This window comes from Triticum urartu, chromosome 3 (genome assembly GCF_003073215.2).
Source record: "Triticum urartu cultivar G1812 chromosome 3, Tu2.1, whole genome shotgun sequence".
In the NCBI taxonomy this organism is placed as follows: Eukaryota; Viridiplantae; Streptophyta; class Magnoliopsida; order Poales; family Poaceae; genus Triticum; species Triticum urartu.
Window position 1 is genome coordinate 142,519,959 of NC_053024.1, and position 70,605 is coordinate 142,590,563.

At 44.6% G+C, this 70,605-nt stretch overlaps 4 protein-coding genes across 5 annotated transcripts; 3 read left to right on the forward strand and 1 right to left on the reverse strand.

Annotated features, from left to right (window-relative positions):
• Positions 1–10,121: 10,121 nt before the first annotated feature.
• Positions 10,122–25,298, forward strand: LOC125546738 (SMR domain-containing protein At5g58720). Its single transcript, XM_048710886.1, has 21 exons — positions 10,122–11,082; positions 12,474–12,499; positions 15,257–15,276; positions 15,403–15,597; positions 16,492–16,715; positions 17,096–17,166; positions 17,251–17,307; positions 17,579–17,646; positions 17,721–17,827; positions 17,921–17,988; positions 20,100–20,110; positions 20,331–20,405; positions 21,036–21,076; positions 21,179–21,275; positions 22,073–22,849; positions 22,957–23,031; positions 24,080–24,160; positions 24,259–24,435; positions 24,583–24,622; positions 24,887–24,960; positions 25,042–25,298. Exons 1-13 carry the CDS (start codon positions 10,281–10,283, stop codon positions 21,073–21,075), a joined length of 1,764 nt encoding a protein of 587 aa, XP_048566843.1. The 5' UTR covers positions 10,122–10,280; the 3' UTR covers position 21,076; positions 21,179–21,275; positions 22,073–22,849; positions 22,957–23,031; positions 24,080–24,160; positions 24,259–24,435; positions 24,583–24,622; positions 24,887–24,960; positions 25,042–25,298.
• A 2,676-nt stretch (positions 25,299–27,974) lies between these two features.
• Positions 27,975–36,534, forward strand: LOC125543323 (GTPase Der). 2 transcript variants are annotated; one of them, XM_048706634.1, is made up of 9 exons: positions 27,976–28,159; positions 28,232–28,451; positions 29,196–29,420; positions 29,519–29,775; positions 30,219–30,442; positions 30,596–30,721; positions 33,412–33,591; positions 34,743–34,880; positions 35,564–36,534. In XM_048706634.1, exons 1-9 carry the CDS (start codon positions 28,039–28,041, stop codon positions 35,876–35,878), a joined length of 1,806 nt encoding a protein of 601 aa, XP_048562591.1. In that variant the 5' UTR covers positions 27,976–28,038; the 3' UTR covers positions 35,879–36,534. The 2 variants fall into 2 exon arrangements, with proteins under 2 accessions (XP_048562590.1, XP_048562591.1); XM_048706633.1 differs by having other exon boundaries at positions 27,975–28,451.
• Positions 36,535–38,247: 1,713 nt separating this feature from the next.
• Positions 38,248–46,845, forward strand: LOC125543325. Its single transcript, XM_048706635.1, has 9 exons — positions 38,248–38,745; positions 41,291–41,382; positions 42,240–42,319; positions 43,816–43,857; positions 43,931–44,058; positions 44,574–44,754; positions 44,840–45,018; positions 45,567–45,815; positions 46,061–46,845. The coding sequence occupies exons 1-9, from the start codon at positions 38,378–38,380 to the stop codon at positions 46,302–46,304; spliced, it is 1,563 nt and encodes a 520-aa protein (XP_048562592.1). The 5' UTR covers positions 38,248–38,377; the 3' UTR covers positions 46,305–46,845.
• Positions 46,846–46,897: 52 nt separating this feature from the next.
• On the reverse strand, positions 46,898–49,674 carry LOC125543326 (3-methyl-2-oxobutanoate hydroxymethyltransferase 1, mitochondrial). The gene is made up of 5 exons (XM_048706636.1): positions 49,172–49,674; positions 48,284–48,490; positions 48,037–48,183; positions 47,593–47,646; positions 46,898–47,496 (listed from the first exon to the last, which is right to left on the reverse strand). Exons 1-5 carry the CDS (start codon positions 49,559–49,561, stop codon positions 47,245–47,247), a joined length of 1,050 nt encoding a protein of 349 aa, XP_048562593.1. The 5' UTR covers positions 49,562–49,674; the 3' UTR covers positions 46,898–47,244.
• Positions 49,675–70,605: the final 20,931 nt, after the last annotated feature.

The following is a 70,605-nucleotide window of genomic DNA, read 5'->3' on the forward strand; positions in this document are numbered from 1 at the left end:
AACCGTTATGTGATGAAGTCGGAGCATGATTTATTTATTGATTGTCTTCCTTATGAGTGGCGGTCGGGGACGAGCGATGCTCTTTTCCTACCAATCTATCCCCCTAGGAGCATGCGCGTAATACTTTGCTTTGATAACTTGTAGATTTTTGCAATAAGTATATGAGTTCTTTATGACTAATGTTGAGTCCATGGATTATACGCACTCTCACCCTTCCACCTTTGCTAGCCTCTCTAATACCGCGCACCATCATACACCCACCATATACCTTCCTCAAAACAGCCACCATACCTACCTACTATGGCATTTCCATAGCCATTCCGAGATATATTGCCATGCAACTTTCCACCATTCCGTTTATTATGACACACTCCATCATTGTCATATTGCTTAGCATGATCATGTAGTTGACATAGTATTTGTGGCAAAGCCACCATTCATACTTCTTTCATACATGTCACTCATGCATCATTGCATATTCCGGTACACCGCCGGAGGCATTCACATAGAGTCATATCTTGTTCTAAGTATCGAGTTGTAATTGTTGAGTTGTAAGAAAAATAAAAGTGTGATGATCATCATTATTAGAGCATTGTCCCAGTGAGGAAAGGATGATGGAGACTATGATTCCCCCACAAGTTGGGATGAGACTCCGGACGAAAAATAAATAAAAGAGGCCAAAGAAGCCCAAATAAAAAAAGAAAGAAAAGAGGCCATAAAAAAAGAGAAAAGGCCCAAATAAAAAATGAGAGAGAAAGAGAGAAGGGACAATGTTACTATCCTTTTACCACACTTGTGCTTCAAAGTAGCACCATGATCTTCATAGTAGAGAGTCTCTCATGTTATCACTTTCATATACTAGTGGGAATTTTTCATTATAGAACTTGGCTTGTATATTCTAATGATGGGCTTCCTCAAAAATGCCCTAGGTCTTCATGAGCAAGCAAGTTGGATGCACAACCACTTAGTTTCTTTTTGAGCTTCCATATACTTATAGCTCTAGTGCATCCGTTGCATGGCAATCCCTACTCACTCACATTGATATCTATTGATGGGCATCTCCATAGCCCGTTGATACGCCTAGTTGATGTGAGACTATCTTCTCATTTTTGTCTTCTCCACAACCACCACTCTATTCCACCTATAGTGCTATATCCATGGCTCAAGCTCATGTATTGTGTGAAGATTGAAAAAGTTTTGAGAATGTCAAAAGTATGAAACAATTGCTTGGCTTGTCATCGGGGTTGTGCATGATTTAAATATTTTGTGTGGTGAAGATAGAGCAGAGCCAGACTATATGATTTTGTAGGGATAACTTTCTTTAGCCATGTTATTTTGAGAAGACATAATTGCTTTGTTAGTATGCTTTTCTATGTCAATATAAACTTTTGTCTTGAATCTTTCGGATCTGAATATTCATACCACAATTAAGAAGAATTACATTAACATTATGCCAAGTAGCACTCCGCATCAAAAATTCTATTTTTATCATTTACCTACTCGAGGACGAGCAGGAATTAAGCTTGGGGATGCTTGATACGTCTCCAACGTATCTATAATTTTGATTGCTCCATGCTATATTATCTACTGTTTTGGATATTATTGGTCTTTATTATCCACTTTTATATTATTTTTGGGACTAACCTATTAACCGGAGGCCTAGCCCAGAATTGCTGTTTTTTGCCTGTTTTAGAGTTTCGAAGAAAAGGAATATCAAACGGAGTCCAAACGGAATGAAACCTTCGGGAACGTGATTTTCTCACCGAATACAACTCAGGAGACTTGGACCCTACGTCAAGCCAACTAACAGGAGTCCACGAGGTAGGGGGGCGCACCTCCCCCCTAGGCGCGCCCTCCACCCTCGTGGGCCCCCTGTTGCTCCACTGACGTACTTCTTCCTCCTATATATATATATCCACGTACACCCAAACGATCAGAAAAGGAGCCAAAACCCTAATTCCACCGTCGTAACTTTCTGTATCCACGAGATCCCATCTTGGGGCCTGTTCCAGAGCTCCGCCGGAGGGGGCATCGATCACGGAGGGCTTCTACATCAACACCATAGCCTCTCCGATGAAGTGTGAGTAGTTTACTTCAGACCTACGGGTCCATAGTTAGTAGCTAGATGGCTTCTTCTCTCTTTTTGGATCTCAATACAATGTTCTCCCCCTCTCTTGTGGAGATCTATTCGATGTAATCTTCTTTTTGCGGTGTGTTTGTTGAGATCGATGAATTGTGGGTTTATGATCAAGTCTATCTATGAATAATATTTGAATCTTCTCTGAATTCTTTTATGTATGATGGGTTATCTTTGCAAGTCTCTTCGAATTATCAGTTTGGTTTGGCCTACTAGATTGATCTTTCTTGCAATGGGAGAAGTGCTTAGCTTTGGGTTCAATCTTGCGGTGTCCTTTCCCGATGACAGTAAGGGCAGCAAGGCACGTATTGTATTGTTGCCATCGAGGATAACAAGATGGGGTTTTCTTCATATTGCATGAGTCTATCCCTCTACATCATGTCATGTTGCTTAAGGCGTTACTCTGTTTTTAACTTAATACTCTAGATGCATGCTGGATAGCGGTCGATGAGTGGAGTAATAGTAGTAGATGCAGGCAGGAGTCGGTCTACTTGTCTCGGACGTGATGCCTATATACATGATCATACCTAGATATTCTCATAACTATGCTCAATTCTGTCAATTGCTCAACAGTAATTTGTTCACCCACTGTTGAATACTTATGCTCTCGAGAGAAGCCACTAGTGAAACCTATGGCCCTCGGGTCTATCTTTATCATATTAATCTCCTACTGCTTAGTTATTTACTTTGCTATTTACTTTGCCTTTATTTTACTTTGCATCTTTATCATAAAAATACCAAAAATATTATCTTATCATATCTATCAGATCTCACTCTCGTAAGTGGTCCTATAGGGATTGACAACCCCTATTTGCGTTGGTTGCGAGGATTTATTTGTTTTGTGCAGGTACGAGGGACTCGCGCGTAGCCTCCTACTGGATTGATACCTTGGTTCTCAAAAACTGAGGGAAATACTTACGCTACTTTGCTGCATCATCCCTTTCTCTTCGGGGAAAACCAACGCAGTGCTAAAAGAGGTAGCAGTCTCCAAGTCCGGGATTGGTGCTAGTAGGTTGCTAGTAGTGTTAATTACTCCTTGTAGTTGATGCTAGTTGGTTTAATTGGTGAAAGATCATATGTTCAGATCCTATATGCATATTGATACCCCTCTGATTATGAACATGTTTATGCTTTGTGAGTAGTTACTTTTGTTCCCGAGGACATGGGAGAAGTCTTGCTATTAGTAGTCATGTGAATTTGGTATTCGTTTGATATTTTGATGAGATGTATGTTGTCTCTCCTCTAGTGGTGTTATGTGAACATCAACTACATGACACTTCACCATTATTTGGGCCTAGAGGAAGGCATTGGGAAGTAATAAGTAGATGATGGGTTGCTAGAGTGACAGAAGCTTAAACCCTAGTTTATGCGTTGGTTCATAAGGGGCTGATTTGGATCCATATGTTTCATGCTATGGTTAGGTTTACCTTAATACTTTTGTTGTAGTTGTGGATGCTTGCAATAGAGGTTAATCATAAGTGGGATGCTTGTCCAAGTAAGGGAAGCACCCAAGCACCGGTCCACCCACATACCAAATTATCAAAGTACCGAACGTGAATCATGTGAACGTGATGAAACCTAGCTTGACGATATTCCCATGTGTCCTCGGGAGCGCTTTACATCATATAAGAGTTTGTCCAGGCTTGTTCTTTGCTACAAAAAGGATTGGGCCACCTTGCTGCACTTTATTTACTTTTGTTACTTGTTGCTCGTTACAAATTATCCTATCACAAAACTATCTATTACCACTTATTTCAGTATTTGCAGAGAATACCTTGTTGGAAACCGCTTATCATTTCCTTCTGCTCCTCGTTGGGTTCGACACTCTTACTTATCAAAAGGACTACGATAGTTCCCTTATACTTGTGGGTCATCAAAGGGATTCACCCTGGGCTTGGAGCTGGGCTTGGATGTCTTGCGACGCCCTGTTCAGCACGCCCGACCCGCCTCCAAGCGTCCACTCCGGCGGAACGGCGCTAGTGGCTTCTGCTTTTGGGGCCACGCGGTGGAGTACGGGCTACGGAGGTGGCTCCCACCACCAACTCATCGCCGGCTGGCGGCACCTGCGGCGCGACCAGCTGGTGGCCGTGCGCCGGGGCAGTCGGCGCAGTCTGGGGCTCCTCCGCCCTCAGCATGACATCACTGCCTTCTTCGCTCCTAGGGTCCGGCTGGTCATCGCCGGCTCCTCCAGCTGGCACCTGGACCTCTGGCGTCGGTAGAGCGGCGCGCAGAGGGATCAAGTTGTGGTGCCTGGTCGAGCGCAGCCTTCTCCGCCCGTGCCTTGGCAATCGCGCCCGCCCGTTCCTTGGTTGTGGCATCAGCTTGGGCCTTGGCGGCCGCGTCGGCTTCTTCTTGAGCAGCCTTGGCCGCTGCCGTCTTCTGCCACTCCGCCTCCTCCTGCTCCTCATGCGCCTCACGCGCGTTCCCCTCCGTCGCCTCTTGGAGGTCGGCAAGCGGGTCTATGCGACGGGTGTTGGTGGAGCCCTCCGTCCCCTCGATGATGGAGGCGGAGGCCGACCGCTGAAGGGATAGTGGGGCTCTGCTCAATTAAGACAAACTTAGAAGGAGTTTTGCAAAAAAGACGACGGAAAACACAAGGAAAAGCGGCACTCACGTGGACACCACCGGCGGCTGCTTCGGGGCCCTCTAGAACCGGGCCGCCTTCGCGGCGACTTCCTCCTGCATGGTTGCTGCAACTGAGCCCTTAGGTTTTTGGGCCAGCCGCCTTGCAGCTACGAGCCGGCTCGACGCTTTGGCACGCCGCCTGGCATAGTCGGCGCTGCTGAAGAACTCGCCCCCGCCCTGTTGGCAACCGGCGGGCGGCGTAGCACGTGTTTCTCCTCGTCATCATCTGGCCAGTCCTCGAGATTGCCTCCTCCTCCAGAGCCGCCTGCTCCGTCACCACCGCCTGTGGCGTCATCTTCCTCCATGGCGGCTGCCCCCAAGTCGGGGTCGTCCACATCACTCATCGCCCGATCCGGCAGGTACTCTTGACCCTGCGCCAGGGTGTCGGTGGCCGGCTGGGTCGTGAGGAGCTACGACATGACCGGCTGATCAATCGGCGAAGCAGAACCCGGCAAACAAGAAAAGACCAAGAGCTAAGAAGCTTACGGCATGCGGCAGGAGTGCGCGGGAATACGACCGCTTGCCGAACTGCCACTTTGATTCCGAGTGTTTGCAATTTGCGATCTCGTTCACCAGGCGGGCCACCTCCATGGCTGGCATCTCCCTGGTGGACATTCGGCATGGGTCCCGGTGCCCGCTCATCCGGCTGATCAGATGAGGCCGGCTTTGAAGAGGGAGAACTCGGCGCTCCACGAAGGCAGTCAACAGGTCGGAGGCTTGGAGGCCCTCCGAGTCCGTCATCTCCTGGAGCCGGGCGATGGCGGCTGCGGAGGCGGCCGACAGCGCCTTCGGCTTGAAAGCCCAGTTGGTGCGGGGTTCAGCCAGCGGGGCGGCTTCGTAGGCCGGCAGGTTGATGAAGTCGATCGCCGGGTCGACGTTCTTGACGTAGAAATACGATTTTTGCCACAACTTGACCGATTGGGTCAGGGTGATGGACGGGAAGCGGTTCCCGGCACCCGGGCGACGCACCGCGATGAAAGCGCCGCACTGAGCCGCCTCTTCGCGGCGGAGACGCTGAGCTTGGTGTAGAAGCGTTCTCCCCAGAGCTCGAGGGTGGGAAGAACGCAAGGTAGCCTTCGTAGAGCGTGACGAAGGCCGACAGCAGCACCACAGTGTTTGGCACGAGGTGGTGCGGCTGGAGGTGGTAAAACTGGAGGAAGGAGCAAAGGAAGCCGCTCGCCGGCAGGCCGAAGCCCCGGAGGAAGTGCGACCGAAAGACGACTCGCTCGCCTTCCTCCGGCGCCGGTGAAATCTCCTTTGCGGGCGGAACGCGCGCCCGGACGTGGCCTTCGCCGAGCAGCCGCCGCGTGTTGCGGAGGAAGGCGATGTGGTCTTCGATGACATTTGAGCCATCCCAGTCACCAGCTCGCTCTCGCGCCATGGAGGCTCAGGTCCGACGAGGCGTCGGCGCGGCAGAGAGGCTGGGGTTGGCGATGACGGGCCGCAGCAGCACTTCGGCAAGTTGCGGGAGTGCGGCGGCGGCAGAAAGGAAGAGGAGGAAGAAGATGGCGAGGGGAGAGGAGGGCGCGCATGCTAGTGCTGTTCCCCTCCTCCCCCTACTTATAGCCCCTGGCTGCGAAGCCGAGGGGACGGGGCATGGGGATCGTGGGATTAATTGTGCCCACGTCCCCACGACCCCACTTAAACGCGCAGTAACGATACAAAAAGTTACTGCGTTGCGGAATCCCAATCGTTTGCCTCGGCCGCAACGGATCCGCGCGTTTGTCGAGGCTCGGTAGTGGTGGGCCCCGGCCTGCTGTAGTGTCTCATGCGAGCGTGGGCTGGCAGGCTGCCCGGCCGGCTGACGCCACGTGGCGCCCGGATGGCTGTCGGCGAGCCTGGCGCCCGGCTGGCACGCCACCCAACTCCTGCCGTGACGTTTCGAAAACCACCAGGCGGCCCGCCTGGCCGTGTCCGATTCCTGATAGACGGCGCATCGGAAGACGAACGAAGCAAGATTAGTGGACCACTCAGAGTAGGAAGTTGCCGGGGCCCCTCACCTTTTTTCAGCCGCGGTGCCCCACCAGTTTCGGGGACTACTGTCGGAGTAAATGGCCATGGGTAGCCTCATCAGCCTCCCATGGTGTTTCAAGACATCGGGGCCAGCTGCGCCCCTCAAGAATCAAAGGTCCAAGCGCCGATTTCTTTGCGGTCGGCTGGTCCAAGCGGCCGGCCGCCAGAAGACGACAAAGCTCAAAAGACGACGCCACGGTGGGCCGGCTCCTAGCAGACGGCCTCCAGAGAAGCCGGCTCCTAGCAGGAGGCCCCAATCGCCCTCAAAGTTTGCACCACATTATGACGATGAGATGGGGCGTGGCTACAACGACGCCTGCCACCCCCGAATCCAGGGCAGAGCGTGGCTATAGTGCGGTGTACTGGGCGGACATCCCTCGCCCAGCGCAAAACTTTTGCCACGCAGCCCATGACATCACCCATGGCAGAGAAGGCCATGCTCCCACTACGAGTTGTCGGTACGGCCCCAGGCGGCGGGCCCTACCTGTTAGTGAGAAGCCAGAAGGCAACGGGATCCGCCAGCCGGCAGATGGGAGGTCGACTCCCAGCAGCCGACCTTTCCCCTTCCCTCAGAGTTTGTGCGCCATTAATCAGAAGAGACAGGGAGTGGCTACAGTGAAGGCCCGCCAGGCGACGAGTACTGTAGCCACACTCCCCCCGACAAAGCACACATCATCAACAACATTGCCACAGTAATGAGTAGCAGGCGAGACCCACGAGTGACGGGCATGGCCTGTTGGCTAAGTATGAGGCAGTCGGCGAGATCCACCAGGCGGTGGGCCCCAGCGGTCAGCGGTGAAGCCGACACCTACAGACGCTAACAGCCGGGTCCTACATTCGGTCGGATTACCATTGTACCCCTAGGGGTAGGCCTATATAAACCCTTCAGGCCACCCATGCAAAGAGTTCAGCTTCATTGGAAACCTTAGCGCCGCACACACATATAGAGGGAGTAAGCTAGGGCCGGCCTTGTTCTTCTTCCCCCTCTAAAGAAACAGCTCAAGGAGCAAACTTGTAGCCACCATTGTTGCTTGAGTGATCATTCGGAGACCCCGCAGAGCAGGAGTAGGGGTGTTATCTCCTAGGAGAGCCCCGAATCTGGGTAAGATTCGCCGGTGGACATGTTTGCGCCTTATCCCATTTCCTGGCACCGGCGACGTATTATTAGCCCCCTCCATGATAAGTCATCTGTTGGCATATGTCGCACGACACTCCCGACACTTCTGCTGCTGCTGCTGTCCGTACGTGTTCTTCCTCTTTCTGTTAGAGGTCCTGCCACAATTCCTTGTTCTAGTATCTGTTCTAAATATGTTAGGTTCTATTTTATATATGCAACATGCTCTACTGCCAGATTGCAGATGCTATTCACCTTCTCTCTGTCAGATTGCATGACTTGCTTTATCTCTGCTATATCATGCTTTATTTAGTATTTCTGTTAATAAAATTATTCGATAAATTGCTCATATTTTCAACAAGTTACTGGCTCCCCCTCATAGATGATTCCACCCCGTTTGGGTCAAGCTCAGTTGTTCCAGACAAAAACGCCACTAGTAGTTACAATAAAAACATCTCTCATTTTCCAAGTGAAAACGCGTCGTCACGCATAGCCCAAGGTTTAGCACATGCTATGGATCTTATGAAAACGCGTCATCACGTGGAGCCTGAAATCACATGCCATGGATCCACATGTCATATTGTATTTAATTTGGCCCATAATCACTACAAAGTGCCATATTTGTCTATTTTTTTGTAAAGACGTGAGCTGGTTTTTAGGCCTCAACTTTGTAGAGTGGTAACCTGAAAAAAGCCTTTGTACACTGGTAAAATACACGTTGTATCTGTGATCGGTACTTTTTCGGTAAAGATATTAGTAAACTTTCGGCAAATTAGCATAGGAAGGATGCACACCACCGGATGAAAAATCCCCTAAAAATTCAGTGGAAAACGGGAAACCCTTTTTCTTCTCGTCCCCGGTGGCTGGAACCCTAGCCATTGCCAGTCCGTTGCCAGGAGAGGCCAATCTTCCAGCGCCGTCTTCCGCCGACGACCTCGGTCGCGATGGTGAGGGGGGTCATCGGATCCACGCGTGTGGATTGTTAGTCCCTCACACTCTAGGTTTTTTTGGTTGTTTATCGTCTTGGTTTCGGCGGTGGTGGTGGAGGCGTGAAATAAAGATTCTTCGGATTTTTCCCTGACAAGACCATCAGTCCTATGATTAGGGATGTATTTGTAAACCAGTCTGTTCAAGTAAGGATTGCGTGGCGGCGATGACATCCTCGTGGTGGACTTGTGTCCTCGGGCTCCGCTGTTGCGACGACGTTTGCTCCAGCGTCCGGGCAGAGCTTGGGAGGTAGCCCAGGAGCAGATGCAAATTGTGGTCTGCATCGACAACATCTGAAAGATGGTGGATAGTGTGCAGGGTTCGTGGCTCATGGATGACACATATGTTTTCCTCCTCCATCGTGTTAGTCGTGCGGGGGTGTCAAATCTGGAGTTCAATGGCGTGTCCGGAGTATTGATCTGGTCTGATTCGTTCGAAGATAATAGTTTCACCTTTGGGAGCCACATTAGAGGTTCGCAAAGCTGCATATCAGTGATAGAGCCACGTCGAGTTCAGATGAGGAGGTGATCCGTCATTTTTTATCTTGATGGCTGCTATGGTGGCACCAGAGGCAAGTGACGGATGTTGGTGTCAAATTCAAAGCATTTTTCGATCTTGATTGTATTTTTCTTTCTTAACCGGTATTTCTTTGTGCAAAGGCTAGTGTTTTATTGTCTTTTCAGTTTTGTCAGATGGTGTGTACGTTACTCGTACTATTATCCTTATAATATAAATGAGACATATATTATCATCAAGAAAACATTCCGAGGCACAAATTGGCATAATATGCGCAACGATTCTCTGTTATAATAAGATTTTAATCGATATATACTGACCGATCGTACCACCTCAATTTTTTTTTTAGAAAAACCACCTCAAATTTTAATGTCTTTCCCTGCCCCCTCGCTCGCAATCTCGGTTTAATAAATAAATAAATAAAAATTCCCCGCCCGGCCCGCTTGATACCCGCGGCCAACCGCCCCGTACCTATCCGGTTCACTCAAGCGAAGGTGTGCGTGGCGGGGCACGACCACGACCCCTCGGCCGACCCCATCCACCAGTCTAACGGGGTAAACCAGCAGTCCAAAATAAGTATCGGCCGTCGCCGCAACCCTCTTCCATCCACCCCCTCCCCTCCCCAGCCGCCGCCGCGCCTAGAGCATGACATGCGGGACCCACGGGTGACGTGCCCCACATGCAAATGGGCGTAGTATATTCCGCCGCGCCTCCGTCCACCGCGTGACTCGACTCGCCGGCTCCCCGCCCCGCCTTCTTCCTCCTCCTCCCCTCGCTCTCTCCCTCTCTGCCAGGCGAAAACGATCAGGAAAAAGTCAAAACCCCCTCGAAAAAACACCCCGGAGGAGGAGGAAAATAGGGGAGGGGAAAAGGCGGCCACCGCCCGAAATGAAGCCCAACACCAAGAAGAAATCCAAGAAGAAGAAGCGGCCCTCGCCGGCGGCCGCCGACGGGGCGGCGCCGCCGACCCCTCCGGCGCCGGGGTCCTCCCCGCGCTCCCCGCTCGCCGAAACCCTAACCCTAGCCGCCGCGGCCTCGGAGACGGAGTCGAGCGGCAGCGGCAGCGGGAGCGGCGGGGACGCCTCCGCGTACACCCGCGCCTTCACCTCCAGCTCGTCGGGGCCCGCGTCCACCTCCTCGTTCTACGCCCCCTCCTCGACCGACTCCGCCGCGTCCTCCTCGGCCACGGGCGACGAGCGGCGCGACCTCGCCTGGCTGCTCGAGGCCTTCGGCAGCGCCACCATCGACCAGGTCGACTCGGCCTACCGCGAGGCCGGCGGCGACCCCTTCCTCGCGGCCGGCATCCTCGGCTCCACGCAGGACATGCAGCCGCCGCCGCCGCCACCGCCAGATCTCTCCCCGCGCGCCGGATCTGCTGGGAGGAGGCCGGCTCGCAGGCCCAGGAAGCTTCCCGTTGCCGTGTCTGGCATCGTTGCGGACGTGATCGGCAAGGGCTACTCGCGGCCTGCCACTCCGCCTGTGAGCGCGACCGATAGAAGTGGGTGGAAGGGGAAGGGGAAGGACATGGATGGAGAAAGCGTCAGCAATGGCTGGAATGATGAGAGAAATGGGGAGAGAGAAAGCGGGGGTGGCTATCCCACGCTTAATGTTGAGGAGGCCGAGCAGTTCCTGTGCTCCATGCTTGGAGATCATTCTGAGCTCAGCATGGGTGTGGTCAAAGACGTGCTGGGTGAGTCGTCTAGCACCAGCTGCTCTACTTTTCATATCCAGGTGCTTTACCTGGGATCGTTTGTTTCTGCTGCCAGAAGTCATAACCAAGCCTAATTGCAAATTTGCTATATAGGATAAATGCGTGTTTGGATAAAAGGTTATTTTTGGGAAGCGTTGGTATTTAGGGAGTTCCACGGCATTTCTTTGGAAAGCTTTAATTTTTTGAACTATATACTAAACCTTTCCAACGAATTAAATGTCATCCAACCAGGGCCTGAAGGTTTGAAGCACTGTCCTCAGTTCACAACACACCATTTAGTGAGCGGGGGCATGTTTTGGCACTTTGACTTCTTCTCTTAGAAATTTGATGTGCCAAAATGTGGAACAGAACACATGAGGCATGCATAAGCCAATCTATTAAAAAGAGTGACCGCTTGTTTGATTGTCCTCGTATGTTTTTAGTCCTAGTTTCCTTCTTGCAGCCGCAGATGTCAGAGTAATTCTGGGTGCTATTTCCTCGCTAGTCCAGTTTCCTATCTGTACCTGCAGATATCGAAGTAACTTTGGGGTGCTATTTCAACGCTGCCATCTGATCTATTAATATTATTGGCATTGCATTCTCTTAAACCAACTAGTTGTAAATAAAAGAGTGTTACTGTTAGGATCACAAATTACCACCGTCGAAATGCTGTGTGATTTTGATGTGTAGTGCTTCCGGAGTGGATGTTTGTAATTAGCAAGGCGGTGTTGATTTTATATTGGGCTAAAGTCTCTGAAAAGTCAATTCGAAGAATTGATTATTGAGTTTATCATGTGCAAGGTTATAGAAGCCTGGAGCAAAGCAAGATTCATGCGATCAGTGAAGTGGATGTCTGTTAAGGCATTTCACAATGCTCCCTTGTTCTCCTTGCGTAAATATTAAGTGTTAAGGAGATTGCTGCCTGCAGTTTTTGTTTTGTGATATGAGCTACCTTCCACAACTACAAATTGCACAATATCACATTCAAGTGATAGATTCACTTTGCTTGTTTTGGTGCAAAGAACATGTGGGTGGGTGGTTGGCCTACAGATTGCACAATTCTTCTAGTGCTGTACGGTTGAAGCCAATCCATGGTTTTAGTTGCACACTAGTACCTGGTGTTTGTACGCAGAACTGCTGCATGGTTCCATTCAATTGGCGAAAAATACATGTTATGCAACACGTCTAATTATTAAATGCAATTTGCTGTTTCAAAAACTGGATAAAAATTCATTCATGTTTATTCTAAATTCTGTAAGAAGCTACTTAATGTAAAATTAGATTTTTGTGCTTGCTTGAATATGAGTGTGTTTAGGAACAATTGTATTTCATTTGGCCAATCAGTTGGACATCTTTGAAAGTGTTCCTTATGCTATATTTATTTCTTGCAGGTCAGTCTGGATATGATGTTGAGCAGGTAAACAAGTAGCTTATTCGGTGCATTTCTTAGTGCCTCGAGGCCCTCGACCAGTGTTTAAGTTTATGGATTTTACAAAATACTGTTGATTGGCCGGGACTATAATCTCACCCGTTGGCAGTATCGATGGTCTTTTGTCTTGCTTTATACCTTTATAAATTTTGACAAACAAAAAAAGCGCATGTGTATGTTTGCCAGTTACCACATGGTTCTGGGATTTTACTCTAGTTCCTTGAGCCCATGCATAAAAAATCCGGTTAATGGTGTTGCCTACCTCCTCTTCTGTCCTGCCATGGTTATCAGATCTGTCAAGGCACCGAAAATCATCCGGGTGCTTGTGAGGTTAAAATTGCTAAAGCGTGCGGAGAATGTCAAGAGAGGGCGGGGTAGACCGAATTTGACATGGGAGGAGTCCGTTAAGAGAGACCTGAAGGATTGGAGTATCACCAAAGAGCTAGCAATGGACAGGGGTGCGTGGAAGCTTGCTATCCATGTGCCAGAGCCATGAGTTGGTTGCGAGATCTTATGGGTTTCACCTCTAGCCTACCCCAACTTGTTTGGGACTAAAGGCTTTGTTGTTGTTGTTGTTGTTGTTGTTGTTGTTGTTGTATTCCTATCAACCAACTATCCCAAAAGACTGATCTGATTGGAAGATACTCCCTCCGTTCCATAATGTAGTGTGTGTAGATTTTTTGAAAAGTCAAATTTTGCAAACTTTGACCAAGTTTATCGAGAAAACTATTTATATGTACAATATCAAATATATAAAATATGAAACTACATCTTATGGTGAATCTAATGATACATGTTTGGTATTATAGATGTAAATGTTTTTCTCCACAAACTTGGTCAAAGTTTGTGAAGTTTGACTTTTCAAAAAAAATCTATTATGGAACGGACCGCCTCCCTCCCTCCCTTGCACCTCCCCCCCTCCTCACATTCCACCCCACGCCTGCGAGTGGCTCGTGTCGTCACCTGATACATGATTGGCGGAACGAATGCGCTCGGACCTTGAGACCTTCACACCCAAACTCCATTGTCTACAATTCACCCTTTCTGGTACACCACTCAACAAACCTACTCCACACAACGACCTATCCCTCTGACACGAAGCAGGACAGCACTCCTATCATCCACTTATGCTCCTCTGCTCCCCATAGTAAAGATCTATTACATCCAATCTGCTCTTAAATTGATGTAAATCTTATTATGATGCGACGAGATAGCTTCAAACCTGTAACCTGAACCACAACGTGATCATCTCCATCGGGTTACTGCATACTTTTTGCAACACCTTAGTCCAGACTGCTCTCGTCGCTAGTTGTGCTGGAGACCCTCTGTTATTCCATCTGGCTATCCGCCCCTGAGAGCATACTTTCCGCTCCTTAAGGTACATTTCAAAATCTATCTGCGCGCTCATCTATCGCTCTACTACCTCTACACTCACGTTGCTGTATGTATGAACCAGCGCAGAATTAACTCAAGGATATTATATCGCGTATAGGGTGCAAACTCCTCATCCCCTAGACGTATCCATGCTAGAAGGTATGACAGTAGTTTGGCTCTACATGATGATCTTTGTTCGGTGCTCGATGTGTTGAGCGTGGAGTGGAGCCGCAGTGAATATCCTTCAGCGGACATTCGTTACTGTTTACCTATCTTGCACTTCTTACACCCCAGACTATCCTCTATCTTGTATCTTCTCTAATCTTTCATCCTTGCTTCCTTTCTCTGTGTCACCTATCACTCTCTCCAAGCCGCTCTAGTAGGGCTATATACCCATCACACTCTCTATTTCTCTCTAACTCCAAATAACCCTAACTACAGTTTTCTGTCGTGAACATCCAAGCTCCTGAGAGAGACGCTGACCCCGGCTTCTGTCATCACGCCAATACCTCTCTTCTCTTTCTTCCTCTCAAGCACTGGTCTTTTATTACTTCTATTCCAGCTCTCTCTCTCTTCTCTCACATGCTCCTGAAATCACACTCTACCCTTACATGATTCTATATTCTCTATTTATATCTATTTACTAATCAGTCTTCCTAGCGCTCTCGCACGCACTTCTGCTCTATACTTCTGCGTTATTATGCTCCCCTGGCGTGCATTCCTATACTCTAATGAATGACCTTTACCAACGGCTTATATCTAGCTTCTCCTCTCCTAACTCACTACTCTATCGTCGCACACACTCGCGCCGATTTACTGTCACATAGTTCTATTGTCACACGCTAACGTATCTCATTATGCAGCGAGTCCACACTCCACTCTGATCTATACTCTTTGCGTCACCTCACTTATCCCTACTCCACTTCTTCTATATTACTGTCTTCTCCTCATCTTTCCAGCAACATCCCTCTAGACTAATTTTCACTTCCTTTGCATCCCTGTATATCTTCACTTCTCACATCTTAGCATCTATATATCACTCTAACGCTCTTCTTCATTATTCACCTCATATACCTCCTTGTTCCCACACATCTAGCTCCTGTGTATTCATCTACTCTCACAATTCAGGTAATCGTTAGTTGACTCCTGCATACATTGAAGCTACTAAGTTCAGTAATAAATATTTTGTTCTACGAATAGCCTGGGATCATAGATTCTTTATTATTTATATTTAGTGCAGTTAGTATAACCCCTTCTTACTGGCCAACATGTTATATCCGTACTACAGCGGATAGTTTAGATTGTATCTTTCAAAGCACCAACTATTGCCAGTTTACCATTGCTGTGTTTTACAACTCAACCTGTTTATAGTCGCAGAAGTTGCCAAAAAAGTCTTAACAGGAAGTAAAATAGAACTTGTAGCCTTGTTGTTCATTTTGACGTCCTAGTGCAACGTAAGACAGCAAACAATGTTGAATGTCATTGCTATTTACTTCTGGTTGGCATGTCTGTGCTAGTCCACTAAACACGTCTCCAGTTTCCCATTATTTCTTTGGCACAATAGAATGCATGTGGCACTTTGTAAGCGCTCCCTTGAGAAATTATCATATTCTAACATTTTGTTCTACTCAGTTCCCAGAAGAAATACCTGGTATGTCATACAATCACTCTGAAAGGCAACATGAATTCTTCTGGGGGGAACAACAGAGCAGGTGAATCTTATCTGAGCACATATGCTTTCCTTAGATTCTTAGTAACATTATATAGCAGCTGTCTAATGTGTTGCTTGGTGAACTTGATACTTCATGTGTATGTGTTTGGCATGCACATACTTGATCCACAAAGTTGCCATGTATGCATGTCATATTTTTGTTTGTAGCTGAGTATGGACAAACATAGTGGGTAATTGTTCAATGGAGAGTATTCAGTGCTTTCTTGTGCCCCTTTTGCACATTTGGCAGCTCAGAAGTTGCATAGCACATGAGATTAGATATGTACTACCTCTGTACACTAATATAAGACGTTTTTGCGGTTCAATTTGAACTGCAAAAATGTCTTACATTAGTGTACAGAGGGAGTGCATGTTAACGATTTCATATCCTTGACTGCCTTGACAAATAAAGCATCCTTGATCGCCTAGACAAACACAGTTTAATAAAAGCTTACTATATGCACACATAGCGTGTGTCACATGCTAGTAATGTATTCCTCTAAGATAGCTTATACTAGTATTTTTCCTAGCTAACCTAAGTGAGTTTTGGGTAAAATGAGTGGCTCAGTTTAAATGCCTTGGTCATCTGTCGACTTCAGTAGTACTGGCTGTACAGGTTGTTATCTCCTAGGCATAATGGTATCAGTAGTGAAGCAGACCTTGACAATACTGGCTGTACAGCTATACCAATAATCACATAGACGTTGACAGTATGTGGCTGTGCAGCTAGTTATCTCCTAGGCATCAATGGTTTTAGTATTTGCATAGACTTTGGCAGTGCTGGCTGTACAGCTAGTTATCTCCTAGGCATCATTGATATCAGTTATCTCGCCATGTGCTTGCACTTTCACGCTGGTGGTTGTTGGTTTATGATATGCCTGGTCTTTTGGTTCAGTAGCTACATGAAGGCTGTTTGCGAGGTGCAGCACCCGGCAACACCGTCTCCAAGATCAGCGGTGGTGGATTCCAAGATGCCACAACAAGTCTTGGAGTCGCTGTTCAAAATACCTGAACGTCGCACATACGAGCCAAGTAAAATGGACTGGAAGAAGGTAGTGAAGAAGCTGCAGTCATACAATCATCCCATCACAGCAAGCAATCAAGAAAGACCAAAAAATGGTATATCCTGTTTTTGACCACTCTGCTTGTTAACATGCTCGTTGTGCTCAAAGAATTCACTTCTTTTCCGTCATGGCAATTTACATACTTTCTGTTTCCTAACTCTATAGGTTTCTATTGTTAGTGTATTTCTCACCATGAGGTCGATAGTTCCCTCGTCTAAGCAATATAGATTTATCCCATAAGTAAAACTGCTACTTCTCATTTCTTGATTTAATTAGTCTTCATTTGACACGTAGACATTCACATTAGATATGTTCTTACAATGGAACTTCTTTTGATGGATTTGCTTACACTTACACATATAACTGTCTTTGTTTCACTTATTGTATTATTTGGCACTGCTGTAAATGACACAACTGTAATTTCTCAATGTTAAGGGGATGGGTATCGAGAGTTCCGTGGTGTTTCTGCTAGGCATTATGATACGATGAAAGGGTATTATCAGAAAGTAAGACACTATTTTTGTCGCAGTTTTTCTTGAGCCAGTTCTTCTTTTGTATTTCATATATTGATCTCTATTTATTCCATACAGGCTGCTGTGGCATATTCCAAAGGAGATAAATCTTATGCCTCTTACCTTGCAGAGGAGGTCAGACTTTCAATTTTAAGATGTTAAGGCTGACAAAAAAAAGAGAGCAGGATCTCTTTATCTTTCACCTTTAATGGTTGAATGATGGAGAGCTCCAAGTGATGTGCTGATGTTGTTTCTTAGTATCTTACAGTACATAAAATTAGTAAATTATATTAGCCCTGTTATAAGATGCTAAGATGTATTCGTTTTTCAGAATATTTTCTGGAATGCTTATAGCTACTTTGTGTTGCCTTAGTATCTCAAATAGCCCAATATGTATTTGCTTTAGGGAAAACATTATCGGGAATTGGGTCGCAAGGAAGATGAGAAGGCCAGCAGGGAGATATTTGAAGCCAGGTAAACCGCCGTATAACTTCTGATAGTCAGGGAGATATTTTTTGATCTCAGACTCTCATATCCTTGGTTGGCAGAAACAAGCATATAACAAACACGGTGACTATTGACTTGCATGGTCAACATGTCAAGCAAGCTATGAAGCTCCTCAAAGTTCACATGCTGGTTTGTGTATGCATGCCATGTGAGTATTAACATACAGTTTGATGCTGTAATTATTTAGCTCCATTTGTCTTGACTAATGCTTGTCATGTCTTCCTTTCTCTTCCTTAAACAGCTACCCTTCTTAGAGTAATTACTGGTTGTGGTGTTGAAGGTACAGGGAAAGGGAAGATAAAACGATCGGTAAGAATGTTCTTGTTTGATTAGTCATTCTTGTCACTTCTATATGCTGCTTATAAGTATAGTGACTGTAGTAGTTTTAAAGCATCGTCTTCATACTCTAAATGAACTCTCCTCAATTGCATTTGGTTGGGTGTTCCATCCTTTCATACTCTATCCACATTTAGTCTTGTGGCCATATGATCGATTATAGTAGAATATTGTGCAGCTCTGGGTGGGGTTTGTAATGCTCATATTTTATTTCCCTAAAAAATGCCTTAACCCTTTATCCAGTTAATCGTAATATGTTAATCCCTTGATTTCACATGCCATGCTTTTGAATGCAACTATATATAAATACATGCCTGTAATAGGTTATCGAGCTTGTGGAGAAGGAAGGCATCGAGTGGTACGAAGGGAACTCCGGAACCATAGTTCTTCGATTAGGCGGGCCAAGAGAATACCGCTTCCTGGAGCATGACAGCGATTCTGACTAAGTTAAAGCCTCGCCTCGTCTGTTTTTGGTGGAGCCTGACATAGATTTAACAGCCGTTCTAATCTATGTATCTCTCCTGTATCTATCTGTACTTACATGTCCTGTATGTAATTATGGATAGGTGACCTAGGTTCCTGTGTAGTACGAGGTAGTTTCTGACACAGTTTGGGAATAGCAAAGAGAAGATAGGTGCCGTCTGATGTCATCATCATTCTAGGCCGCTAACATTGTATCGTACTCTTGAAGCTATGTGCCTGTCTAATTGTTTTATGTTAGGGTGGAAGGAACAGCAGACAGTGTAACTTTACCCCCATGTATCTAGTTTATGCAGTGTAAAATTATCTTCAGTACCCAGATTCTTTTTGGCATGATACTCCTGGGGCTGGCTACCTGTTGGTTGTTATAGTTGATTGAAATGATCTGTAGCCATGTGATTCAGGATTAAAACCATTCAGGTGTGCATCAAGGCCGCCTTCTCGCGCTGTCCACGTCGGCAGGATGTGTACTGTTTGTCTTGGCCAATGGGAGCGCCAATTCATGTCCAACTCAGCGCTCGTCTACTGCCTCCTGCGTAATGTCAGGTGTGGGCTGGCCGTCCCGTCCCTCCGTCACACGCTAACTCTTCTGTCGCCGCCTCGTCCCCATCCTAGATCCGCCGCCGCCACCGGAGGAAGGGCCTCTCCTGAGACCCGCTTCTCCCGCGAGTCAGGTCGTGTGGGCGCTATCGTCGTCTTCTCCCCTCGCTGCGCGGCACTACTGCCGGAGAGAGTACAAGTACCCACCCCGCGCTCCCCTCGACCGGACTCAGCGGTGGCCGCCGATGCGTCCGCCGACGCCTCCCCGTCCCTGTACTTCGGCGACCCGGCCTCCCTCGTCGACCTCCGCGGCCTCACCGATGCCGGCGCCGCCACCCGCCTGATCCACGAGTGCGTCGCCTACCAGCGCGCCCTCGACGCCCGCCGCTCCGACCTCGACCTCGTCGAGGCGCTCTCCTCCCGCGTTCGCCACCTCGACGCGGTGCACTCGCGCGCCGAGTCCGCCTTGGACGCCGACGACCTCGCGGCCGCCGCCACCGCTGCGCGCGAGTTCCTGTTGGATCAGGTCGCCGCTTCCTTGTCCGTCTCTGACGCCTATTCCTTCTCCTTTCCTCTCCCAAAAGATTCACAACGAGGCAACCTCTCCTTTCTCTTCTTTCCATGATCTGGTCTTGATAACAAGATCTGAGGTGAACACCCTCTCGTGCGCCGGCGTCGGAGAGGGCCGGGAGAACCACCAAGCCATTGGGCAGTCCGCCTCTGGCTTCTCTGATCAGTAAGATCTTCCTCCTCTTCCTTCCCATCTCCTTCTCCCTCTTCCTGGCAAGACGGTTAACCTTGATTTGGGTGGTGTGATGGCCAGATAACCATAGACTGGTAGTTATTTCTTGTGAAATTCCTTCATCTATATACGTTTGGCAGAGTTTGGTTAATTGCTCTTGTTTGTAGTAGTAAAATTGCATCAGAACAACCTAAAAAAATAGTACATTTTGATGTGTTTGAGATAGTTCCTCCCCTGAAATCACCTTTATTAATATTTTGTTTGTTTTAAGTGAAGCAAGTCTTTTATCCAATTTTTGCATGTGTGTTTCCTCTGTTCGCAGGTGGTTGTCGGGTGAGCACCGGTTTTATGGCCTTTCATTGATCGAGATGAGTTTTTGTGGTGGGCCTTCTGCTTCATTTGTGGTCAAGATGAGTTTTTGCTATATTCGTCCGTGTGATTTAGTGTTTTCGGTGTCCTTGGATTTATATGTATGTTGGTCGATTCATGCTCATTAGGAGTTTGATGCTATGCCATCCATATGGTGGCCTGAGATTTTTGTTTCTTTTGTCAGAAATCGCATAAGTGAGCTCATTCTCGACTTCGATTCGGCGTTCGGTGTGATGAGTGGATCGTCTCTGCAGTTCAGGTACTGTTTGGGATCTCTTTGAGCTAGGTTCAGTTTACTTCTGATTGGTCTCGATTTGTTATTCTCGCTATTATTTTGGTTGCACTCTCTTGTGATGCGGTTGTATATCGCTGAGTCTTTCTCCATCAACACATCGGCTATCTCGGCGTGTTCTTACATTTCTATCCTTTACAAAATAGTCCACATTTCATACTCCGATTCCACTTTTCCACATGTACCCTCGATGCACTACTTTACTTTTAGAAGAGCGTATGGTAGCGGCGACTGTGACATTTTTTTTAGAAAATTTTAGAATCTTTGAATTCTGCAGTCACCCCGCATAATTTCTGCACCATAGGATGGAGTACAACGAGTCCTCTCAGATTCAATTTTCTGTTCACTAACAAAGACAAAGAGATTAAGCTAAGTTATTCAAACACCTAGATGATCTAAGTTGCCTACTTTCTCTTACCACAGGATTGCATTTCTTCAAACTATGTTGCTTTTTAATCATCAGGGTTTTTATATTTTTCAGTTCTTCCAGCAGAAAGTAATCTGATTTGTCAACTAATTATAAACAACATCATGTTAACGTGAATTTTGGTTCACCTTCACTCATTCTGACATTTATCACCATAAAATATTTTACAGCAAATTGTCTTTGTCCTTAGTCATGGACGGGTTTGGTTGAGGTGCACTTGTGTACAACCCTTTAAGTCATCAAGTACTTTGGTGTCCTATTTTTTGCAATATAGAATGTCTCATGGTGCATTTTCTTCTGTAATCTTATTTAGATGAGCACCAGCATCTCTGTAACTTCTTCAAAATACAGTAACGAAGCTGCATTTGTTTTCATGGTTGGCTCTTCTCTCATCAGGCGGCACCAAATTGGTAGGGCTTCACCTCATACTTTCAATGCTTCTCATTCAGTGCATCGTTGTTTTGTGCTTGAATACTCTTCTTTTACTTGCATCTTCTTTTCCTTTTAATTTGACTGAGCATTTTAGTCTGGCAATGTGCCCGTGTCAATTCTACATATGGTTATCGCATCAGCATGATACAAAATGAGAGCATTTCATTGGCGGCTAGATTGTTTCATGGTTATGTTCTTCTGTAATTATCTTTTTGGGTCAATTTACACATGATATAGCTAATATGTTGTATGGCGAATTAATTTAGGTCTGTTTCGGTGGCCAGCTACTGATATGTCATTAGTGGCTAGAACAAGGCACATACTATTTTTTCCTTTCGATTGGGTGATATACCCCACGGCTGTAAAGAAATGAAGTTGCAGTGTCGTACGGTGAATTAATTTAGCTTTGTTTCGGTGGCCAACTGCTGACATATTATTAGTGGCTAGAACAAGGCACGTACTATTTTTTTTCCTTTCGATTGGGTGATATACCCCACAGCTGTAAAGAAATGAAGTTGCAGTGTCGTACGGCAAATTAATTTAGCTCTATTTCGGTGGCCAACTGCTGACATCTTATTAGTGGCTACAAAAAGGCACATACTGTTTTTTTTCTTTCTATTGGGTGATATACCCCATAGCTGTAAATAATGAAGTTGCAGTGTAATGATATAGCATCTTATTTCTGCATCTTTTGCCTTGCGGTCTTCAGTACTTGTGGTTAGTACTTGTGGTTAGCTGATGTTTATTTTCTGATTCTATTGATTCTTGTTAGCAGGGTTGTCTGACATGGTCTGCAATGTTAGTGCTGGTCTGAAGCTTTTCTAGAAGCATTTGTGTGTTCTCAAGCTCAGGAGTTACAAGGAGCAATGGTGCTATGGTCTTGAACTTCCACTGATCTTGTACTGAAGAATGATCCTTAGCTTAGTTACTTAGCTTGATGTCTTTTTTTGAGGATAGGTTTGGAGTTGCATCCACTTTTGTCTAGGTTGGTACGTCCACCAGAATTCGCATGACATTATATGCCAAGATGAGTTGTTGTACTTCCTCTAAATGCATGGCTCAATGCAAACGACTGATTTATTTTTCTTATAATATGTAAACCATGTACTGCATCAACACTCATTGTAGATCATGCTTTCAATTGCCTGAACTTTCTTTTTGTGGTATGCAGATGACAAAATGTAGGGATTCATATTTTTCTTATGTCCCTGCATGGGATTTTATGATTGCACAAATCATAAGAGAAATCAGTGATAGGCCTAAAATTATTGTGGTTGCAGATGATGTGGGAAAGGATGTCCCGGCTCACGCCCTGGAGTGCAATGAGGAAGTGGTGTAGGCCATCGATGTGGACATGTTCTTCTCCGGTGCTCAACGAGTACGGCTTATCAAGCCCCCCCCCCCCCCCCCCCCCCCCCCCCCCCCCCCCCCCCCCCCCCCCCCCCCCCCCCCCCCCCCCCCCCCATCGCGGCAGGAGGGCCGCATCTATGAGTAGCTTCTTTGATCCGGTCATGGTGTAGTAGTTACTTTTGGATCATCTCTGGCTCTTCAGGTGTGCTCGTGTGTATGTGAGCAGGCTGTCTGTTCGTTGTGACACATTGTTGTATGGATGTGTATGCGTCTTGTATCGCTGCTCTGATTTTCCTCTTTTGCCTTCAGAGAGTCCACTCGGTTTGCCCCTCGCCTTGACACTCGTCTGCGATTGCTTGATGATGCGTCTCCTCTGCACTTCAGGTATGCCTGTTCCTGCATCTGCCATGATTTGTTTACTGCAGTTTACATGCATTGTTATTATAAGTAATTTGATGTTAATATAGTTACGCACATGACAAATTTGGGTCAGACGACCTATTAGTCCATTACTGCATTGTTGCTGATAGCATAACAAAATCAGTATATGTTACAGATTAACAATAATCAAATCTGACTGAGACATGTATGCGTACCTTATCTGTTCCTATTACCTAATAAGTGTACCAACATGAAATGAGTCTCATTAAGTAATGGGAACATCTGTTTTTGTGTACCATTTGTTTGATCAAAATGCAGACATACAAGGCGTTTGAGTGAGTACCTCCATAATTCAACATATTCAGCTCGGTTACGACACATGCATGTGATTCTTCTGTTGCCTATAGCCAAATCTCTCTATGTCGTGTGTAGTTCTTGCATGGTTAGCAAGCTGAAGTGTTGGGTGATGCTTTTGCATACTTAATGAGGTGAAATGTTGGATGTTGCTCTTGCATAATTGGCTGGTTTAGGTGTATAAATTAGAATCAAACTGAACTATAACAATTTTGAGATCATGATTTGGCATTCACATGAAACTGATCAAGTAAATGGATGTACTGCGTCACGCATATGTACAGATTTAGGCCATTTGACCAAAATAGGTTGTAACAAGTACAAAACCCTTACAAAGATGCATGTTAGTTACACCGGCGCATACATGCTAGCAAATCTCAAGCTGTTTAAATAATTGTCTGTTTCTAATTTCCCGAAGTGTATAGGGACTAGAACCTTCTGTGCACAAGAAAAATAAGTGATTATGAACTTGTTTCTGTATACATGGATTATTCATAGAATTGTTTAGACTGTTTACTAAAGATTGCAAGAAAGAACTTGAGACAATTAATAAGACATTATCCATTTGAACCACTGAAGGTAAATATTTCTTGCTTGGTTGTTCCAGGTATGTTACAATATTTGAGTTTCGTAGCTCAAGATGTCGATTCACATTGTCTTAATTCCTGCGTGCTGGTTTCTTTCTACCCCTTGGCAGGAAGATCCAGGAAGGAGGCGAGTACGACGGTGGCAGAGGAGGAGGATGAAGGAATAGGCCGGGGAAGTCTAAGAAGAAAAGGTTAGTGGTGCCATCGTTCTTTTGCTCGCCTCGCTGCTTCCCCATCCAGACGACGAGATGTCGCAGTCCCTCATGTTCACTAACCTCTTCGATGTCAGGGGCGGCACCGTCGTACTGAAACTCAAGGTGAAGGTTTCTCCGCCCCTGCTCTCGCCGTGGGCATGCATGGATTTCTGATAAGTGACTGCTCTGCCGCTCATCAGGCTGCCGACCTGCTGGTGCGTGCAAACGTGCTCTACTTGGACCCAGAGTTTGTTGCCGAGATAGCATAAGTGGTGAGATTTGGTTTCGAATCATCCGCCATGGTTCAAAGGATTCGTTGTTGCTGGCATGGATTTTGTTTTAGCTGCACTACACCAATCTAAGATGGCAATATTGCTTTTTGTTTGTACCTGCTGATTGAGTATGTTTTGTAACTGCAGGAAGGCTGTGAAGGACATATTTCTTTCTTATTTTATAAAGGTAAGGTTTATGTTCAGTGCATTTAATAATTACTCTCTCCCCTTCAGTATTTGTGATATGGGTAAAATAGATATTAAAGCCTCTTTCTATATTGCTTGGTCAATCTACACTGCAATTTATTAATTTGTACTAACATAAAGCTGCACACTTGTGTAAGTACTGCTTGATGTTGGCCATGATTAGTTCATGCTCGTCTTTTCATTAAAGACATATGTTCAGTTGCAATTTTGGATATTTACACAGTTGTATGTGTTGCTTTTCTAGATTTTGTTCGTGCAGAAATTTGGTTTTTGATGCATTCAAACATTAATAATCAGCAGCGACATCAAAGGTGAGAGGTATGAATAAGAGCGTCTCTTCTACTGTACTTTTTTGGTGGCTTAAAGTGGTTTCTTCTCTGAATTGGTTTGGTTTTGCAGGTGAAAAGAAGTTATGTTGGTAGATGGTCATGCATCTACTGGTTCTGAGATGCAAGTTGTGACTTGATAGCTCCCTTGACTCAGATGTCATGTCATCTAATTGGGCAATCATATTTAATTGTTGAATGTATTCAATCTGGTTGGGGATAATCCACCACCTAAGAGGATCAAGGTCTCTAAAATATTGTTGTTTGTTTTGTTATCAGTTGTAAATTCTATTCCAAGTTCCTTGCTTATATGTGTATGTTCGTCAACAATTAGAGAAAAAAGAAATGAAAGGGTCGCTTATCAATCTGGCATCGCACAAACTTCCTCTCAAGAGGTGCCACTGGGTGGCGCCCCAACCCCTAGTGTAAGTGCAGGGGCGGAGCTCTGTAGGGGCTAAACTGGGCCATGGCCCGCCCAGGATTTTGACCCAAATTTTTTTATATAGGCATCTCCCAAGCCCACTAGCCCAGCCCACGTGCATCCTCTCGCTTTCTCTCAGAGACTCACGCACAGAGCAGCCTTGCTCAAAAAAAAAACAAAACGCACAGAGCAGCCGGAGAGAGGCAGGCAGCGCTAGGAATCCCTACTCCCCAATTCCCAAACTGTCCCACAGTCGGGCAGGGAGCACAGGAGCAAGCCGCTGCCGCCGGCGAACCGACGGCGTCTATCCTCTCTCGCCGGAATCCCTGTATCTCACAGCCACGGTTCAGCCCCTTGCTTTCCTCCCTTCCCCCGACTCTCTGCACCTGCTCACAGATGACATCTGCTCGGGCTCGGCCACGCCGTCGTGCTACTGGCCTGCGGCCTGCCGAACCACTCCTGGCGGCTAGCGCACGAGCAGATCACTGGATGAGCTCTCCTAGTCTCCAGTCTCCTACTGTCCTCCAAGAGTAGAGCAACTGTCAGAAGCAAGAGGTAATTCCCCATTTTATCATTTTTGTTCAGTTCTTTACATCTACTCATGAGTCATGAACTCATCTATTTTCAGTGTCCAGTGTTTATAAGAAACAGATTTTATCCATATGGAATTCCACCTGTACAGAATTCTGTTGACTGTTGAGTGTCCAGTGGAATTTCTAACCATTAGCGCCAACTATTCATCTGTTTTGAGTGTCCAGTGTTGAACTGTTGATAAAAAATAGTTGTGTCCATTTGATAAGAAAGTGAATAGCCTGATCTTATACAAATTGCAACACAGGTAATCATGGGCAAGGGAAATCAATCTCAGAGAAGAATTGATTTGGTTTTTAAAAGGAAAAGAGATGACATAACTCGAGTTCAGGAAAACCAGATATTGCCGTTGCTTGAATTGGAACAACATAACCAAAACCAGTACGAATAGGTTCGAGCAAATGAAGCTGTTACATTCGAAGGTATTGAGTTCTTGCAGCGTGCAGCGAGACCCTGGAAGATGAGAATCTTGCCAATAATCTGTTAGTTCACATAGAGGGTGGAATTCTAGAGAACTACAGCCACGAAGATGTCTTTGCAGATTTTAGAAGCAAGGGTGACCGGAGAGTCGATTTGTAGTATGTGAGTAAGTCACATATCTAATGTCTCAAAGCTTTTGTATTAGCTAACTTAATAGTGGTTCAGGGTTAAAATGTATTTTGCTATATATATACATACTGCTTGCTCCATCCGGTAATCATACTAATGCTTATGATTCAGAATTTCAAAAAAAATTGTGCTCTTGTTTAGTCTGGCCCGCCCAGCATTTTCTTTCAAGCTCCGCCACTGTGTAAGTGGACACTGGACAGCTTGCTGGACGTCCTGGAACTTGTCCGCACTGACCACCACTTTTTATGTGGGATCTGCATATACAAACACTGATACAATGGATCGTCGAGTTTGGTGGCGCTTGGAGATGGGTGGTGGCCTGGGGTGTGTCGCCACTCGGCAGCGCGTTGAGTTGGGCGGCGCCTGTGGTGGGATGGCAGCGCTTTGAGCCCTTGTGGAGGGCGAGAACGAGAGATGAGGATGACGAAGCCGATGCTCGATAGAGGAAGGGCAGAGCTGCATTTCGTGGAGACGAGCCGGCGCTCGATGGAGACTGTGATGGGGTTCATAACCCAAAAGTAGGTATCAAGTGAGAAAAGGAAAAAGAGAAAACACAAGAGAAAGAGGAGGCAATGAAGAATCACTTTGAAAGACAAAAGAAGAAGGTTGAGATCGACGAGGCCAATACCCGGTCAAGAGCCAAGGAAATGGAGGGTCAAGCAAAGAAAAGCCTGCATCATGGGGGCTGACTCGAGAAACATGACCCCAAGAAAATTGCTTGGTTCGAGAAGAGACAAAAGCTCATGATCCAGATGCATGATCATCTTATATTTGTTTGTTTTTGCATGAACTACGAGGCCGGAGCACACACGGGGCTCGTGCGATTCATTTGGTGCAATATTACTTGTCATCATGGCATAAAATATTCTCTTGGTACTATGGAAAAAATGCTAGATCTATTTGCTAGTATATGTTGCTATTCCAGCCAAATGGAAAAAAAGTGGGTAACTTTTTGTCTATTTATTTAGGGTATTTTTTTTGTCTGGTTGGGTTGGCCAGTTGGAGTTGCCCTACAAACTCAGAAACATCTTTCATGCCTCATTTGGTTTGGAGGAAACCAAAATATAGGAATTAGAAGCAGTATAGAAATTTGATAGGATGACATTTACCATCCTAAGGAATTGATTGCCTTATTTATTTCTACGCGCAAAATGAGTTTTGAATGGATGTGTAGTTTTCTCAAAAACACATAAAATGAGCTATGAAATTTATGTACACATTTCCTACAAACCGAATGCGTTATATAATTTTTTCTCTGAAATCCTTGTTCCTATGTTTTTCTATTTTTTTGGGGAATCCTATGTCTTTTCTATTGAAATCCTGCAAACCGAACGAGGCCTCAGAGTTAGCAGGCCTAATTGGCATGGAGCCCCGCTGCGAATAACCATTCCCTGTCCGGCCCAGCTTTGAAAACCTCGTCGCCTACCTCTTTCACACTTCCTTCGAAAAATGGGCGCCGCCGCCGTCCTCCTTCGCGCCGCCCTCCGCCGGAGCCGCCCCGCCGCGGCAGCTCTCCTCTTCCCCCGCACCCTTCCTTCCCCGCCAGTTCGGCTACCTCCCCCTCCTCTCGGTAAGATTCCTCTCCCCTCTCAAACCAAACCCTTCAACCCTCCTCGTCTCACCGTCCAGCTCCCCGATGCAGCCCGTGCTTCACCTCTCCTCCCGCGCCTTCCATTCTCCGCCGGCATCTCGTACTCCACCGTTGCAGAGATATCGGAGCCCCCCGCGAAGCCCAAGGGCAAGCCAAAGAGGAGCCCAATGAAGCAGTCCCGCGTCGACTTCACCAAGGTGGACGCGGCGCTTCTCCCCACCATCATCCTCGTCGGCCGCCCCAACGTCGGCAAGTCCGCGCTCTTCAACAGGTGAGAGGCGCCACACGCGCTTAGTTTCCCGCGTAGCCCCATGCTCCATGGGGTAGCCATTTCCACAAGCACCTTTAAGGCACCGCGTCTTCTTACAGATTCCATTCAACACGCACTCCCCGGAATAGTTCCGAAGTGCTCGTTCTGGCCAGCAACCATGCTATCCTTTGTGTTGCATTGCTGACAAGTGACAATTATCTGCATCACTGGAAAACCCGGGATGCCACAGTACTTGATGGTTGCGACCATCTCGACGATAATACATGCCAATTATGCATTTTCCATGTGCACCTTTGAGTTTGCATGTACATATTGTTGTAGTTACACCTTCTACTGGATTGCATTTGGCTATTTAACATGTGATGTTGTTATGTTGTATGACATCTGCACAAAATGGTTGCTGTCATCTTGGTTGTTGTAGCTGCATATGACATATTTCCTCAGGCAGCTCTCTTTAAGCTTGCACATGCACCTATATGTCTCCAGCATAGTGTTATTTATTCTTTTATACTCTATTATAGCTTTTAGCTCTTCCATGTTACATACACCTTGACACCATTTGGTTTCCCTAGTCAGCACTCAGCACTATGACATAGTACTCCTTTTGACAAATTTCTGATGTTATTAACATCCTATTATTTAATGGTTTTACATTGAGGAATTGCAGCCTACATAGTTTGCCACTCTTATTCCATTCAGTTTTTTTTTTAAACTTTGTGCTGATTTTTTTATGAATGTTTTTAGATTAATACGGAGGAGGGAGGCATTGGTGTATAATACACCTGGAGACCATGTCACCCGCGACATTCGAGAAGGAGTTGCCAAGCTTGGAGATCTTCGTTTTCGCGTGCTTGACTCAGCTGGACTTGAGACTGCAGCAACATCTGGGAGCATTCTTGCTCGGACGGTTGACATGACAGGGAATGTGTTGGTCAGATCTCAATTTGCCATTTTCTTGATTGATGTGAGGTGAGTGTGCTTTGGTTTGCTATATCAACCTATTATCATTGGAGTCAGGTTGATAAGTTGATACTTGTTGCATAGTAAAAGTGTAATGGCTTTCTCAGGGATGGCCTACAGCCACTGGATCTTGAGGTCGGGCAATGGCTACGAAAACATGCATCTGGTATACATACCATTGTCGCAATGAATAAGTCTGAGTCACTTGATGAGCATGGAGTTTTGACCTCGGCTGCTGGAGAAGCCCACAGGTTGGGTTTTGGTGACCCAGTTGCAATATCTGCAGAGACAGGCCTCGGGATGGCAGAGCTTTATGAGACACTCAGGCCATTATTTGAGGAATACATGTTTCAGCTTCCAAATAGTAAGTTTGTAGCTGTATCTTCAATGACTTTGGTTCTGTTAGTATAAGATATTTGTTTTGATATGTCGTGACTTCCTTGTAGTTCCTCTTATCTTTGCTTTCTTTCAGTAATGTACTGATTGATAAAACTGATACACTATTCATAAGTGTGACGAATTTGCGTAAATAGAAGATTTCAGCTAGGTATCAGAATTGCTTAAAAAATTCTCCATCCACTAATCCTCTCTCCATATTGGTTCTGTTCAAGTAGAAATGGAGGGGTTTGGGCATTATAGTTTATAAATCAGTGACAACAAACCACCACCTATTGAACTTTGGAAACAGTATATTCCGTTTCCTCAAGCAATAAGAGAAATTTGTGATCCCGTACCGTTAATTTCTGGAGGGAAAACCATGATGCCAATGTATGTAAATATTATTCTTGGTTTTCTGTCACGTGATAGATGGACTAAATCAAGATGACCCTACTTCCGAGGCTGAGGCCAATGAAGGTGATGAAAGCAAGCTACCTCTGCAGTTAGCAATTGTGGGACGTCCTAATGTTGGGAAGTCGACCCTACTTAATGCCTTGTTGCAAGAACAAAGAGTTCTGGTTGGTCCAGAGTCAGGCTTAACAAGGGACTCCATCCGGGCTAAGTTTCAATTTGACAACAGAACTGTATATTTGGTAAGTTAATTTGCTATATGAGAGTTCAATAATATCTTTTTGATGCCTTTTCCTATATGGCTGTAGCTGCCGTGTTAGACCTTGCGACATCATGTTCATTCAGGCTGTCTCCATTTTCCTGAATTGGCATTTTCTTTCTTGTTGGCGATGCAGGTGGATACTGCTGGTTGGATGGAAAGAGCGGGAAAGGAGAAAGGGCCATCATCACTAAGTGTGGTACAATCAAGAAAGAATCTGATGAGAGCTCATATTGTAGCTCTTGTGCTTGATGCAGTGAAGGTACTTTCACTCATTCAGCTGTACACTAGTCTGCGACCTAAAGTCCTGGCTATAGTATGCTCCCTTTTATCTGGTTAAGGGGGAACTTTTTCAGTGCTATTCTTCTTTGTTCTTCTGAGGTCTTGTTGATTACAACGAGTTGATTCTATTGCTTATGCCTGCATTATTGGCAGTAGCTAAGTATTATGTTTGGGGGGGGGGGGGGGGGTCAACCACCATTTTCTCCACGGCATGATGGCTGACTGACCGTGAGGTTGATCTTCTGAATTCTCTATAATACATGATTTGTCTGTTCTCTGTTGGTTTAGATAATTGCACTGATTTTTCTTGCAATTTTGTTTGCATTAATTTTCTTCTAAGTCTAAAGAATACAAACCACATTGCACTGCATTTGCCATTAACCATTTTACACATGTTCTGCTATGGATTTCACAAATCTTTAGTCAGCACTGATATTAGCAGAGTAATGGTTGCTTTAAATCAGATAATCTGTGTGCTTTACAGTTTGTGTTTTCCACTTTTAGCGAGAGTACAGAAGTATCTCTTGATTTAACTATGTGTAAATTTGATCATCTAGTACTAGTCCCCGTATCATATAATATATATAGTACTTTTCTCGCGGAGGATATATATATATATACCTTTAAGTATGGATAAATTTTATCTACAAGTAGTGGTAGTTACCACCTAGCTAATTCCATTCCACGTGTCCCATCGTACCACCGAACCAAATGGGTTAGTGGATACTAAAAAGATCCAATAACGTGCAACTGGTAGATGTGTTAGTTAGGCAACGTGTCTCGGTTCAACAACCTGCTAGCTAATTGGCCGGTCCGTTGAATGGATAAGTGCTCGCTGTGAGCGTGTTCCTTGAGTTTTTTTAGAATCTTCTTTGAGAATAATTAATTAGTATGCGCATGGAGTATGGTGAAATTCCCTGGAAAATAAGAGTATGGTGAAATACTTCTGGGTAAATTATGGAGTATATACCTTTAAGTATGGAGTATATATAGCTTTGAGTATGTAGTATATTCCCGCAAAGAAAAGGAGTATGTAGTATATATCACCCGCAAAAAAGAGAGTATGTAGTATATATAAATATGATAAGAGCATGCTGGCTCTATTTTTTTTTCGGGCAATATGACGGTAATTTTCTGCACCCGATGAAAGAGTATGTTTACTTCGAAGGATGTAGTATATAGACATATTTTAGCATTTACGTAATCTCATTGCCAATAAACATTAAAGTATGAAATTTTGTAAAGATTATGACATAAATATGTCCGTAGCATCTGCATTTGAAAAAAATGTCCATAGCATGCGTGTTCAGTACCATGCACAAAAAGTTGTATGTATACTCCAAATTCCAAAAGGTGGTATACGTGTAGTAGTTGTAGTATGGAGTATAATTCGAGATGGAGTATATGTCATATAATTTTTTAAACAGGAGTGCGTGTCACTACTTAATTCGAGGCACGTATAAAGTAACGTATTTTCAGCAAGGGAGTATGGAGTTTACATACTTCAACTTGAAAGGAGTATGTAGTTTATATACTTCTGCTTGAAAGGAGAATGGAGAATGCCATGCATACAACAGAGTATGTTTATACAAAAAGAAAAATAAGTACTTTTATACAGCCAATGAGCCATAGTATATGATTTACATATATTTGCTGCATGCGTGATGTCATGCATCCATCACACGGACTTAACACGATTGTGCCACATCCATGTGTGAACCATGTTCTCATATGTACGTTGTTGCCGCCGACGCGCCGGGGCAGTCATCTGTCGGCGATGTACTTCGATACATATGTTGTATTTGGCCACGTTGCGCCAGAGCACGTATCAGTCGCATGCATCAGCCACAGTTCATCGTTGTCTCCGCTGCAGCACTGGAGCAGTTATGTGGTTGTCGATCGTTGCCGCCGCACCCGACAGGCTAGCCTTCGTGCAGGTCTTGAAACGCCGACGAACAATCGCATGATTGGGAGGAATAACTGCGTGCAGGAAAGGAGACTCGGCGGACGTCAATGGCTGTGCAAAAGAATCAATGGTTATATTGATGTACATGTGCCTAGAAATCTGGATTAAAATATCAAATCCATTGTAGACGCATGGAAATCACGGGAAGTAGTTCACGTTGCATACCTCCTTTTGCAATTTGTAATCGCTACAGCCGGTCTAGTTTCTTGGGATAGCTTTTGATTTCAGCGCAGAGCCGTGAATTGAGATTAGATAAAAGGAGAGAGAAAGAGAAGATCTTTTAGATGAGATTGGTACGATCCTATTTTATATGGGTCCAGTCTAGCGCCAGGAAAATCGGAAGGTTAGCGATAGCACTCACGAACGGGTAGAAAAATATCCGATTCTTTCGTGCCCATGACCCGTTAAGAAAGCTACAGATCTGATGCAATCCGACGGCAATCAAGGCAGGGGTAACTACCACCTAATGGTAGAATGGATTTTTCCTATATATATATATAAATATATTCATATAGTACTTAACCAATTCCTTGCTATGGTTAACAAGGTCAGTGCTCTATTGTCAGTCCCATGCACAAATTAGTTTGCACTAGAAGCAACATTCCGTGTGTCCACCTCAAATCTTGTATGTCGTCATGCATGTTAAATGCAATTTTAATTGTAATGTGTGTACAACAACATGATAAAGCTGTATGGATATGTAGATCGCAAAGTCAAAAAGTAGCGTGGATCATCAGGAAGTTATGATAGCACGGCAAGCAATCGAAGAAGGCCGTGGACTTGTTGTGGTTGTCAACAAAATGGATCTCCTTAGAGAAAACCAACGGTTGTTAGAAAAAGTGATGGAGGCTGTTCCTAAAGAAATCCAGACAGTTATTCCTCAGGTTTGTTTCTAATTGTTTTGTTATTAGTTTGTAACATACTTCCTCCGTAAAGAAATATAAGAGCGTTTAGATCACTAGGGAGTACTTGTCTTCGACATTGAAGAAATACTTATGATTATCGATCACTATGGCTATACTATTGTTTCTATATAACAGAATATGATACTCGTAACATCAATACTGCTAGTAAATGGTAACTAGTCTATAGGAGGTGTTCCTTGATAAAAATAAGTCTACAGAAGATTCCCTTCAAAGATTTAGTAATTGGTAATTATAGTCTATAGGTGGCGCTCCTCGTTGATCCAGAAAAAACAAGTTGTTTGGAGCCTTTCATTTCTGATTAACTTAACCTTCCTTTTCTCAATTTTTGTTATTTGAACACATCACAGTTGTTCTGGATAGCTTTCTAACTCTTTATTCATTAACTCAGTCACAAAATTTATGATGAGCTGCTTTCTTTCTGATGAAATTGATATTTGGTTGGTTATCACACATGTAGATGCCTTACTTTGTTTTTGAGTATAGAGACTGAGGTCATAGTCACAAAACTGCTTATCTTTTGACAGTGCTCCACTACTGCAAATGCCGAGTCTAAATTCCACTACTTACCATGTGTGTTTCAATAATGTGTGGAATATCTTTTAATAGTAATATCTGCTGTCAATTCTTATTGGGGCCAACAGTTGGTTACCAAGTCCAGTTGGACTTGTATGCAGAGACGCAAGAGCTTTTTCCGGCAGGAAGTCATGCTGCCAAGTCCTAGTAGGGTTATAGCAGTCTGAGTCTAGAGTTGGTGGAAGAGACAAGGAGGGATTCAGAGTATGTCGAAAAACCGAACCTTAGACTGTTTTAGGTCCATGTTCAGTAGCACTAAGAGTTCTGTATGTAATCTTTTAGTTCAAGCGGTAATAAAATTATCATCTGCATATGCTCTCCCGACCTAGTCTACCCATACAAGTGTACAGCCTCTGCATCAAAGGACACATCAATAGCAAGAATGTTTACTTTTCTAAAGCCTGTGTATAAATTGAAAAATTAAAGCCCTCTCACCAAAAAGAGGGATCAACCACATTGCGGAACTTTTAATTTGCTTCACATTTTCTGACGGCAACAGCAGATCTGAAGTCTTTTAATCTTGTTTGTCTTGACAGGTTACAGGAATACCAGTTGTGTTCGTGTCAGCAATGGAGGGCAGGGGGCGGGTTGCTGTTATGCACCATGTTATAGAAACTTATGAGAAATGGTGTTTTAGATTGTCAACTTCACGCCTGAACCGCTGGTTACGTAAGGTAAGCATCCTGCTTGCATTACTGTTACTTAATTTGCATATTATGGTGTGTGCCTAGTAGGAACAACCATTAAAGTAGAACAGTAAGATCGTAAGTCTTGAACATTATATTCAATCTAGAATGATACAGATAACTAGGTGGAATTGCACGAGTGCAGAGTAGAATGATTTTCGGGGGTGTCTTGGCAATTATTAGCGATTTTTAGTGGTTGATCTAAGCCATCTATGATACCACCGACGCGTTTGGTTCGGCCCCGGTAACGCATTCGCTTCGCCGTATCAGGAAGCGCCGCTTCCGATTAATTTTACGCAATACGTCCATTGTTTGGTTGGTGCGGCCGAGTCCTGTTTTTCTAATCCCCTCCGATCGGGCGGTTTAGCTTTTCTGAAGCGATGTATCAGGAGGCACTGCTACGGAAAACGTCGTGCGCGAAACAAACGCCAGCTACGGTTTTGGAAGTCGGTGTAATCGGAAGCCGCGCCTTTTTTGCGGAACCAAACGCGTCGTATGTCTCAGTTTACTGTTTTAGGAATAGTTCTTATTTGAAATGTTTGGTTATCTATCGTTCATGTGCTTTGAGCCTGCTACTTTATCATGTACAGTATATATTTGTGACTGCTGAGTTCATTCATGTCACAGACACTTACATTACTTCGACTGTTACCTCCAATTCCCTCTGACAGGTTATGAGTAGACATTCATGGAAAGATTCAGCCACACAGCCCAAAGTGAAGTATTTCACTCAGGTGAAAGCGCGGCCACCAACATTTGTCGCCTTTATGAGTGGGAAGACTGAACTATCTGATACAGATATCAGGTTCTTGACAAGATCTCTCAAGGAAGATTTCAACATCGGGGGAATACCAATCCGGATCCTGCAGCGTTCTATTCCAAGAAAAGTGTCGTCTTTCAAGAGCAATATCAAGAAAAGAGGATCTACTATAAAAAGGATGAAAACAGACAAAAGAACAGAAGTGCCTGATCCCACTCAGACATGATTTTACAATGTCACCAAAGCACCTCCCGATTCTCAGAGGACCTGGTATTTGTGTACCATTCATAAGGAAGTCATTAGTCATGACCTGCATACTTCCGTTGGAGTTAAAGATGCAGAGGAAATCCCTGTCATTATACAGACTAGCAGAGGAAACAGAAAGCTGCCGCCTACCAAGCACAGCATGTGGACAGAAGAAAGTGAGCTTGAAGTGATCAACATTTAAAAGTGAGGATCACTGCAAGAAGCAAGCTCAGCATTTTCAATTTGCAAATAGGGCATTTTCTCGTAGCATTGGGAAGAGCTGAGCTCCAAACACCCGTGGTTATGGTTGAAGACAGAACCTCTCAATATTATGGTAGAGAAACAGGTGGTTGGTATCTTGGAGCGTCGAGGTTCTTGTAAATTTATCGGACAAAGACATGTCCATTTCCCTTCTTGTATTCTCCTATATAAATAAGAGAATGCTCCGACAAGTATGAAATGTTGCGGATCATGGCCAAACTACGAGTTAGATGTGTTTACATAATGTTTTTTTTTGCGGGGGGTGTTTACATAATGGTTAATGTACTCTTGCTGTAGAAGTTCCCGACCTGACCTGACAACGTTGTTTTTGAGATGGACAAATCTTTGTAAAGCTCGTCTGTTATTTCCTTTGTATTTCTGGAACTCGATTCTGTGAACTACCGCCATTTCTTTTGAAATTAACTCAAGTATCAGTTCCAAAATTCAGGTGTTTCGAATGGCGCTTTCGCAGTATGGTTTTACGGCTATTTTTATTCACCTGCATTTTGTTTCTGTGATCAACGGTGATTGTGGTTGATATGCAGTACTCTATGGTACTACTCTCTCTATCCCAAAATAAGGAGGAAATTGCACAAACCACCTACTTTTGGTGCTAGTTTTGCACAAAACACTCACTTTACAGGTTTGTTGCACAAAACACCATATTTTGAGGTAATTTGTTGCAGCTAGGTCTAATCCATCATTTGGGTGCGTTGACATGATTCCTGATAAGTGGGTTCAGTTTGTAAGTGCATCCATGACAAAAAAACAGCCACATCAGTAGCCAACTAGAACTATCAATATCTCACAATCCTTGCTCCAATTGAACTGATTTTTTTTAGAATATTAGTGAATGCACACATGATTTATTGGTTTGTTTTGCATTTTACGAAAATGTTAAATTTTAACAAAAATATTAAACGAGTCAACTAACATTGCAAAACCGCCTAGTATTTGGATGCTAAAACCTCATGGCGGTAATTTTTTGGTGTGTGCGACTTGATGATGTCTGTAATGGTCTCATGTCAACTGCCTGGATGGTAACACCTCATGGCGGTAATATTTTGGTACGTGAGAGTTGATGATGTCAATAATGGCTTTATGGCAGCCACTTGGATGCTAAAGCCTAACGACAACAATATCTGCCATATCTTGGTGCTACTGATTTTATTTTATGAATATTGTGCCTATTTATAAATCATTTTATATTTGTGTAGCAATCTTATGTTTTTCACATGAAAGTTTATGGTGTGCTATTAGCTATTTGTAACTAGTAATGAATCTGGAAAGTTTCAGCTGGTTTGGGTCACATTATAACGAGATATCCGCAATTTACATTGGCTCATAACTTTTTTTACTCAAAAATCAAAATTTTCAAAAAAAAAATGCAGAACAATTCCAGTAAATCACACATGTATGCAATACTATTCTTGAAAAAAGGCAGCTCATTTGGACCACAGTTTGTGAGATGTTTGCAATGTTAGTTGACTCGTTCAAATTTAACATTTTCAAAAAATGTAAAAAAACAATAAATCATACATGCACTCACTAATATTCTGGGGAAAATCCAGCTCAATTGAAGCAAAGAATTGTGAGATATTGACAGTTCTAGTTGGCTGCTGATGCGGCAAGTTTTTCTTGCTGCGATGCACTTACAAACTGGACTCACTTGTCAGAAATCATGTCAACACATACAAATGGTGGATTAGACCTAGCTGCAACGAATTACCCCAATATGTGGTGTTTTGTGCAACAAACCTATAAAATAGGTGTTCTATGCAAAACTAGCATCAAAAATAGGTGGTTTGTGCAATTTCCTCCAAAATAAGTGTCTTTAACTTTGTACTAACTTTAGTATCAATCTGTCATCAATGGCCTGGACTTTCACTACCAAGTTCTTTGCGATTTTTTTTTTGAACTTGAGTTCTTTACGAGATTGCTTTGCTGCAACACGGTTGGCGGGGGAGAATAACGTGACACCACGAGTCAGTTGCACGAGATAAAAGCGCGCGGTGCCGAACGCAACGCAACGCAACCCGGCACGCCGCACGCCGTGCGCGCGGAGGCCAAGGCGAAGGCGAGACGCAAGTACGCAACGCATATCCATCCCATCCGGCCAGATTCCAAGCCCAAAGTTGAACGACACGCCGCACCTCCCTCCACCCAGCCGCCTCGGGAAAAAAAACTAACCGCGCCACCACCATCAGTCCATCACCATATGCCAAGCTCCTCCTCCAACCCCTTCCACTGCTCCCTCACCTCCAACCCCCCTCCCACCTCCTCTCCATCTTCCTCGTCTCCGGCCCCGCACCTCGCCGCCCCGCCCCTCCTCCCCGTCTCCCCGGCCTCCGCCGCCCCCTCCTCTTCCTCTTCCTCGTCCGCGCCCAATCTCAGGCCGCAGCCGCAGCGGCTGATGGCCGGCCCGGCGGCGGCCGGCGGCGGGAAGGGGGCGGCAGGAGGGATTAAGGTTGGCGGGAGCGGGGGGCCCGCGTTCGTGGGGCAGGTGTTCACCATGCTTGACCCCTCCGGGAACGGCCTCATGGCCGTCACCAAACGCTTCGACCTCCCGCACTTCATCGCCGACAGGTACCCTTCCCTTCTCAGCTGCTGCTGCTTTCCGTGCAGCTCTAGTTCGTGATGGCAATATGGCATACCCCACGCTTGGGACTTTCGGTAGCATAGACGAGATTTCGCTTTTGGCTGAGTGGGGATCGAGGGGGAATGTGTCAGGCTTTAGCTGCCTTTTCAAGTGTGTGCTGGAAATTACACGTTTAGTGTAGCTGTGTTGGACAATCCTCGCGGAAGTATGCAACCAACTGAGCTAATATCTGTACCATCAAATATTTCGTGATTTTGATACAATTTGCGAATCTACCTAGCAATGAGGGAGTGTTGCGGCTCTACTTCAGGTTTCAGCATACTTGTCACCTAGGACATCTTTAAACCTGAGAATGGTTACTAAAAAACTGGGTGAAACGGTTCGGTTCTTACTTTGGGTTTGATTGGTTCAGGTTTTATTGGGTTGAATCTTTTTTAGTTTGGTTTTGGTTTGGGTATGTGAAGAAACCAATTTGAGTATAGTTGGTTATGGGCTTAAACAATTTGGTTATTAACGGTTGTAAACTATGGGTCCAAACCGGTTTCTGAGCATTGGTTATGTGCAATAAGCAAGGACGCATCGACAATGAGTATCTTTGATCCGCGTACATGCTGTGATGCACTATGTAATTCCGTATTATGGGGAAACACCACATGCAAATCGAATGTGTTTGCTTGTGCTTTAGCTAAGCAACTAGTTTTAATACACTTGTCAGTGAGCTTTTCGGTCGTGGGCATTGTCTTTTTGACTCTTGCTGTGTGTTGAATGTATCTCAACGAAAAAAAAATAGAGGGTTTAGTTTTGGTTGGGCTGAAAATGGCATTAAACGGGTGTGGTTCAAGTATAGTTTTGAGAGATACATGTACGGGTATGGTTCAAGTATGGTTTAAGTATGAAACTATTCTCAAATTTAGATGTCATGCTGCTCCCCACCAGTAGAGCTTTACACGCGCTATAAACTTCATTCCTGCTTTTCTTACTGATGTTTTACAGTATGATTGTAATCCTTCTTAGTGATTAATAAAGCTCCTTGATTCACAAATAAAATAAAACATGCCCTATCTGTTTTTGCAATCCTTCTTATTACAGCATCCTCTGCAAATCGCACGAAACTCGTCGTTAATATAGGGCACTGAAGAATCATGCTATGTTCTACTAGGCTATCTAGTGTTCCCTGTCAGGCCACAAGATCGAACCATATATGCTACCCTACATCATAACCCGATACAGTTTCACTAATATTGTAACCACATATGTCTATGTGAATATTTTGATTCTCTTCTAGAAAAGTACAAATTTCGCCCAGAAGTTCCAGTGCATAGCGGGCGGCTAAAGCGTGCGGAGAATGTCAAGAGAGGCCGGGGTAGACCGAATCTGACATGGGAGGAGTCCGTTAAGAGAGACTTGAAGGATTGGAGTATCACCATTCACCAGAGAACTAGCTATGGACAGGGGTGTGTGGAAGCTTGGTATCCATGTGCCAGAGCAATGAGTTGGTCGCGAGATCTTATGGGTTTCACCTCTAGCCTAACCCAACTTGTTTGGGACTAAAGGCTTTGTTGTTGTTTTGTACCGATGGTGGTCACTTAAATTACAAGTGTAATACGTGGTGTGACGTGGAGCAGTAGCGCCCATGGAATCCGCACCTTCTTCTTCCTCCTCTAGCGTTAGGTCATGCCATCCATATCGCGAGTGAAACAGTGATGAACATGAGAAACAGTTGTTGTTTTGTATCGATGGTGGTCACTTAAATTACAAGTGTAATACGTGGTGTGACGTGGAGCAGTAGCGCCCATGGAATCCGCACCTTCTTCTTCCTCCTCTAGCGTTAGGTCATGCCATCCATATCGCGAGTGAAACAGTGATGAACATGAGAAACAGACTTCACCGAGGATGATGTCCGAAGAAAGTGCACTGCCATGCGAGTAAGGGGAGGAGGCTGTGTGCCGGTTGGGACAAGCCGGGAGGGGCAGTCACACCCTCGATCAAGTGGACCATGCATACCCATTCTAGCGATCATTCATGCACTACCTGACCGACACAAGCTCGTCGTCCTGTGGGTGTACCAAAGCACACCTCTTGATCAAATCTATCAAAGCTGTCACTGGGTCTTGTGTAGTTTTGTTTTCTCTAGAGATCATATTCACGTCTCTTTTGCTTTACAGGTTGGTTGGTATACATGACATACTCGATTGTGCATTCATATAAATTCGTGCAGTGTAATCATTGTTTTAAGTACATACAGCACCACTGTTTGCTGCACATAACTTATTAATGTATGCTTGAGGAAGCATATCCATTTATTGTAAGTGGTGTCTATTTGTCATTATAGATTTTAAAGGAGTTTGTCTGTACTTGGGGGACTAAAGAAGTGTACTAAACTTTTATAATTTAAATACTTTGATGGGTTAGATTACTCATTTGTTACTTCAAATGGCATAATTTTCACTGTTGCCTGCAGCATATAATTATGTAATAGTTGTAATAATATTTTGGTTGCTCATTTTCTGTTTTCGAAACAATATTTTTCAGGACTCCTACATGGTTTAAAAGGATATTGTCACCATTGAAGAAGAGTGACAATGATCCAGTGTTTAGGTTTTTTATGGATCTGAATGATTCAGGTATTCTCTTTATAAATATTTTCTTTTCTTTATCTGCTGGATGCATTGTGAATTTAATAATGATTTAATTGGTGCACCAAGTTCTTTTATTTTTCTTTATATTATTAAATCTTTTGGCTACATTACAGCCACAGAGCATTCTTCTGTACAAAACCTCAGAATATTTTGGCAGCCTGGCATTTAGATGAGAGTGACAAGGTGTCACAGTCCTCCCCGTCTTGCCAGCTTCCTTTAGTCAGGCCCTCTTTTATTTTTCTTTATATTATTAAATCTTTTGGCTACATTACAGCCACAGAGCATTCTTCTGTACAAAACCTCAGAATATTTTGGCAGCCTGGCATTTAGATGAGAGTGACAAGGTGTCACAGTCCTCCCCGTCTTGCCAGCTTCCTTTAGTCAGGCCCAAGAAAGCTAAGAAGTATTCTGAGCTGATGGGTAGTTCTGTGTTTCTAGTTTTTCCTGAACCCAAACCTGAGCATAGCCCCCCACACCCACCCACGCCCACATAGAGACACCAGAAGTTGTGCACCTGATGCTCAAGTGGACAGTTGCTGGCTCACAAAATAGAAGGTTTAGGATTGCCTGTTGGGCATGGTAAAAGCATTTCTCGGAGTCTTATTATCATGCATTTCTTTGAGTCTTATTGTCAGTATCATGTATTGAGTTCTATGCTCATTGCAAGCTTGGATTTCTTATGTCTACAAAATACAAATAACACTGTTGCTAAGCAATATTTCCTTCCATTAATGATACATATTATGCCTGATAGTGAATTCTGGATTTTACACAATTCAGTTCTTCAAATATTCAGTTATTTCAGAGAAATCCTTTATGCTAACCCACTTCAACCTCTTCAGTATCCTATGTTAAGCGGCTAAATGTCCCAAGTGGTATGGTGGGGGCTTGTCGCCTTGATGTAGCGTATGAACATTTCAAGGTATATGGCAACAAGAAATTGCTCTTGTGATATTTATGCGATTCAATATCACACTGATATTATACTATTATGCATGAATTTGTTTTCAACAAGTTTGGTTGCTGAGCACTTCAAATCTAGTACTTCTTCATAGTATGCTACTCTATCTGGATAGCATAACCCAGTAGGTTTAAATTTCCATTTGCTACATGATATTGCGATGTGTTTGGTCAGTAATAAAATATGCGGTTATTACATCATGTATTGGAAAAACACTTCCAAATTAGCTTCCATGGATCTTTGAAGTGATCCTAAGTGTAGGTGCTTATGTTAATATAAATTTTAACTTCTAACTCCTAAGGCCTCCTTTGGTTCATAGGATAGGAATATTATAGGAATAGGAACTTCATAGGAAGTGAGATGACATGCATCTCAATTCCTATAAAGAAAGAGATGCCATTTGATGCATAGGATAGGAATTTTTCCATTGAGTCTAGGCTAATGTTTTTTTCCCTTTGAAATGTGAAGGATTGGACCCTATCCTACATAGGATTAGGAATCCATTCCTACAAACCAAAGGGCTCCATAGGAATTTTTCCTTTGAAAATCCTATCCTATGAAATTCCTATAAGATTCCTACAAACCAAAGGAGGTCTAAGTTTCCACACCAGATTCTTTCCTTACTTCTCAACATGGATGCATACGCTATGGCATATGTTTTTTACGAGTACTGACACCAACTGGCCGTGGTTTGAAATATACCACATTGACACTATCCATACTGCAGATCACCATTTGAAAAAGTGTTTTTGTATTTCCAGATGCTATTTGGCTATTTAATTCCAGTTTGCTCTTTGAGAATGTCTATTCATTTGTTGCGCAGCATAACAATATTTGTACTCTACAGTTGAATGTTCCAATAGTTCATGTCAAGCTCAACTTTTTCTTTATTGAACATTAAGTTTATAGCCTGCTTTGATAGTACTGGCATTGAAAAACTGCATTATCTGCACGTGTCTTGGCTGCAGTTGCTGTGCAGCAAGCTGGTAGCAGTAATAGGCTTGTACGTGCATATTTGTGAAGGTGTAGGATAAAGTAGAAAGAGCTCAAGTGTCCATGTTGGATATGGATTCTCCTTTAAAAGTTAAAATTAAGTAGAGTCCAATTAAATTAGGATTTAGGAATATAGTCAAGAGTTTCTGTTGTTGTCCGATTTGTGTATCAAGTTAGCTGTTCTATATAAAGGACAAGCATGCACTCATCTTTTAGGGTCAATAATTAACGAAGTTCCAATTAGCCTCAGAGCCTCTCTTCTTTGTTGGGAGTGAGGACAGACACCATATTTGTAAATGTTATGCACTATGCTTGGTGTATTGTTATGGCCCAATACATATACACAATACAAGGTGTGAAAAGTTGAAGAGAATCTCCTTCGATATACCTTCTTTTTTTACCTTTAAGCATTATACATATGGCATGTTGCGTTCAATGTATTCAGGAAAATTGTTGTTTTGCAGGAAAAGCCTCACATGTTCCAGTTTGTTCCAAACGAGAAGCAGGTTTGTGCTTAAATATTTCAGTTTTGCAAATAACTTAACATGTGAACAGAAACTTATTTTCTTCTCCTTTTAGGTCAAAGCTGCTAATAAGCTCTTAAAGTCAATCCCACAAAGGGGCAGAAGGAAAAAACTTGCTGGTGTTCCTGTTTTTAGTGCTCAAAATTTGAATATTGCAGTGGCAACAAATGATGGAATTAGATGGTATGGATTAAATTCTTTATTATTCTCCATTGATCATTCCCCCACTATTTTGATCATTCCCCCACTATTTTGATCATTCCCCCACTATTTTGTCAGGTCATACTCTACCAGCATGCTACCACCATTTTTAGTTTGTGTTACGTTTGACAACCAAACAATGTTGCCCTTTTAATTAGTTTCTCTCCAGAAATGTTACTCTGGAGATCCACCTTTCAGATATACATTTGCTTCCTTTTTTTAGTTAATTCGTTTTTTTTGTCAAGTATGCTTCTGTTTAACAATTTCCCTTTTCTGCATGATATCCTTGGTTCCTGTCAAATGTCAATTAGGTTGGATTATCTGCATATGGTCCATTTACGCGTGCTCTTAGACTCTGCTATGATGTTTCATATGTTATTTATGTTGATTCTTGTGCATACTAGATGCTTCTGCCTATGCCAGCAGAAAATAGGAGATTGTCATGTCTTAAATATTTCATGAAAGCATAACATGAATTTCACTGCTCATGAGTTCAGGTATTCACCATACTTTTTTGATAAAAACTTGTTGGACAATATTCTCGAAGCTTCAATGGATCAGCATTTTCATTCAATGATTCAAAACCGCCATATACAACGTAGAAGAGATATTGTTGATGATAGTTTAACATCAGAAATACTTGAAGAAAGTGCGGACAGCTTGCTTGAGCCCCCAGAGGTACTATGATCATTCAATGCATAGAAAATATTTAAATTCCTATTTTTAGACTGTTGGCCTCATATTTTGAGTAACTATTATGCAGATGCAAGAATTGATGAATGAGATTGGTCCAGCTGGAATACCATTAAGTGTTGTAACAAAAGCAGCTGAGATCCAGTGTCTTGATGTTGTTGATAAATTACTTTTAGGAAATAAGTGGCTCAGAAGAGCTACTGGCATACAACCACATTTTCCTTATGTTGTTGATTCATTTGAAGAAAGGTACCGATGCAATACCACGCTTATATTAGCCTATTTCTTCTCTCAATTTTTGTAGAATTGTTCCTTCTTCTGTAGTGACTTATGGAGGGAGACTAACTACCGAAGTTGTTAATTTGTATTTAGAGGCTTTCCGGATTTGGATTGCATTTAAGTGTGCATGACCTAATTTTGCATATTTAAATAAGTATAGTATCATAACTTGATAGCTTGATGGCCATACGTAGTATAAATTGTTAAAATGCCAAACCTCTAGGTTCATTTAGAGGCTGTTATTGTAATACCTCTGTCCCAAATTACTTGTCTTAGATTTGTCGTGTCTAGATACATCCAGAGGGAGTATAAGATATTCGATTATCTGGCCTCAAGGGTGGAAGTCAAACTTATCTTTTGGAGAGCTACAAATAGGAACTTTTGAAACTATTGAACAAGCAAAATCCATCTCTTTGTTGTATCAGTAATAGCATAAGCTATTTGATTAGTGTCCATTATAGCCTTTGCATTGCCTTCATTTTGAACTACTAACATCTATATTTTGTTCAACCTTCCAGGACAGCAGTTTCAGTTGACAGGATTGCTACCTCCAGTAATACTTCAACTGCCTCTAAGGATGCTGACTGCTGCCCAACTGATCAGCAGTCTCAAACTTTGGAGTCAAACATTGATAGCGGCAACCACAGAACACACAATAGCCGAGATCATGGCCGGTCTCACTTCCCATTTAGCAATCTACTTTCTAATATATGGCCAGGGCACGATAGAATGTTCAAACGGCAAGAAAATGACTCCAGATCCAGAAGGTTTGTTCTTCAACAGCATCCTCTTTCGGTCTTCCCCCTTTCTCGTTCATGGTCATGCAGAAAAGCATGTGTTGTGGGGTGTATCTCTTGATCTCACATGAAGTCAGTTGACACTGGACCAAACGTGGCTTAAATTTTTGGAGCAAAACTGTTTTAAAATGATAATTTATCCTACTGTTGTTTGGTTAGGATTTATCTGTATTGTCTGTCTACTTATTTTTGGGTCCTCTTGGTTTGATACACAGATATGATTCAAGCATGAACAATGATTTGCAAGCAAACCCTCTTCTACCCAAAATCACCATGGTTGGCATCTCAATGAGCGAAGGGGGACAAATGAGCAAAGCCAACCTAAAGAAAACAATGGATGACTTGACAAAAGAGTTGGAGCAAGCAGGCGAAAAAACGGTCTTCGGCGATGAGAAAGATCCGCTGTTTGTTGCCAACGTTGGTGATTACTCCAGGATTACAAAGTTTAGCTCGACATGAAATTCATTTTTGGTACACGGGATTCATTCTCACAAAGCACAAGTGTGAGCACCGCCCCATGCTTCTCATGAAGAGCTTCTGATTCAGCTACTCATCCAGTCGATCCTGGCGCATACTTGATGTCTTCACAAAATTAGCTGAACGTGTCAATATTTAACTTCAGAGTGTCATATGGCGCTGCAAACGGCACGAGGTCTTGTATGTATGTTTGTAAAAAATTTAGGTGATGCAAGCATTTGATTGCCCATGGTTTTGACAGTACATGAGGATTGAGGACGCACACCGGCATGCGGTGGTTCTGCAAGATGTTCCTGTTTCCTTTCTCAGAATTTGACAGAAACGGTCTGCCAAAGGATGCTTGTCGATGCACATGTATATGTATATTGAGCGCTTACTGCCATTGTATGCACAACAAACTACTGTAAGGAATCCCTGCAAAAAAAAAACTACTGTAAGGAAGTTTGTTGGTCTGAGTTGGTCATGAATTAGACGGTGTATTTGTATTTTATTCCAAACTAAAACAACGTCACTTATTTCCTGATGGAGGGAGTATTTGAAATGGTCGATGAATCAGATAACTGGAAGAACATATATAGATTGAAACAGCTCATACTGATTTATGTTGTTCTTGGCCAGAAAATTGCCGGAGGCTCCCTTGGACAGCTTATTTAATTTTGTTTGACAGAGCTCACTCCTTGTGTAAGGTGCTCACAACAACAGTCCCTTTCACCCTTGAACTAAATCTCAAGTCACAGTTAAATAGCAGCTGCTAGATTGAAAGTTTTCTCTACGTACAACAGCAGCTGTTTATATTTATTCAAAGGCAGACGATACATGCAATCGCCTGGCATCAGACGCATTTAGCCAACACTTGCCTTTCAGCTTTCAGTTTACCCCTGCCCTGCAGTCTTGTACTCTTGATTAATAGATTTAACTGAAATCAACTGTTTTCGCTCGGCTTTCCATCATTTTCCGAGTTCTCAGCAGCGGCAGCCGCAGCGTCCGCAGCCTCACCCAAACCCATCTTCTGCAGCGCATTCGCAAAGCCATCGACATCTGTGGCGGTGATTTTATAGGGCGTGTGACTGGGGCCAGGGAAAGACCGTGTCTCCACCTCTTGCTTGTAGTCTGATAGCGCCTTGTTAATGACACTGCCGACGTTGCCAAATTGCTTGCAGAATTTTGGTGTCACCTGCAGGCAGAGAAAATTGTATAGACTTGAGCTCGGCGCAAATCGCATAACATGGTAAAATTTCTGGGCAACGCTGAAATGGACGGCCGCGTTTACCTTGGCATGGTGTGGATGCTGCATCATCCCTAACAAGTCATGGTACACCAAGACCTGCATGACAAATGTCTTGACATTAGGGTTTCATGAATGAACATAGACGCCAATTCTCTGGTTTTGGAATACATGGAAACACATATCTTTTTTCCTTCTGCATGGTGATAACAAAATATGCAAGACCAAGAGGATGCACAGCATTCAAGTGGCATATTTGACTAGGTTTCTTTCGGCACAAATTGTTCAAGTTGTCAGGGAAAAGGTGCTTACTGTGCTAAAGTCAAGCATACACTGCTATTTTTTCGCAAAGGAAAAAGTGAAGCATAGATTGCGCATGCCGTGAGGAATTGCTTACATAAATAGAATAAATACAACTAACAAAATTATGATTCCTTGAAAATCAAGATCAGAATCAGTGTATGGATAGAGCATGAAGAATAATTGTACCTGCCCACTGCAGAATGGCCCAGCACCGATGCCAATGGTTGGGATTTTCAATGCTGATGTTGCAGCTGCTGCCACCGGAGCTGGCACACACTCCAACACAACCGAGAAGCAACCAGCCTCTTGCAATGCGATTGCTGTCTCTACAACCTGCACACACAAGCAGAATAACATGGAGCAAAATGTATGTCAAGCCACAGGTCATGATACATGCTAACAGCCAAATTGCCAGCAAAAACAAACTAGGCACCTTTATAGCACTATCAACTGTCTTCCCCTGTGGTCGAAACCCACCAAGTACACTAATAGCCTGCGGCGTAAGCCCAACATGACCCATGACAGCAATTCCAGCCTCCACAATAGCCTTAGCTGCACTGATCCTAGATGGAGCTCCTCCTTCCAATTTGATTGCATCCATTCCACCTTCTTTTAACACCCTCACCGCAGAGTCAACAGCCTGTAAGAAAAGGTATATTACATGAAAGCTCAAGTCCAAAATGCCTAGCTCTTATACACTGAAGTTGTAGATACCATTTGACACATGATACCGTATTACCATTCCACTACGATATGCGTCATATATTCATGTCTATCGCATTCAGCATGCTCATGAGTTGGGTTATCATTTTATATATTTTGAGATGTAGTGATGTAGCTGCATTTGCAACTAAGAAATAAAACCGAGTCTGAACCTCCTTTTTAGCTTAAAAAAAACTACAATTACAGATAGATCATTGTGACAACAATATCAACGATCAATTGAACTTTATTAGCACATAAAGGTTGCACCATCAGTTTTCTGAACTCAAGGGTAAGGCTTTGTGAGTTGTGACAAACCAGAAGGGAATCAATCAAGGAAAATGGTAATCTCCTTAGAGCAGGGAACAGCTAACGCTACTCTACGGGACATGCAAAATTAGTGCCGTCACACGAACAAGCATAGCAATTCCTTACTGACGACAGCAAATGGCAACTGGAGAGGTTAATAGGGGGAGTGCAAAGCATGTCACACCTACCACACCAGCAGTGGCAAAGAAGGAATTGCTAACGGGCGGCATTATGGCAATTTAATTTCTATGTCCACCGGATCGAATCGGAGAGGACGAGAATGGGAGGGACGACCGTGGGGAACTACTACCTGCGTGGAAGAGGACTCGTAGCAACCGAAGGAGAGGTCGCCGACGAGGAGCGGGCGCGAGGCGCCTCGCGCCACGGCGCGGCAGTGCTCGAGCATGACGTCGAGGGAGATGGGGAGGGTGGTGTCGTGGCCGTGGACGACCATGGCGGCGGAGTCGCCGACGAGGCAGACGTCGATCCCCGCGGAGTCGACGTGGACGGCGGACGGGTAGTCGTAGGCGGTGACGACGGTGATGGGCTCCCCCCGGCGGTGCTTCCCGCGGAGGGTCGTCACCGTCACGCGCCGCGCCGCCGCCGCCTCCTGCGGCCGCGGGCCCCCGTAGACGGTCGACTCCGGCACGTTGCTCAGCATCCGCCGCGCCAGGCGCCGGAAGGCGTGCCCCGTCGCCATCGTGCGAAGCGGCGGCGTTCGAGTGGGAATCCCCGTTCGAGTGTGGTTGGTTGGTGCGACACGAGAGCGACGGGAGTCTTTGGATACTGAGAACGAGAATTTTGGGGGCCGGGCTTGGTAGGTTGTGAGTGCGTGTGCAAGGGTTTGCGTTCGTACAGTCGTACTGTGTTTTGCAAGGGGAAATTAAAGCAACTCCAATGGGGTGATCATTTTGTCTGTCCGTGTTTGTTTGAGTCGGCATAGACAAAAATGACGGCCCAACATGCCAACCCAAATGGACGCGCGTCCGTTTTTCGTCCGCGGGCGACCATTTTCAGGTCCAATTTTAAGCCGGATTTGTGTTGGCGCGGACACGAGACGGATGCGCGCGTGCACCTACTCCTCTTCTCGGGCCCGTCGGTTGGTGGCAGCCACCACCATTTTCCCATTTTCCTCAAAAACGCTCCCGCCCCCGCGCGCCCCGCCCCCCAACTAGCCATGAAGGATGCCATCGACTTCGACCTCGACACCGTCGCCGGCCTCGCCTCCCTCGCCTCGTCCGGCGCCGTCGCCCCCTCCGGGAAAGGCAAGCCTCGTGCCCCGCGCAAGACCGCCGTCGCGACCAAGCCGAAGAAGGCGCTGACGCCCGAACAACGGGCAAGGGAGTCGGCCAAGAGGAAGGGCCGGAGGCACGTCGCGGACGCGAGGGATGAGGCCACCGCGTAGCAGGAGTTCACCAACGCCCGCGTCGCCGCGACAACGAGGGAGGCGCTCTACATGCTAGGGGTAAACCCTAGCCAGCACAACGTCCTCCAAGCCGCCGTCGTCGCGGCCAGCACCGGCTCGTCGGCGTTTCCTCGAATGGTGATGCCCGACTCACCCCGCGCGTCGGCTTGCAACCCGGTCCCCGGCTTCCACGTCTACCCGCAGGCCTCCCGCCTCTCCGGGGAGTGCTCACCCGACGTGAGCGTGGTCGCGCCTTCCACGCCCGCGCCCATCGACCTCAACGCCACCCCGGTGGTCGGTGGCTCGTCGTCCGGCGGCACGAGGAAACGCGCGCGACAGACGCCTGCCGGCGGTCTCCCGGACGCCCGTAACCTGTTCGAGGAAATGCCGTCCGTCGTCGACGAGGACTACATGCAAAACCTCATCTTCGAGGGTGGTGTGCCGTGCGCTGGCTACGATCCCGAAGAGACACAAAGCCAGGACGGCCGCGGGATGTTCACACCGCCCGCTGGCTATGATCCCGATGGAGATCCAAAAGAGGAGGCTTGATCTTGATCTCGAGGAGGAGCGCCGACATTTCAAGGCGGAGCAAATGGATGCTTTCATGGAGATCCAAAGGAGGAGGCTTGATCTTGATGCCGAGAAGCAAGCCAAGATGTTCGAGCTCGAGGCGGAGAAGCAAGCCAAGATGCTAAAGATCGAGGCCGCCAACGCCAAGACAAAGGCGAAAGAAGTGGCTCTTGTAAGCATGATGACCGGGGTGGAGATCATGAAGGTGGATCTCAACACCGTGTCACCAAGGAAGAGGTGTGGTTCGAGAAGATGCAGGCCGACATGCTCAAGTTCGACGACGAGTGATCTATGGCGTCGGGGGCCATCTTTTTTGTATGCCGACAGGTGTGCCGGCATGACCACGGGAGCCGCGACGGCGTGATCGAACTCAAGTTCCACCATTTTTTGTGTGCTGGCATGTGTGTCGGCCGGCTGGCGAGTGCGCCATCATGAACTGTGGTATTTTCTGAAGTCGGCATTGTATGCGGCGCTGGCATGGTGCCGGCATGAGACATGGCCGTTGACATGATCGGCCGCGGGCCTTTTTTATTTAAAAGTTGAATGCGGACATGAAATGGGTCGGGGCGTTGGGCGCACTGCCGACCCAAATGCAAAACGGGGCGGACGCCGGGCAGGCGGCCGACCCAAACGGACAAAAAGCGGACAAATGCGCCGTCCGTTTGGGTCGCCCCATTGAAGTTGCTCTTACTACTGTAAAAATAAAAGGGGCAATGAAATGATTTCCAATTGGAAGTGGGTTATTTTTAACTTTTCTGCGGGATTTTTTTGGCCGCTGCTACGCGTCGGCCAGTGGAGATTCGCCGCCTCGCAAGACGTCAGTTCTGACGGACTGAGCAGCCAAGTGTCACCCTCTGTCATTTCAATAAAGATCGTGTCGCGGTAATTTTCTGCAACACGGGTCATATTGCAGATTCTTTTTATAAAACATAGGTCAAGTAGTAGATTTTGTGTATAATAAAGGTCTTGTTACAATTTTTTTTGTAACGGAGGTCTTATTGCAATTCTTTTCTTGCAATAGAGGGCTTGTTATCGTCTTTTTGCAGCAGAGCCTTTGTTCGATATAATTATTTTTGTAAGAGAGATCTTGTTATTGTTTTTTTTTGCAATAGAGGTCTTGTTGCAGAAAGGAGAAATCGTGGGAGCCAGGTTCACCACGTCACGTGGAACACATGGCGTGCAAGGTGCAACCAAGACAATGGATGCGAGCGTGATAATCCACCGACTGAACCATACCGTTTCCGATTTTTTTCTACAAAGTTTTGGTAAAGAAATTTTCTGACTTGCACATCCATGCATACGTCACGATCAATACAACGCAATGAGAGGCCAGAACAACATGTTTTTCTTTTTCGGAAATATAGAATATATTGCAGAATGTCTTTATTGTCCAAAAACTAAAAGTAAACATGCAAATAAAAATATAAATATATACTAATGCAAGGATAAAAGGGGGAAATCGACCTCTTCAAGCATAGACTTTTGTCCTAGTTGGGTCTATTCCTCGTCGTTACCACCGTGATGTGGCTGCTCCTCGTGAGGCTAGTGGTACATAGGAAGTGCCCGTGAAGAAGATGACGCAAGTGAAAATTGTTGGGGCTTCCCATAAGGTGGTTGATAGTATGGCGCATAGGACGGCTCGGTGTGGTGGGCGCTGGGAGCCCAAGATGTTGTAAACCCCTATAGTTTTTGGGAGGGCATGCTGATGTTGGTGTTGATGTGTTGGATTGTCTGCTCCATCTTACCAACACATTGTTGTAGGATCGAAAGTAGGTCTAGAGAGGGGGAGGGGTGATTAGACTACTTGACCAAATAAAAATCTAATCTTTTCCCAATTTTAAGTCTTGGCAGCAAGGTTGTCAGAATTGTGATTCTGAATCGGATCGGAGCTCCGATGGCAGGATCACAAATCGTAGAATCTTCACTATCAGGATCGTAAAAACATAGATTCTGTGAACCAAAATCATAGAATCAGAGGGGTTAGTTTGGATCGTAAAGTCATAGAATCGTACAACAGAATCGCAATTCCGACAACCTTGCTTGGCACATTTTAGCAACTTAACACAAGTCAACCAATCAACCTACACATGCAATTTTAAGAGTATAGCAGCGAAATGTAAAACACTGCATATGAAGGTAAAGGAAGGGGTTTGGAAGGGCAAATGCAATGTTGACGCGGAGATTTTTGGCGTGGTTCCGATAGGTGATGCTATCATATATCCACGTTGATGGAAACTTCAACCCACGAAGGGTAACAGTTACGCGAGTCCACGGAGGGCTCCACCCATGAAGGATCCACGAAGAAGCAACCTTGTCTATCCCACCATGGCCATCGCCCACGAAGGACTTGCCTCACTTGGGTAGATCTTCACGAAGTAGGCGATCTCCTTGCCCTTACAAACTCCTTGGTTCAACTCCACAATTTTGACGGAGGCTCCCAAGTGACACCTAACCAATCTAGGAGACACCGCTCTCCAAAAGGTAATAGATGGTGTGTTGATGATGAACTCCTTGCTCTTGTGCTTCAAATGATAGTCTCCCCAACACTCAACTCTTTCTCACAGATTTGGCTATGATGGAAAGATGATTTGAGTGGAAAGCAACTTGGGGAAGGCTAGAGATCAAGATTCTTGTGGTTGGATTGGAATGTCTTGCTCTCAACACATGAGTAGGTGGTTCTCTCTTAGAAAATGAATGGTGGAAGTGTAGGCACATTCTGATGGCTCTCTCACAAATGGAGAGGAGGGTGGAGGGGTATATATAGCCTCCACACAAAATCTAACCGTCACACACAAAAGAGCTAACTTGGTCAGACCAAATATATAAACTCGGTGAGACTGATTCGGTTCAAAATGTGAACGTTAGGATTTTTGGTGGGACCGACATGATCAACTCGGTGGGACCGATGAGCTAGGTTAGGGCAAAACTTGATCTCGGTTTGACCGATTACTTCAACTCGGTGAGACCGATTCCAGTAACATGTATACAGAGAGTTGGTCAGGCAAACTCGGTGGGACCGATCGCTCCTTTCGGTGATACCGAAACGTTACGAAAGAGAAACGGAGAGTTTGCACTGCGAACTCGGTGGGACCAATCGCTCATTTCGGTGAGACCGAAACGTTACAAAGAGAAACAGAGAGTTTGTAGTCCCATCTCGGTGAGACCGAGCTGGTTAGGGTTTCTGGCAATGGCTATGTCAAGTGAATTCGGTGGCGCCGGATGAATCAAATCGGTGGGGCCGAGTTTGACTTTTAGGTTTAGGACATGTTTGGATTTGAGAAGATGGTTGAGGGCTTTGGAGCTTATCACTAAGCATTTTGAGCAAGTAGACCATTAAGCAACACCTCATCCCCTTTTAATAGTATTACCTTTCCTATGGACTCAATGTGATCTTGAATCACTAAAATAGAAATGAGCTTTTGCCAATATTGTGTTAGCATTTTGAGGGGTCCACATCTCTAGTCCATGCCATGCCAATCATTGAACTTTCTGAAATAATCATCTTGAAAGGATATTAGTTCAATGAGCTATATGTTGTTATGAATTACCAAAACCACCCAGGGATTAGTTGCACTTTCAGTTGCACTAGCTATTGGAACTCCGGTTGAGGGATGAAGTGGCTGTAGCCGCCAAAAGGCTGATGCGGCGCATGTTGCTGCTCTCCTCTTCCATAGTCATCATCAACGACAACATCCCATGTAGTCCCCGTGCCCTATAGGGTTTTTGCCCCATTGATCTGCTCGAGCGCGAGGATCAACTCATCATGATTCGCACAACAAAAGCTAAAGGGAGAAGGAGGTGTACCAATTTCGTCCCTCCCATGACTAAATGGCAAGAATAAGAGTGATCATTAGGATAAGGAATATTATTAGGCTTCATAAAAGAAGAGTTAATCATGACAACCTTATTAAGCTTAGTGAAATCTCCGCCTACGACCATAAGCCTAGATAAATCAACGCCCAAGCGATGGATGATGTGGGTGATAACACCACCACAGCGGGTGTACCTCAAGAATCTTGCACCTTCTGCTTACAGAAGTGTGCTATCATGCCTCCATGTTTGGCTTTATAGCCAAGCGAGGGTTAAGTGCGGCGTGTAACACACACATCTCCGGCACATCCATGCCCACTAAGTTCAAGCGCCCAAAAATGGTGTCAGCGAAAAAGATCATAAAGTAGCGAATGGTAGTGTTTTGAATGGTCAATACCTTGGCTATGTGGAAGTTGAAGTCCCAATTACAGGATAAAACCTGCCATGTGGCGCATGCATCGCTGACCAGCTCTCCGTCGTCCTTGGTGTACCCCTCATTGGGGAAGCCGAATATGTCACACGGTTGCTGCAGAGTGATCGTGTATGAGGTGGCTGATAAGTGATATTTTTACACTCATTTCACATTTGTTTAAACCCACATATATATATATTAAAAAGAGATAGTCGCTCCGATATTGGTACTAATGACTAATGAACGCAAAGGATTCAACAAATCCTCTCTTTAGTGTGTTTCCACATGAAATGGGCTAAAAAGGGAAGAAATCACGTGTGGAAATGGAATGGAAGAAGAATGGGGGAAGGAGGAATCACCAAGAGACGTTCGTGCGGAAACAACACAAAAGACGGTGTCCCACATGGGCGCGAGCGCCCGTATGAGCATTCGTATGGCATGGATTCTGAGCTAGATCGTCCAACCCAACAACTTTCGTTAAAGGGACCTCGTCGAAATGTGAATAGAGAGAGGAGCACGGAGCATAGTAGGCAGAACATCTTCTTTATCATCCTCATCCACAAACCCTAGCTGCCGCCATCTCCATAGCCATCTCCATCTCCACCACCACCATAATGCTCATCCATCTCATTCATACTTGTAATCGTGCATCGCACAAGGCATCCATTGTAAAACATATTGTAGTCAATCAATCTCAAGATGTGTTCTTCAATGTTTTCTTCCCGCAATATGAACTTCATGTGCGAGTAGTTCGGTAAGGTATGAGTTGAGGCATAAGCCTTGCAACCCGAGGTATTCGTTGAGGGGATCAGTAGAAGACTTTGATATAACATCTCGTATGTGTGAAATAAAATTGTTCCGTGAAGATGTCTCTTGTCTTGTCCGTGATCTTCATCTCTACAGGTACCCAGGATCATGGAAATCAAGTACCAGTGAGGCTAGGAGCAAGGAGACCATGACGTATTATATCAAACACCGGGGATAGTAAGGTTTAGTAGGGTAACATGGATCATATCCTTGGAAAAAATGAGGTGTAGTCATTAAACGCCAAAAGCTCTTATTTGATTTCATTATCTTAATTATTGAGGTAACCCCGCGTGACGGATAGAGCCTGTGGCGGTAGGACAACTGATTCTTGATGCAGGACTCGTGCCAGTCAAGATATTATTTGGACACATCCCCCACTTCGATCCATAGCAAGCACATCTCGACGGGTGACTCCAGCGCAGAAACTAATAACATATTTGATCCCATCACAAATACAAGGTTGTAAGCATAAGACCTCATACCCATACATACTTTTAATATAAGTGTTTGAATCACTATTTGCTTGTTGATCCTGTCAAAAGATGGATTTGACACAACTTGCTGGAGACCGTCCCTTCAAGGGAATCTTCCTCTCGTGGGTTCGATAACCCAGGGTCACCTCCGGAGAAATAGATGCGGGATACTCTTTCTGTTCCAATACCAGATCGATAAAAGGGTAGATGTTTCTATACAAACGCGTTTCTTATATACTTCTACATCGGATTATCAGAAGATCAACATTAGAAGATCAACGAAGTCCGATGCACTGATCATGGTAAACTCTACTGACCGTGACAGCAACTTGACAAAGACAAAAGACGTCGTTGCCCATCTCGGCCAGGCAACCGGAGCAGGTTGCGATGCTCCACCTAGACCAGCTCCTCCATGGCAAATGCAGACTTGGGCCGGCTGCCGTCGCGTCTGTTAGTTAGGAAGAATGAGATTGCATCAATCGATAATCATTGATCGTGTGCATGATGCACATATATGGGTACAGGGTGGACCGGCCTCTACTTGTCTCCCAAGATGTACAAATATACGAGGAGGAGAGAGAGATACAACGGTATAAATACAGACCCAAGTCCTATACATATGCAGTGGACAACGTACGCTCAACACCCCCCCCCCCCGCAGTCGAAGCGTCGGCAGAGACACAGAGACTGGACCAAAACTCCTCAAAGACTGGGGTCGGTAGTCCCTTAGTCATGACATCGGCAACTGCTGAGTGGTAGGAACGTGCAAAACATGAACCTTCACAAGAGCCGCCTGCTCGCGAACGAAGTGAATATCGAGCTCAATATGCTTCATACGGCGATGATGGACGGGTTTGGCGAAGAGATAGACGGCGGAGACATTGTCGCAGTAGACGATCGTGGCCTCGGGGACCACACAAAGCAACTCCTGGAGAAGCTGATGGAGCCAAGAGCACTCAGCAACGGCGTTAGCCACTGCCCGATACTCTGCCTCAATACTCGAGCGAGAGACCGTGGGCTGCCGCTTGGACGACCACGAAATCAGCAAGGGCCCGAGGTAGACACAATAGCCTGACATAGAGCGACGCGTGTCCGGGCAGCCAGCCCAGTCAGCATCGGAGTAGGCGACCATGTCTATGGAGGAGGATGCCGTCAGAGTGAGTCCCAGGGTCATAGTGCCGCATATGTACCGAAGAATACGCTTCACCGGAGTCCAGTGGGAATCACGCGGGGAGTGCATGTGAAGGCACACCTGCTGGACTGCATACTACAAATCAGGCCGAGTGGGGGTGATATACTGCAAGGCACCAACGATGCAGCGGTAGAACACGACATCAGGCGCAGGGGAACCCTCCAAAGCAGAAACCTTCACCTTAGTGTCAACAGGCGTGGGGGCGGTCTTGCAATTAAGCATACCCCCGCGCTTAAGAAGCTCATGAGCGTACTTCTGCTGATGAAGAAAGAACCCGTCGGCACGGCGAACGACCTCAATGCCAAGGAAGTAGTGCAGCGCTCCCAGATCCTTGAGGGCAAACTCATCATGAAGACGAGCCGTGAGCTACTGAAGTGAGCTGCTGAAGAAGCCCAGGCGGGGATGCCATCAGGATGATGTCGTCCACATAGAGTAGCAGGTATGCAGTAGCAGTGCCCTGATGGTAGACGAAGAGAGACGCGTCGGAGCGGGTTGTGCAAAACCCAAGCTGCTGCAAGAACCCAGCCATACGCTGGTACCACGCCGGGGGGGGGGGCTGTTTCAGTCCGTAAAGAGACCAAGAGAGCAAGCAGACGTGGTCGGGATGCTCGGCGTTGACGAAGCTAGTTGGCTGCTCACAGAAGACCCATTCCGTGAGGTGGCTATGCATAAATGCGTTGGAAACGTCCAACTGATGCACGGGCCAGGCACGGGAACCCGATAGCTGAAGCACCGTGCGTATCGTGCCCGATTTAATGACCAGGGCGAAGGTGTCGGTGAAGTCCACGCCTGCGCGCTAGCGAAAGCCATGCACCACCCAGCGAGCCTTGTAGAGCTCAAGAGAACCGTCAGGGTTGGTCTTGTGATGAAACACCCATTTGCCACTGATGACGTTGGCGTGAGGGGGTCGCGGAACAAGATGCCACGTGCGGTTGCGCTGCAACGCATCAAACTCCTCGCGCATCGCGGCGAGCCAATGTGGATCACGGAGGGCGGCGTGTGCGGACGAGGGGATGGGCGACGGTGGAGAGGACGATGTCGACACCGCGCACGCATACTCATCAACGGTGTAGCGTGTGCTGGGCCGGTGGATACCGGCGCGAGACCGAGTCATCATGCCAGCAGGAGGTGGGTCGGCTGCGGCAGGAGAACCGGACGAGGATGGCGAAGAGTCCGTCGCTCCCGGCGTCGCAGCGGGGCCGGCGCCGGCAGGAGCAGGCCACAACACCAGTCGGGGTGGGAACCGAAGGGCCACCCAAGGCCGCAGGGGCCACATCGGGACCGAGGCCGAGGGGCCCACATCTTGGGCCGGGGCAGAGGGGCCCGCGGCCTGGAGATCCATCGCGGGAGGCCGCGCCGAGGCCGCGCCTGGAGGGGCCGCAGGTGACAGTAAATTTCAGCACACTATATAAATTTTTCCTTACCAAATTCCACCTACCAAAGGAGCTTCACTCCCCGACAACGGCGCTAGAAAAGAGTCTTGATGACCCACAAGTATAGGGGATCTATCGTAGTCCTTTCGATAAGTAAGAGTGTCGAACCCAACGAGGAGCAGAAGGAAATGATAAGCAGTTTTCAGCAGGGTATTCTCTGCAAGCACTGAAATTATCGGTAACAGATAGTTTTGTGATAAGGTAATTTGTAACGGGTAACAAGTAATAAAAGTAAATAAGGTGCAGCAAGATGGACCAATCCTTTTGTAGCAAAGGATAAGCCTAGACAAACTCTTATATAAAGGAAAACGCTCCCGAGGACACATGGGAATTATCGTCAAGCTAGTTTTCATCACGTTCATATGATTCGCGTTCAGTACTTTGATAATTTGATATGTGGGTGGACCGGTGCTTGGGTACTGCCCTTTCTTGGACAAGCATCCCACTTATGATTAACCCCTATTGCAAGCATCCGCAACTACAAAATAAGTATTAAGGTAAACCTAACCATAGCATGAAACATATGGATCCAAATCAGCCCCTTACGAAGCAACACATAAACTAGGGTTTAAGCTTCTGTCACTCTAGCATCCCATCATCTACTTATTACTTCCCAATGCCTTTCCCTAGGCCCAAACAATGGTGAAGTGTCATGTAGTCGACGTTCACATGACACCACTAGAGGAGAGACAACATACATCTCATCAAATATCGAACGAATACCAAATTCACATGACTACTTATAGCAAGACTTCTCCCATGTCCTCAGGAACAAACGTAACTACTCACAAATCATATTCATGTTCATAATCAGAGGGGTATTAATATGCATAAAAGATCTGAACATATGATCTTCCACCAAATAAACCAACTAGCATCAACTACAAGGAGTAATCAAAACTACTAGTAACCCACAGGTACCAATCTGAGGTTTTGAGAGAAATATTGGATACAAGAGATGAACTAGGGTTTGAGATGAGATGGTGCTGGTAAAGATGTTGATGGAGATTGACCCCCTCCCGAAGAGAGGATCGATGGTAATGACGATGGTGATGATTTCCCCCTCCCAGAGGGATGTTTCCCCGGCAGAACAGCTCCGCCAGAGCCCTAGATTGGTTCCGCCAAGGTTCCGCCTCGTGGCGGCGGAGTTTCGTCCCGTGAGCTTGCTTCTGATTTTTTCCAGGGCGAAAGACCTCATATAGCCAAAGATGGGCACCGAAGGCCTGCCAGGGGGGCCACGAGGCAGGGGGCGCACCCAGGGTGTAGGGCGCGCCCCCACCCTCGTGGATAGTGGGTGTCCCCCCTCTGGTGCTTCGTTCGCCCAATATTTTTTATATATTCTGAAACTGACTTCCCTGAAGTTTCATGACTTTTGGAGTTGTGCAGAATAGGTCTCTAATTTTTGCTCCTTTTCCAGCCCGGAATTCTAGCTGCCGGCATTCTCCCTCTTCGTGTAAACCTTGTAAAATAAGAGAGAATAGGCATAAGTATTGTGACATAATGTGTAATAACAACTCATAATGCAATAAATATCGATATAAAAGCATGATGCAAAATGGACGTATCAACTCCCCCAAGCTTAGACCTCGCTTGTCCTCAAGCGGAAGCCAATATCGAAAAATATGTCCACATGTTTAGAGATAGAGGTGTCGATAAAATAAAATACGGACATGAGGGCATCATGATCATTCTTGGAACAACAACATATATATATATATTCTCATATGATTTCTTATGCTAAAGTAACAATTCATTCACAATTTCAAGTATGAATTAGAAACTTCATTGAAAACTAACAAACTATAATCTCAGTCATTGAAGCAATTGCAATTTATCATAACATCGGAAAGAGTCAATATAAGAGCTTTTCAGCAAGTCCACATACTCAACTATCATTTAGTCTTTCACAATTGCTAACACTCACGCAATATTTATGGGTATGAAGTTTTAATCGGACACAGAGAAAGATAGGGGCTTATAGTTTTGCCTCCCAACCTTTTACCTCAAGGGTAATGTCAACAATAATAGTTCATGAAAATCACATCCAATTAGCTATATATATCAGGATCTTTCCAACACATTGTGCTTGCGAAAAGATAAAATTTAAAAAGGAAAGGTGAAGATCACCATGACTCTTGTATGAAGTATAAGACGAGAATAAAAGATAGGCCCTTCACAGAGAGAAGCAGAGGTTGTCATGTGTTTTTATGGTTGGATGCACGGAATCTTAATGCAAAAGAACGTCACTTTATATTGCCACTTGTGATATGGACCTTTATTATGAAGTCCGTCGCTTTTATTTCTTCCACATCACAAGATCGTATAAAGCTTATTTTCTCCACACTAATAAATCATACATATTTAGAGAGCAATTTTTATTGCTTGCAACAATGACAACTTATTTGAAGGATCTTACTCAATCCATAGGTAGATATGGTGGACTCTCATGGCAAAACTGGGTTTAAGGATATTTGGAAGCACAAGTAGTATTTCTACTTGGTGCAAAGAATTTGGCTAGCATGAGAGGGAAAGGCAAGCTCAACATGTTGGATGATCCATGACAATATAATTTATTTCAGATGTAAGAAAACATAACCCATTACGTTGTCTTCCTTGTCCAACGTCAACTCTTTAGCATGTCATATTTTAATGAGTGCTCACAATCATAAAAGATGTCCAAGATAGTATATTTATATGTGAAAACCTCTCTTTCTTTATTACTTCCTATTAATTGCAACGGTGACCAAAACTATGTTTGTCAACTCTCAACAACTTTTATTCATCATACTCTTTATATGTGAAGTCATTACTCTCCATAAGATCAATATGATCTCCTTATTTCTTTTTATTCTTTCTTTTATTCCCTTAAGATCATAGCAAGATGGCAAAGCCCTTGACTCATAACTAATCTTTATTATATATAACTCACGGACTCGACTACATAGAAGGATCATAAAGCAAATCATACTAAAACTTTATTCTACTAGATCAAGATATAACCAAAAGGATCGAACTAAGAAAAACGGTAAAGATAGAAGTGTGATGGTGATACGATACCGGGGCACTCCCCCAAGCTTGGCAGTTGCCAAGGGGAGTGCCCATACCAGATACTCAGTTCTTCTTTGCTGGTGAAGAAGATGGTGGTGATGATGGATAGTCGCACATCGAGCGTAGGAGATCCTCCAATTTGCGGATAATGCCCTTGAGTGCGATGATATGATCCGTCAACAAGATATTTTCACGTGTGAGATACTTGTTTTGAATGCAAGCTAACTCAATCATATTGAAAGCTTCAATCTCCGTTGGGGTAAGAAGATTGTGATGAGGTTGAAGGATGTCTTCATCTTCTACTGCCGGAACTTGATCCTCCATGGCCTTCTTGATCCCATCATCCTTGTTGATCTCCCCGGGTTCTTCTCTCTTCAGCTCTATCTTCATTAGCCAAGCATCGTTGCCCTCATTGTTGAAGGAGGGGGACGACATGATGCATGGCCTTGACAACTCTGGCAGAAAATAGCTTGAAACAAAAACAGAGGATAATTGCGTGGTACGGTGGTCAAAACCTTCGAGAGATTATATAATGAATTTTTACCGACCAAAAGAAGTATCGTGCAAGAAATCGGAGTCTAGAGGGCACACGAGGTGCCCACGAGGCAGGGGGCGTGCCCAGGGGGGTAGGGTGCGCCCTCCACCCTCGTGGAAGCCTCGTGTCCTTTCCGACTTCTTATTTTCCTATTTTCTTAAATATTCCAGAACGGAGAAAAATTGCCATTAGAACTGTTTTGGAGTCGGTTTACTTACTGTACCACACACCTCTTCCTTTCGGAGGCTGAAACGTTCTGGAAGGTGTCCCTTATATACTCCTCCGGGGTTACGGTTTCAATAACATTAGTTTCAACATTTATAGGATTACCTAAGATATAATGTTTGATTCTTTGACCGTTCACCACCCTCGTATTTGTGCCTTCGAAGTTGTTGATTTTTATGGCACCGGAGCGATAGACCTCCTCGATAACGTAAGGACCTTCCCATTTAGAGATGAGTTTTGCTGCAAAAAATCTTAAACGAGAGTTGTATAACAATACATAATCACCTACATTAAACTCACATTTTTGTATCATTTTGTCATGCCATCTTTTAACTTTTTCTTTAAACAGTTTGGCATTCTCATAGGCCGGGTTCTCCATTCATCAAATGAGCTAATGTCAAATAGTCTCTTCTCACCGGCAACTTTGAAGTCATAGTTGAGCTCTTTAATGGCCCAATATGCCTTATGTTCTGGCTCGAGAGGTAAGTGACAAGATTTTCCATAAACCATTTTATATGAAGACATACCCATAGGATTTTTATATGCAGTTCTATAGGCCCATAATGCATCATCAAGTTTCTTTGACCAATTCTTTCTAGATCTATTAGCAGTCTTTTGCAAAATTAATTTAAGCTCTCTATTACTCAGTTCTACTTGACCACTAGACTGTGGATGATATGGAGATGCAATTCTATGATTAACATCATACTTAGCAAGCATCTTACGAAAAGCACCATGAATAAAATGTGAACCACCATCAGTCATTAAGTATCTAGGGACTCCAAACCTTGAAAAAATAACTTCTTTAAGCATCTTAATAGAGGTGTTATGATCAGCACTACTAGTTGGAATAGCTTCTACCCACTTAGTAACGTAATCAACAATAACTAAAATATGTGTATACCCATTAGAGGAAGGAAACAGTCCCATATAATCAAAGCCCCAAACATCAAATGGTTCAATAACAAGTGAATAATTCATAGGCATTTCTTGACGTCTACTAATATTACCAATTCTTTGACATTCATCACAAGACAAGACAAACTTACGGGCATCCTTGAAAAGAGTAGGCCAATAAAAACCAGATTGCAATACCTTATGTGCAGTTCTATCTCCAGCATGGTGTCCTCCATAAGCCTCGGAGTGACACTTGCGTAAGATCTGTTCCTATTCATGCTCGGGTACACAACGTCTAATAACACCATCTACTCCTTCTTTATAAAGGTGTGGGTCATCCCAGAAGTAATGTCTTAAATCATAGAAAAACTTTTTCTTTTGCTGGTATGTGAAACTAGGTGGTATAAATTTAGCAACAATGTAATTAGCATAATCAGCATACCATGGAGCAGTACGAGAAGCATTTATGAAAGCTAATTGTTCATCAGGAAAGCTATCATCAATAGGTAGTGGGTCATCAAGAACATTCTCTAACCTAGACAAGTTGTCTGCAACGGGGTTCTCAGCTCCCTTTCTATCAATAATATGCAAATCAAATTCTTGTAGCAAGAGAACCCATCTAATAAGTCTAGGTTTAGCATCTTTATTTTCCAAAAGATATTTAATAGTAGCATGATCAGTGTGAACAGTTACTTTTGAATCAACAATATAAGGTCTAAACTTATCACAAGCAAATACAACTACTAAAAATTCCTTTTCAGTAGTAGCATAATTTCTCTGGGCACGGTCTAGAGTTTTACTAGCATATTGAATAACATTTAATTTCGTATCAACTCTTTGACCTAGAATAGCACCTACAGCATAATCACTGGCATCACACATAATTTCAAAGGGTAAATTCCAATCAGGCGGCTAAACAATGGGTGCACAAATCAAAGCTTTCTTAAGTATTTCAAATGCTTCTACACAATCATCATCAAAGACAAAAGGAACATCTTTTTGTAAGAGATTAGTCAGAGGCCTGAATTTTTTTGAGAAGTCTTTAATGAACCTCCTATAAAAACCGTCATGACCAAGGGAACCTCTTATACCTTTAATGTCTTTAGGACACGGCATCTTTTCAATAGCATCAACTTTAGCTTTATCAACTTCAATACCTCTTTCAGAAATTTTATGCCCCAAGACAATACCTTCATTAACCATAAAGTGTCACTTCTCCCAATTCAAGACGAGATTAGTTTCTTCACATCTCTGCAAAACTCGATCAATGTTGCTTAAGCAATCATCAAAGGAAGTTCCATACACAGAGAAATCATCCATGAAAACCTGAACAATCTTTTCACAAAAGTCAAAGAATATAGCAGTCATACATCTTTGAAAAGTAGCAGGTGCATTGCATAAATCAAAAGGCATACGTCTATAAGCAAAAGTACCAAAAGGGCAAGTCAAAGTGGTCTTTTCCTGATCCTCTTTTGACATAGGTATTTGAGAGAAGCCAGAATAACCATCTAGAAAGCAAAAATGTGTATGTTTGGATAATCTTTCTAGCATTTGATCAATAAAAGGTAGAGGGTAATGATCCTTTTTAGTAGCTTTATTTAGTTTGCGGAAATCAATTACCATTCTATAACCTGTAACTATTCTTTGTGAGATCAATTCATCTTTATCATTAGGAACAATAGTAATATCTCCCTTCTTAGGGACACAATGGACATGACTTACCCACTGACTATCAGCAACGTGATAAATTATACATGCCTCCAGAAGCTTTAGTATTTATTTTCTTGCCACTTCTTTCATTTTAGGATTTAACCGTCGTTGGTGATCAACAACCGGTTTAGCGTCTTTCTCCAATTTTATTTTGTGCTGGCATAGAGTAGGACTAATGCCTTAAGATCATCAAGAGTATATCCAATAGCTGCACGGTGCTTCTTCAGAGTTTTCAATAATTTATCTTCTTCTTGCTTTGAAAGGTTAGCACTAATAATAACATGATATATCTTCTTTTCATCAAGATAAGCATATTTAAGAGTATCAGGTAATGGTTTAAGCTCAAACACGGGATCACCCTTGGGTCGAGGAGGATACCCTAGAATTTCAACAGGAAAGTTGTGTTTCAAAATAGGTCCCTGTTTAAAGAATACTTCATCTATTTCCATTATTTCATTCATAAACATATCATTTTCATGGTCTAGCAAATATTGTTCTAAAGGATCATTAGGAGGCACGACAATAGAAGCAAGACCAATAATTTCATCTTTACTAGGCAATTCTTTATCATGGGGTTGTCTATGAAATTTAACAAAGTTAAAATTCATGTGGCATATCCCCTAAACCCACAAACAATATCCTTTTTGCAATCTATCTTAGCATTAACAGTATTCAAGAAGGGTCTACCAAATATAATGGGAAAAAAGTCATCTTGTGGGGAACCAAGAACAAGAAAATTAGCAGGATATTTAACTTTCCCACACAAGACTTCAACATCTCTAACAATCCCAACAGGTGAAATAGTATCTCTATTGGCAAGCTTAATTGTAACATCTATCTCTTTTATCTCAGCAGGTGCAATATCATGCATAATTTCTTTGTATAAGGAATGAGGTATTGCACTTGCACTAGCACCCATATCACATAAGCCATGATAACAATGATCTCCTATTTTAACAGAAATAACATGCATGCCAACAACAGGTCTATGTTTACCCTTAGTATCAGCTCTAGCAATTCTAGCAGCTTCATCACAAAAGTAAATAACATGCCCATCAATATTATCGGCTAAGAGATCTTTAACCATAGAAATACTAGGTTCAACTTTAATTTGCTCAGGAGGTGTAGGTGTTCAAGTATTACTATTGCGAACCACAGTTGAAGCTTTAGCATGATCCTTTATTCTAACAGGGAAAGGTGGTTTCTCAATGTAAGTGGTAGGAACAATAGGATCAACATTATAAGTGATAGTCTTTTCTTCAACTTTAATAGGTTCAACTACTTTTACTTCAATGGGAGGATTATATTTAAACCACTTCTCCTTAGGGAGATCAACATGAGTAGCAAAGGATTCACAGAAAGAAGCTACTATCTCAGAGTCAAGTCCATATTTAGTGCTAAATTCACACAAAACATCGGTATCCATAAAAGATTTAACACAATCAAACTTAGGTGTTATACCTGACTCCTTAACTTCGTCGAGATCCCAATCTTTAGAGTCGCATTTAATTCTTTCCAATAAATCCCATTTGAATTCAATAGTCTTCATCATAAAAGAGCCAGTACAAGAAGTATCGAGCATGGAGCGATTACTGAGAGAAAGCCAAGCATAAATTTTTTGAATAATAATTTCTCTTGAGAGCTCATGATTGGGGCATGAATATAAAATTGACTTAAGCCTCCCCCAAGATTGAGCGATGCTTTCTCCTTCGCAAGGCCAAAAATTATATATATAATTACGATCACGATGAACAAGATGCATAGGATAAAACTTCTGATGAAATTCCAATTTCAATCGGTTGTAGTTCCATGATCCCATATCATCACATAGCCTAAACCATGTCAATGCCTTTCCCTTCAAAGATAAAGGGAAGACCTTCTTCTTGATAACATCCTCGGGCATACCTGCAAGCTTAAATAATCCACAAACTTCATCCACATAGATTAGGTGCAAATCGGGATGCAATGTTCCATCTCCTGTAAAAGGATTAGCTAGCAGTTTCTCTATCATACCCGAAGGAATTTCAAAGTAAACATTTTTAGTAGGTTCAGTAGGTTGAGGAGCAACTCTTTGCTCTACTGGTCGGGGTGAAGATACCCCGAACAAGCCCCTCAAAGGATTACTTTCCATAGTAACAAGTGACAGTAAATTTCAGCACAGTATATAAATTTTTCCTTACCAAATTCCACCTACCAAAGGCGCTTCACTCCCCGACAACGGCGCCAGAAAAGAGTCTTGATGATCCACAAGTATAGGGGATCTATCGTAGTCCTTTCGATAAGTAAGAGTGTCGAACCCAACGAGGAGTAGAAGGAAATGATAAGCAGTTTTCAGTAAGGTATTCTCTGCAAGCACTGAAATTATTGGTAACAGATAGTTTTGTGATAAGGTAATTTGTAACGGGTAACAAGTAATAAAAGTAAATAAGGTGCAGAAAGATGTCCCAATCCTTTTTGTAGCAAAGGACAAGCCTAGACAAACTCTTATATAAAGGAAAATGCTCCCGAGGACACATGGGAATTATCGTCAAGCTAGTTTTCATCACGTTCATATGATTCGCGTTCGGTATTTTGATAATTTGATATGTGGGTGGACCGGTGCTTGGGTACTGCCCTTCCTTGGACAAGCATCCCACTTATGATTAACCCCTATTGCAAGCATCCGCAACTACAAAAGAAGTATTAATGCAAACCTAACCAAGCATGAAACATATGGATCCAAATTAGCCCCTTACGAAGCAACGCATAAACTAGGGTTTAAGCTTCTGTCACTCTAGCAACCCATCATCTACTTATTACTTCCCAAAGCCTTCCCCTAGGCCCAAACAATGGTGAATTGTCATGTAGTCGACGTTCACATGACACCACTAGAGGAGAGACAACATACATCTCATCAAAATATCGAACGAATACCAAATTCACATGACTACTTATAGCAAGACTTCTCCCATGTCCTCAGGAACAAACGTAACTACTCAGAAACCATATTCATGTTCATAATCAGAGGGGTATTAATATGCATAAAGGATCTGAACATATGATCTTCCACCAAATAAACCAACTAGCATCAACTACAAGGAGTAATCAACACTACTAGTAACCCACATGTACCAATCCGAGGTTTTGAGAGAAAGATTGGATACAAGAGATGAACTAGGGTTTGAGATGAGATGGTGCTGGTAAAGATGTTGATGGAGATTGACCCCCTCCCGGAGAGAGGATCGATGGTAATGACGATGGTGATGATTTCCCCCTCCCGGAGGGATGTTTCCCTGGCAGAACAACTCCGCCATAGCCCTAGATTGGTTCCGCCTCGTGGCGGCGGAGTTTCATCCTATGAGCTTGATTCTGATTTTTTCCAGTGCGAAAGACCTCATATAGCCAAAGATGGGCACTGAAGTCCTGCCAGGGGGCCCACGAGGCAGGGGGTAGGGCGCTCCCCCCACCCTTGTGGATGGTGGGTGGCCCCCCTCTGGTGCTTCCTTCGCCCAATATTTTTTATATATTCTGAAACTGACTTCCGTGAAGTTTCAGGACTTTTGGAGTTGTGCAGAATAGGTCTCTAATTTTTGGTCCTTTTCCAGCCTAGAATTCCAGCTGCCGGCATTCTCCCTCTTCGTGTAAACCTTGTAAAATAAGAGAGAATAGGCATACGTATTGTGACATAATGTGTAATAACAACCCATAATGCAATAGATATCGATATAAAAGCATGATGCAAAATGGACGTATCAGCCGCCTGCATGCGCCTAGTACGGGGCAGCGGCAAAGTGCGCCTAGGGGACGGCGGGGTGCGGACCAAGGATGCCCGGGGCCCGTGGCACCGGCATGTGGTACGCATGGATCACGCCAGTCCATGGGTTGGCGCCGACGGACCAGGGCAGGGAGGGCTGATGATGACACGGAGCTCCCCGTACCCCGGCTGCTGCTGCTGTGGTGGCCCAAAGCGACCGCCTCCACGACACCGGTTGCGGCGACCACCGCCCTGCTGCTACGGCTGCTGCGATGGGGCGGGTGTAAGGGCATATTTATCCATAAGTGGTTTTGGTGATTGATGACAATGCATTTGCAGACTAATCGTGTGTATTGAGCTTTTCAAATATCTCATGATTTAGGCACAAGATGATTCATTACCCCTCGGAGTCTAGTGAAGACGGAGGTTTCCCTACGTTTCTTTTTGGTGGATTTGAGTCGTAGGAAAGCCGTACTATTAAGAGGGGATCCATGCTGGAAAGGTTTGGGTGGAATCATGACGTACACGTCTGTTCCTTTTGCACCCCCTTTCCCTTGCACCTTTGGAGCAACCACTGTTTATCAGTGTCTATGCAAAATGAAGGACTCCTAGTGTTTGTTGTGCTGTGGCATGCGGTAGTACTGCTCAGGGGGAGTAGTAGTACCGCAGTGGCCCACGGTAGTACCGGCCGTGGTCGTGGTAGTACTGCAGGCCCTTGTAGTACCGCTCCACGGGCGCGGTAGTACCGTGGCCTCTCGCCAGGCACAGCAGCACGAGCGGAAGTAGGGGTGGATGTAATTTTTTACATCCGCGTCCTATGCGGTAGTACCGCTCCCTGCTTGCGGTAGTACCGTGTCGAAGTTTTTCATAGATCGTTTCTCAGCGGAAGTAGTCACGGATGTATTTTTATTCGTCCGTGCCTTCCCAGCCCAGACAAGCCCTGCCTTGCGGTAGTACCGCAAAGGGGAGCGGTAGTGCTGCTCCGGCGGTTCTACCACTTTTTGCATCAACGCATCTGGGCTGGTCTAGCTCCTGCCGCGCATGCGGTAGTACCGCAGGCCCTTGCGGTAGTACCGCATGTCTGGTGCGGTAGTACCGCACGTCGCGGGCTGAGTAAGTGAATAACGGTTGGATTTTTCCTATCACTATAAAAGGGGAGTCTTCTTCTCCGAGTTGACCACCTCTTCCATCCCTAAGCTCCATTTTTTCCCGATATCTCTCCCTAGCCAATCAAACTTGTTGATTTTCTAGGGATTTGTTGAGAAGGCCCCAATCTACACTTCACCAAGAGAAATTTGATCCCCCACTAATCTCTTGCGGATCTTGTTACTCTTGGGTGTTTGAGCACCCTAGACGGTTGAGGTCACCGTGGAGCCAAATTCCATTGTGGTGAAGCTTTGTGGTGTCGTTGGGAGCCTCCAATTAAGTTGTGGAGATTGCCCCAACCTTGTTTGTAAAGGTCCGGTCGCCGCCTCCAAGGGCACCAATAGTGGA

What these genes read in the sequence shown, in the direction of transcription:
- LOC125543323 (XM_048706633.1), top strand. Translation starts at nt 28,039, where the DNA reads ATGGGCGCCGCCGCCGTCCTCCTTCGCGCCGCCCTCCGCCGGAGCCGC. An exon ending in AAGTCCGCGCTCTTCAACAG is followed by an intron (nt 28,452 to 29,195) that starts GTGAGAGGCGCC and finishes GAATGTTTTTAG; the next exon opens with ATTAATACGGAGGAGGGAGG. An exon ending in ACAACAGAACTGTATATTTG is followed by an intron (nt 30,443 to 30,595) that starts GTAAGTTAATTT and finishes TTGGCGATGCAG; the next exon opens with GTGGATACTGCTGGTTGGAT.
- LOC125546738 (XM_048710886.1), top strand. Translation starts at nt 10,281, where the DNA reads ATGAAGCCCAACACCAAGAAGAAATCCAAGAAGAAGAAGCGGCCCTCG. An exon ending in TGTGGTCAAAGACGTGCTGG is followed by an intron (nt 11,083 to 12,473) that starts GTGAGTCGTCTA and finishes TATTTCTTGCAG; the next exon opens with GTCAGTCTGGATATGATGTT. An exon ending in GGATCGTCTCTGCAGTTCAG is followed by an intron (nt 20,406 to 21,035) that starts GTACTGTTTGGG and finishes AATATTTTACAG; the next exon opens with CAAATTGTCTTTGTCCTTAG.
- LOC125543325 (XM_048706635.1), top strand. Translation starts at nt 38,378, where the DNA reads ATGCCAAGCTCCTCCTCCAACCCCTTCCACTGCTCCCTCACCTCCAAC. An exon ending in TTGTTCCAAACGAGAAGCAG is followed by an intron (nt 43,858 to 43,930) that starts GTTTGTGCTTAA and finishes TTCTCCTTTTAG; the next exon opens with GTCAAAGCTGCTAATAAGCT. An exon ending in AATGACTCCAGATCCAGAAG is followed by an intron (nt 45,816 to 46,060) that starts GTTTGTTCTTCA and finishes TTTGATACACAG; the next exon opens with ATATGATTCAAGCATGAACA.
- LOC125543326 (XM_048706636.1), bottom strand. Translation starts at nt 49,561, where the DNA reads ATGGCGACGGGGCACGCCTTCCGGCGCCTGGCGCGGCGGATGCTGAGC. An exon ending in ACGAGTCCTCTTCCACGCAG is followed by an intron (nt 48,491 to 49,171) that starts GTAGTAGTTCCC and finishes CTTTTCTTACAG; the next exon opens with GCTGTTGACTCTGCGGTGAG. An exon ending in GGCCATTCTGCAGTGGGCAG is followed by an intron (nt 47,647 to 48,036) that starts GTACAATTATTC and finishes TTTGTCATGCAG; the next exon opens with GTCTTGGTGTACCATGACTT.